Below are 69,555 nucleotides of genomic sequence, written 5' to 3'. Positions count from 1 at the left end.
AGCACAGAGCAGGGGCTGGCACTGAGCACGGCATTCTCAGAGTGTCCCCAGTGCCAGCTGACACTCGAACAAAATCATGCAGACCTGGCACTGCCTTTACAGATGAGAAGGAACAAAACACTCTGGGCCCCTTGGCAAAGGGATTCTCTCGTGCCTCTGAAGGCATGCCGTGGTTACAGGTACACCCTAACGGGGTGACACCGCTCTCTGGGATGTCACTCACAGCCCAAAGAGGGCACCAGGTGCCAAAGCTGCTGTCTGTGGACTCTGGGACCGTGTTCCAGCCTCCCCAGAATGATGGCATCACACTTCTCCAGGGGACGGGGCAACACTGGCAAAAGACTGCAAAACAAAGTATTCACTGGGTGTTTCACACACCTCATCCCCAAGTATTCACTGGGTGTTTCCTACACCTCATCCCCAAGTATTCACTGGGTGTTTCACACTCCTCATCCCCAAGTATTCACTGGGTGTTTCCTACTCCTCATCCCCAAGTATTCACTGGGTGTTTCACACACCTCATCCCCAAGTATTCACTGGGTGTTTCCTACACCTCCTCATCCCCAAGTATTCACTGGGTGTTTCACACACCTCATCCCCAAGTATTCACTGGGTGTTTCACACACCTCATCCCCAAGTATTCACTGGGTGTTTCCTACACCTCATCCCCAAGTATTCACTGGGTGTTTCCTACACCTCATCCCCAAGTATTCACTGGGTGTTTCCTACACCTCATCCCCAAGTATTCACTGGGTGTTTCACACACCTCCTCATCCCCAAGTATTCACTGGGTGTTTCACACACCTCCTCATCCCCAAGTATTCACTGGGTGTTTCCTACACCTCATCCCCAAGTATTCACTGGGTGTTTCACACACCTCATCCCCAAGTATTCACTGGGTGTTTCACACACCTCCTCATCCCCAAGTATTCACTGGGTGTTTCACACACCTCATCCCCAAGTATTCACTGGGTGTTTCACACACCTCATCCCCAAGTATTCACTGGGTGTTTCACACACCTCATCCCCAAGTATTCACTGGGTGTTTCACACACCTCATCCCCAAGTATTCACTGGGTGTTTCACACACCTCATCCCCAAGTATTCACTGGGTGTTTCCTACACCTCCTCATCCCCAAGTATTCACTGGGTGTTTCCTACACCTCCTCATCCCCAAGTATTCACTGGGTGTTTCCTACACCTCCTCATCCCCAAGTATTCACTGGGTGTTTCACACACCTCATCCCCAAGTATTCACTGGGTGTTTCACACACCTCATCCCCAAGTATTCACTGGGTGTTTCACACACCTCATCCCCAAGTATTCACTGGGTGTTTCACACACCTCCTCATCCCCAAGTATTCACTGGGTGTTTCACACTCCTCATCCCCAAGTATTCACTGGGTGTTTCCTACTCCTCATCCCCAAGTATTCACTGGGTGTTTCACACACCTCATCCCCAAGTATTCACTGGGTGTTTCACACACCTCATCCCCAAGTATTCACTGGGTGTTTCACACACCTCATCCCCAAGTATTCACTGGGTGTTTCACACACCTCCTCATCCCCAAGTATTCACTGGGTGTTTCCTACACCTCATCCCCAAGTATTCACTGGGTGTTTCCTACACCTCATCCCCAAGTATTCACTGGGTGTTTCCTACACCTCATCCCCAAGTATTCACTGGGTGTTTCACACACCTCATCCCCAAGTATTCACTGGGTGTTTCCTACACCTCATCCCCAAGTATTCACTGGGTGTTTCCTACACCTCATCCCCAAGTATTCACTGGGTGTTTCCTACACCTCCTCATCCCCAAGTATTCACTGGGTGTTTCCTACACCTCATCCCCAAGTATTCACTGGGTGTTTCACACACCTCCTCATCCCCAAGTATTCACTGGGTGTTTCACACACCTCATCCCCAAGCCAATGGGACTGTGGAGTGTGCCAGTGGTTTGTTAGTGCAGTGCCTTAGGCCATGGGAATCTGCCTGGGATCAAAGGTTACTCTCTGTGCTGTGTCAGACACAATGAATAACTGATATCAGACATAATAAATATAATAAATAAATAGCATATATATGTCACCCTGAAAACTAAAGCCTTCTGATAATGATTTCATAGTCTTAGTTACTTTCCCATGAAAGCTCTGTAAGTTGTTTATCACATTCCTTCTAAGAAACATCTTCTGATGGATGTTTCACATGACCAGTGTGACTGGGAAGGTGGGAACTTAATTATCCAACCCCTGCTCATTGTGGAGAATCTATAAACACTGGAGTCAGAAAATAAAGTTCCTGCTTTCCTGTTCTAACACTGCAAAGTGTTTGTGTGAATCATTTTGTGTCCTTTAGTGACATATATATATATAAAATTTATTTTATGTATGTGCTTGTGTATATATATGTGTGTGTGTACATATGTGTATATATATACATCTTTATATACATATATACACACATATATACACATATACACACACATATATATAAAATTTATGTATGTGCTTGTGTATATATATGTGTGTGTACATATGTGTATATATATACACATCTATATATACATACATATAAACACACATATATACATATATATACACACACACATATATATAAAATTTATTTTATATATGTGTTTCTATATATGTGTGTGCACATATGTGTATATATATACATCTATATATACATATATACACACATATATATAAAATTTATTTTATGTATGTGCTTGTGTATATATATATGTGTGTGTGTGTACATATGTGTGTATATATACATCTATATATACATATACACACACACATATATATATAAAATTTATTTAATATACATGTTTGTATATATATATGTGTGTGTACATATATGTATATATACACACATCTATATATACATACATATACACACACATATATACATATATATACACACACATATATATAAAATTTATTTTATATATGTGTTTCTATATATATGTGTGTGTACATGTGTATATATATACATCTATATATACATATATAAACACACATATATACATAAAATTTATTTTATATATGTGCATATATATGTGTGTGTGTACATATGTGTATATATACATCTATATATACATATATACACACACATATATATACATATACATACATATACACACATATATATAAATTTATTTTATATATGTGTTTGTATATATATGTGTGTGTACATATATGTATATATACACATCTATATATACATATACACACACATATATATACATATATATACACATATATATAAAATTTATTTTATATGTGTTTGTGTATATGTGTGTGTGTACATGTGTATATATATACATCTATATATACATATACACACACACATATATACATATATATACACAGACACATATAATATACACACACATATATACAAAATTTATTTTATATATGTGTTTGTATATATATGTGTGTGTACATATGTGTATATATACATCTATATATACATATATACACACATATATATACACATATACATACATATACACACACATATATAAAATTTATTTTATATATGTGTTTGTATATATATGTGTGTGTACATATGTATATATATACATATATACACAAACATATACATATGTATATATATATACACATATATACATACACACACACACACACATATATATATAGCTAATATTTAATAATAATTTGGAGCTGTTCTGGAGCAAGGAGCAGTCCTGTGTCCTGTTTCAGGAGCTTTGCTGAGCCCTGTGTCTCTTCACAGAGCCCCGAGGCTCTGAGGAGTGAGGCTGTGGTGGATCCCAGGGACACAGGGACACTCTGCTCTGTTCTGGGGTTCAGGGACACAGGGACACTCTGCTCTGTTCTGGGGTTCAGGGACACAGGGACACTCTGCTCTGTTCTGGGGTTCAGGGACACAGGGACACTCTGCTGTGCTCAGGGGTCAGGGACACAGGGACACTCTGCTGTGCTCAGGGGTTCAGGGACACTCTGCTGTGCTCAGGGGTTCAGGGACACAGGGACACTCTGCTCTGTTCTGGGGTTCAGGGACACTCTGCTGTGCTCAGGGGTTCAGGGACACAGGGACACTCTGCTGTGCTCAGGGGTTCAGGGACACTCTGCTGTGCTCAGGGGTTCAGGGACACAGGGACACTCTGCTGTGCTCAGGGGTTCAGGGACACTCTGCTGTGCTCAGGGGTTCAGGGACACTCTGCTGTGCTCAGGGGTTCAGGGACACAGGGACACTCTGCTGTGCTCAGGGGTTCAGGGACACTCTGCTGTGCTCAGGGGTCAGGGACACAGGGACACTGCTGTGCTCAGGGGTTCAGGGACACAGGGACACTCTGCTGTGCTCAGGGGTTCAGGGACACTCTGCTGTGCTCAGGGGTTCAGGGACACTCTGCTGTGCTCAGGGGTTCAGGGACACTCTGCTGTGCTCAGGGGTTCAGGGACACTCTGCTGTGCTCAGGGGTCAGGGACACAGGGACACTCTGCTGTGCTCAGGGGTTCAGGGACACTCTGCTGTGCTCAGGGGTTCAGGGACACTCTGCTGTGCTCAGGGGTTCAGGGACACTCTGCTGTGCTCAGGGGTTCAGGGACACAGGGACACTCTGCTGTGCTCAGGGGTTCAGGGACACAGGGACACTCTGCTCTGTTCTGGGGTTCAGGGACACTCTGCTGTGCTCAGGGGTCAGGGACACAGGGACACTCTGCTGTGCTCAGGGGTTCAGGGACACAGGGACACTGCTGTGCTCAGGGGTTCAGGGACACAGGGACACTGCTGTGCTCAGGGGTTCAGGGACACAGGGACACTCTGCTGTGCTCAGGGGTTCAGGGACACAGGGACACTCTGCTCCGTTCTGGGGTTCAGGGACACAGGGACACTCTGCTGTGCTCAGGGGTCAGGGACACAGGGACACTGCTGTGCTCAGGGGTCAGGGACACAGGGACACTCTGCTGTGCTCAGGGGTTCAGGGACACAGGGACACTGCTGTGCTCAGGGTTCAGGGACACAGGGACACTCTGCTCCGTTCTGGGGTTCAGGGACACAGGGACACTGCTGTGCTCAGGGGTTCAGGGACACAGGGACACTCTGCTGTGCTCAGGGGTCAGGGACACAGGGACACTCTGCTGTGCTCAGGGTTCAGGGACACAGGGACACTCTGCTGTGCTCAGGGGTTCAGGGACACAGGGACACTGCTGTGCTCAGGGTTCAGGGACACAGGGACACTCTGCTCCGTTCTGGGGTTCAGGGACACTCTGCTGTGCTCAGGGGTCAGGGACACAGGGACACTCTGCTGTGCTCAGGGGTCAGGGACACAGGGACACTCTGCTCCGTTGTGGCCGTGCTCACAGCCGTGTTCTGCTGCAGCCAGCGCGGGGCTCCCGGTGCCGCTGCCCGGCCGAGGCTGCGGTACCCGGGACGGGCAGGGCACCCCCAAAGCGCAGCCAGACACAGCCCCGAGCTGCTGGGCAGCACGGGAAGGGCTGCAGGAGTCACTGCCAGCACTCCTGCATTCCCACAGGGAGCAGCTCTGCATGCACAGGAACTGCTGATGCCTGGGCAGCACAGAACTGATGAGCTGCCGTGCAAAGCTCAGCTCTGAAGTGACACGGTGTGCTCACAACAATGTCCAGCTCCACAGCACCGCCCCTGACTGTGCCATCCCAACACCTCACAATGACAGTCAAAGATTATAAAATCACAGAAAATTCAGGGACTGACAAAGAAAGGCTTGGCAAGCCCTGGGAAAAGTGTTAAAAGTAGGCCCTGGGAAATGTTAGGCCTTGTGCTTGCTAAAGATCACGTGAAACTGCACCTGTGTAATCAGTATATGATAAATTATATAACTGTTAGATGTGATTAGATATAATTACTGTTTAAAGAATCATGACAAACTACGTTAGGGGTTTGAGGGGGATCATGAGAAATCCATGCTCGGGTAAAATCAATGTATACAACAGAAAAATCTAAGTTTAATAATTAATGTGTAAGTTATATAATGATAGAGTATAAAAACGCATTCAGCTCAAAACCAAGTGGGGTCAGATTTGGGTCTGTGCACCCCTGACACCCAGAGCTCTTTAATAAAGCACTTTTATACAATCATTCTGTGGTTATGTGTTCCTGAACACTAACAACAACAGCGAGTGCAAAGCAAGGAAAGGGAGCAGTGCTGGTTTTCCTGGGGCCCCTAACACAGCACACACTGAACCAGTTCTGCCTGAGCCTTGGAAGAGAAATTCCCACCTGAAGCTGCTGCAAGCTGTGTCACTGATAACAGCAGCAACAGAACTGGATTTGTTCTCAGTTTCCCACTCATCTTATGAAAATATCTGGATGATGGGAATTCCACACCAAACAGATTTTCCAGTGGCCTCCCTCTGGCTGGAGTGATGCTCCTTCTGAAGGAAAGACAGCCCAAATCTACACAGTGGTAAAATCTTGATCAGATTGTTAAGGTATAGAGCATCTGAGTTTCCAATTGTTTGGATTAATATTTGCTTATGGTTTGTTTTGCAGTGTATGTGAGTTATTGCTTTAGAATGCTCGTGCCTTCACTCTGGCTGTCACAGGAGGTGGAAAGGATTTCCCCCTGAATGTAACTTGAATTTTCATCTGATTATAGGATCATTTCTGTGCACCTCCTCCTATCTCCTCGGGGTAAGGTATAAAATTCCCCACTGCAGTAGGTGGGAACAATTTGAGTTTCACTCCACCTTTGATTCCCCCGAGGCTGTAACCAGACTGTTCCATAGTGCAGACACATCTGGGCAGGTTACTGCAGAGCCATCCAACACCTGATATGATGAACAAGGATGTGTGAAATGCTGGACTTCACTGAGGAACACAGCACCAAGAACCCTGCATGGAAATGGAGTCGCTGACCCATCGCTGAACTCCTCCCTCACTGCTAGTGAAAAATTAACTCCAGGAACTTTTCTTTGATCCTCATTTGCACCCCATCTTTCCTGTGATTTTTGAGACTCAAGGGATGGGGAACATCCTGATCTACACAGACTGGTAACAATACAAGTAAAATTACTTGTCTGGGTTGTCCTCAGTTACCATGAACACTCTGGATTTAATGCTATACCTTGTCACTGGAACTTTTTTTACCAGTAATCATTATATATCTATATTTATCCAGGCCCTGAGCAGGGCCACTGCTTTGCTTTGTGGTTACTGCAGGGGCTGGCTGAAGGAACCTGAACGTTCTCCTCATTCCATGGGAAGTCCCATTTGACTCCCAAGCAATGCTGATTCTTTTGGCAGCTTTAACACAGGTACCTTGACATGTGCTGGGAGTTCCTGAGTGTTATATTGTGGATTGATTGTGCTTCACAGCTCCCATCTGTTCTGTCCTGGCTGGTTAATAAATAATTCATTTTATAAACACACCTCATTTGCCATCACCAGAACATGTGGGCCAGAGGGAGTCTTTAAATTTAAACTGTTGTCAAAGTGTGAGGCTGAGCCTGCCCAAAGCTCCCACTCCTGTGACAAGGAGAGACATTTCCCCCATGGGATCCAGGAACAGGATCTGCCCAGGAAAGGTGAATTGAGCAAATCCATGTGAAGAACAGACACCAGCCCTGCCTGGCTCTGGCCCTGCACACAGGAAGGGGCTTCCAGGTGGCAAATGAACTGAAGCCTTTGTAAAATCCCTCTCCAGAAGAGATTTCTCCTCTAACTACAAAGAACGAGCACAGAAACTCCAAAATGATGGTTTGTCTTTGTGAACACTCCCTCCACAACGTGCACCCTGTGGTGCATGGCAGAACACCTGGACAAGACTCAGCTTTCAAAAGAAAGCAATGGAAAATACACTCCCAAGAAATGGTGTTTATAGGGACAAAAGCTTTGGGAATGCAAACTTAAAGGAACTGATGCCTCTGGAAACGGCTCCAGGCAGAGCAGATGACCGTGGTTTGTATTTTATCAGCTCCTGAACGTGGCAGAGATAAGAGTTCATGCTGCAGATAAGCCCATGGACTCGAGGCCACGCTCCCAGCTCGTGTCCCTGAGGGATGGTGTGGGTGCAGAGTGACACCAAAACCCAGAGCTGGGGCAAAGAACAGATTCCAGGTCACTCCTGACTTTTACAGAGATGAGTGCTTGGATCTGCAGCCAATGGAAACACCCACAGTGTGTTTCCTGCCCAGGCACACTGAACAACCTTCAGCTCCCTCCTGGAATATAAAAGATATAGAACAGAACAGAACAGAATAGAACAGAATAGAGAACAGAATAGAGAACAGAATAGAGAACAGAATAGAACAGAGCAGAATAGAACAGAACAGAGAACAGAATAGAATAGAATAGAACAGAACAGAATAGAATAGAATAGAATAGAATAGAATAGAATAGAATAGAACAGAACAGAATAGAATAGAACAGAATAGAATAGAATAGAATAGAAATATAGAATAGAAATATAGAATAGAAAATTGAATACAAAACAAGCCAGTTTGCATCTAAAAAATATTTTTCCATTCAACTTTGTTACTGGCAACAAGCAACAAGAACTTCATCATGATTGTTGAAGTAATTGCAGAATTTATCCCAAATTAGTTGTTTCCTGAAATATCCAAAAGCATGCCCAAAATGGTAACCTTGCCCCCAGGTTAAGGTCTCAATGTTGAAGCAATTTTCTCCTGGTGGTATGAAGAACAATAATAAAAGTAATAATTTTGTTTCTGTGTTGCACCACTGCTCATCAAGGGCAATGCCAAGGGGAGATAATGAGAATACAATGAGAAGACAAGGGAGATAATGAGAACACAACACAGGCCTGGGAGCACGTTGTTTCTGACTAATTGGCAACAGATAATTATCCCACAGGATAAGGGAGGAGAGGGACTGAGCACACGGACAGAAGGTCAGTGCCAAGGCTGGGGGAGCTGGCAGGGAGAGGAAAAAGCTGAGGAAATCTGTAATGAAGAGCAAAAATGGCATTTCTAAAACATGATCCCCAAGAGCAGCGGCTGGGGGTAAAGGATGGGTCCCCAAAAGGACAAATCAGCAGTGAGGAGCAGGGTGGACACTCAAAAATGATAAATTTAATGTCCTTTCTGTTCACAGCACAAAGATCAAGACCCCACTTGGTGGTAAAAAGGGTTTCTGCTTTGAGGTGGGAGTTTGTCAGCTGGAAAGGACAGAGGGACATGGGGACATTAATAATCACATTATAATATGATTAATTATTAATAATCACATTAATAATCACCTCTTAATGTGCAAAACTGATGTGAGTGGCCATGAGAAATGGACTTGTGATCTCAGAGGCGTTTCAGGAAAAGTCTTTCCATGTTAAACACCTCACAAGTGAGACTCCTCTGACAATCTGTGCGTGGTTCTGCTCTCCCACTTTCAGGAATCACTGGCAACAGTGCCAGGAGGAGGACCAGGATGGCACATGGAATGCTGAGCCTCCTCCCCCTGAGCCCCGAGTCTGGCTTTTAACAAACAAGGGGGTGGGAGCTCCCCCTGCAGATACCTGGAAGCTGAGGAAAGCTGTTTTGTATAAAGGCTACAACAGGATAAAACCAAACAGGCACAAACTAGTCCTAGAAACAGGCAAAGAAAGTCAGGAGAAGGTTCCTAAGCAGGGAATTCCAGCAGAGGCCCAGGAACTCCCTATGGAGCTGGTGTGGTGCTGCAGGGATTCTGAGACACTGCACCTTTATTACCTTGCAGGTCCCTCCTGGACTCAGCCCAGAACACTCCTGAGGATTTTCAGTGCCTTACTTGGAGCACAGGGGAGTTGTCCAGCACAAACTGCTCCATATGCAGGATGGATCCCACCTCCCTCAGCTGATCTCTCACTTGGTTTAGGACATCAGCAGCTCAAGGCTCCTGCCCAGCCCTGGGGCAGCTCCCTGTGCCTTACCTGTCCCTCAGGGCGTGGTTCCTGATCTCCTCCACCAGCTGGAAGACTCGGGACAGCGGTGACCTGAACACATCCACAGCCAGGAAGTTCTTCTGCCACGGGGACACGGTGGCTTTCACCAAGATCTGCTGGATGTAGGCCACGGGAGCACCGACGTACTGCAGGGAAAGCACGGCAGCGTCAGGCTCCGGCCTCCAGGGAGCCCCCAGCAGCATCAGAGCAGGAGCAGCTCTGCCACACTGTGTCTTCCCTTCCCAAATCAGAGGTGGAACGTCAAGAACCAAAGGAGTCTGATTCTGTTTCCCTTGTAGGAACCTTAAAGCTCACCCAGTGGCACCCCTGCCATGGCAGGGACACCGTCCCCTATCCCAGGCTGCTCCAAACCCTGTCCAGCCTGGCTGTGGGCACTGCCAGGGATGCAGGGGCAGCCACAGCTGCTGAGGGCCAGCAGGAGCTGAGGGCCAGCAGGGCTGTGTCCCCTCACTGTGATCCAGCAGGTGCTGAAGGAGCTCAGCAGGGCCGTGTCCCCTCGCTGTGACCCAGCAGGAACTGAAGGAGCTCAGCAGGGCCGTGTCACCTCGCTGTGACCCACAGTGGGTGCTGAGGGCCAGCAGGGCCATGTCCCCTCGCTGTGACCCCCAGCAGGTGCTGAGGGAGCTCAGCAGGGCCGTGTCCCCTCGCTGTGACCCAGCAGGAGCTGAAGGAGCTCAGCAGGGCCGTGTCCCCTCGCTGTGACCCCGCAGGAGCTGAAGGAGCTCAGCAGGGCCGTGTCCCCTCGCTGTGACCCCCAGCAGGAACTGAAGGAGCTCAGCAGGGCCGTGTCCCCTCGCTGTGACCCCACAGTGGGTGCTGAGGGCCAGCAGGGCCGTGTCCCCTCGCTGTGACCCCACAGTGGGTGCTGAGGGCCAGCAGGGCCGTGTCCCCTCGCTGTGACCCCGCAGGACTCACCCAGTCGGGGCGCTCGCCGGGCTCCCCGTGCTGTGGCCCCGCGCCCGGCCCGGGGGGAGCGTAGTCCTTCAGCGGGGTGCTGAACTCCACGGGGCCCGTCCCCGGCAGAGGCAGCTTCAGCAGGGGGTAGCTGGGGGGACACAACCAGAGAGCTCTCTCATTTTGGAGCTTAATGGACTTTTTTAGACAGAAGAGATAGAAAAGTGACCGGGCCCACTTCAGCAAAGCCGAGGTGTGCAGGACAGGAGACCCAGCAGGAGGGCTTTGGCTTTCCCTGGTATCCAAGAGCCTTTCCTCCTTGGAAAGGATTAACTAAAAGTCCAGGGAGAGAAAGAAAATAAGACCTTGCAGGGCCTCTCCTGAATTCCTCCATCCCAGTTAGCTGTGGCAAAAACACTCAGTGAGGCCACGGCTCAGGAACTGCGTATCCCACACCAACCCCACACACTCTGTATATTCCAGTGGCTGCTTCCCTGCCCCAAATTCTTTATGGTCCTCTGCTTTTCCTCATTTAGATTCAAACTGTTTCCAAAACTTAACTCCACTGGTCCTCAAAGCACTTTTAAGAGCAGCAGTGAGACACCAAAACCATGAAATCTTGATTTTCTTGACGCTTTGCCACCACAACCTCTGTTGATCGTAGCTCCTGTCCCACAACAGAGACTTTGAACTATTCAGAAATTGAGAAACTGAGGTTACAGAGAGCTTAGAATGGGGTTTTTAACTCCAAATGTTCTCAAAGGTAGTTAAAAGCAAATCAGAGTTGAACTGGTGGGAAAAGCAAGGCTGCTGACACAGAGAGATCCATTGAGAATCCGGAATTGTCAGCACCAACTGAACTGGAGAACAGAACTTCAGTCTTTTTGTGGCCTTACCATTCCTGATATATTTTCCTTTTTCAGGATGAATTTTGTGGCAGTATTAACACAATAAACAGAAAGGCCTTGGAATTGTTTTCCTGCAAGGCTCTGCCCACTGCATTAGGGATTAGCTTGGATCATCAAAGGCCAGGGAGGAACAAGCAGCATCTAAACATGAGGCTTCAGAGTGAACAGCAAACAGCTGAAAAGGAACAAGGAAATCAGAAGCCAGGCTTGTCAGATTTGCTTTTTATTGGCCTGACAGAAATACATCTAATTTTTAGCATTTATTATTATTTATTCCATCAGCAGGGAAGAGAAAAAGGAATAATAAAATGAAGCATAAGTGATAAACAAAGCAGAGTGTGTTCAACAGATTGTTGAGGAGGAATTGTTTTTTCCTAAATGATTTCAGTGCTGGTGAGTGTGCCCAGAAATGCAGGGAGAACACTGGAGAGTCAGGAAGGTGCTTCTGCAGAGGGATATTCCCTGTGAGTCACCTGTGGGCTGGGAGGAGCCACAACAAGCGTTTTCTGTTGCATTTGAGTAATTCACACTCAGGACTGCTCGGGTTTAATCTGATTTTGGAGTGTTTCCCCCTCTCCGTGGGTGTGTGGTGCCTCTGCCTGGCGGGGCTGGTGCTGTTCCAGTCTCTCCAGGCGGATCTGCCGTTCCCAGCAGGATCCCCAGGGCAGCAGGCTCCTCTGCAGGGCAGGAGGGCCCAGCTCTCCCCCAGGGCCAGCAGAAGGGGGTGGCTGCAGGGGGGATGAGCAGCTCTGGTGTGAGAGCAGAGCAGGGTGGGATTCTCTCTCCAGTCCCAGCCCTGGTGCTCAGCCCAGCATGGAGGGCAGAGGGGCTCTGTGTGATCGTGGGGACCCAGGGGGCGTTGGAAACACGGAATGCTGGAGGGCTCTGGCATGGAAGGGACCGTGAGGATCATCCCCTGCCATGGCAGGGACACCTCCCACCATCCCAGGCTGCTCCAGACCCCATCCAGCCTGGCCTGGGGCACTGCCAGGGAGCCAGGGACAGCCCCAGCTGCTCTGGGTGCTCTGCACTGTGACAGGTCTGGGGCACTGACAGTGCATGGGTGCCCAGAGGGAACAGCCTCGGCTCCAGGGAAGGCATTCCCAGCACTTGGAATGGGCTCTCCTCACATTTCTCTTTGTTAGGGATTTTTTTTTGAGCATCAGGGAAAGAGGAGAACAGGAGAATGGAAAGCACAGACAGAGGAGGGAAGAACAGCAGGACCTGAAATGGCCACAGAGCAGAAGGCAGCAAGCTGCAGCTGAGCAGGAGGAAGAGCCTGGAACAGCTGCCCAGGGGGGCCTGGAGTCTCTGGACACATCCCTGTGTCACCTGCTGCAGCTCACCCTGCCCTGGGGGATCTCCAGAGCCTCCCAGCCCCACCCATCCTGTGACCCTGGGATCTAACAATGACAGGAAAGCTCAAGTTGTTCTGCTTTTGGGAAAGGCTCTTTTCAGATGCTCACTGTGCACCCTGAAACCCCAGAATAAAGGAAACACAGATCCTGTAACCAGCTGGAAGTGGTGAAGTGCAGCAGGAGCTGCATTTCAGCCAGCAGCACGAGGGAGGTGCAGGCAGAAATGCTCACCAAGTACTGGACGTATTTTAAAGAGGGCTCAGGGGGCCAGGAGAGCTCCAGGCTAATCCCTCCCTGCACATTCCCCCTTCCCAGACCCACCAAGAGCTGCAGCAGCCGAGGGTGGAGGGAAGCAGGGAGCTGCCAGGTCTCAGCTAACAGGAAAGGAGCTGATCCATGGAATTAAAATAGCTCCCAGCTCCACTGGCTCGCTGCAGGATGAGCTTTTGGCCGGTGTGCAGCCAAGACAGAGCAGCCTGCAATCCCACTGCTGGGGAGGGAGGCAATCTGGTGACAGGGGCTTGCCAGAGGGCTGGCAAGGCCAGTATCTGGCAGCAACAGCGCCTCTTTAGCCTTGGCAAGTGCATCAACAACCTGTTTCTGAGTAAATGATGGTGGCTTTGGGCTTTGTCCTGCTTCTCCCTGACAGGGCCCCGAAATTCTGCACCAGAAAGGAGATTCCCCTTTCCTGTGCAGCACAGCCTGCTCCCGGTGTCATGGTGAAATCCCAGGGGAGAATGTTCTCTGGGCACCTGGAACGTGAAGAGTCTGACTCAGGTCCTCTGGTTACCACACAAATACTACAAACCTGTGCAGGAGTGATACATTCTCACAGAAATAATTATAAACAAACAAATAAATATGTACACACACACACACCTCCCCAGGGTGGTTCCAGCCACTTCTGCCGTTCTTCAGGAGCAGAGCCTGTGCTCCAGTTAAATAACAAACACCTGTTTAATTGCCCTAAACCTGCTGCAGTGTCACCTGGGTCACCTGCAATCCTGGAACTAAAAGCTGTTCTTCAGAGTGACACTGGCATTTCACATTTACCCCAATGGCCACAATTCCAGGTGTCACCCGTTCCTCTCTGGGCTGGTGTCACACAGGGTTGGTGACACCCTCACTGCTGGGAGAAATGCAGATCCCAACACAGATCCATTCAAGTGGGATGAGGAAAACGTGGAAATTAACTTGGATTTTCAGACTTTAGCACTACAGAGTAAGAATGAGTCACAGGGTTTTTTGCTTTGGGTATTAATTTATCATCAAACCCAGAGATGCTGTCTTGTCTGTCAGTGACATTAAAGGCAGTGTCTGTACAAACCCTTCCAAGAGTAAAGACACCCAAAACAACCAGACCAGACTCTGTGGTGACCTTATTCCCTGCATGGTCACTGCCCTCACCTGCCTGAGGCCAGAACCCCTCACTGTGGACCTTGTGCTTTATTTCTGCTTTTACAAACTGTCTGCAGGCATAAATGGTGGGGTTTGATTGATGTGAGGGAGAGGAAAACCACAAGGACTGAGATCATTTTCTCTGCAGCAGAATTCCACAAGCTCTCCTTGATTCCAGGTGCAGGAGACAGGACTGATCCACCTCCCTCCCTCTGAAGAGCTCAGGATACGAGATCACTCTTGTTTGCTGGAATATCTTTATTAACCATGTTTCAGGCTGAGGAACATGGAACTGGTCAGTGGTGGCCTCAGCAGTGCTGGGGAATGGCTGCACTCCGTGATCTGCAAGGATCAGGATTTCCAATTTGAACAATTCCAGCTGAACAATTCCAGGATTCCCTGCTCTGTGCTGGTCCCAGCCCAGCTGTGCACAGTGCTCAGGGTCCCTGCCCAGCCCTGCTGCACAGAAATGTTTCCTGAATGAGCTTCTGCCTCAATGCTGGCCACTGATTTCTCCCCACCACCTTCTCACTTGTTTTTGCAGAGGGATCTGCCAGTGAAATCCGCCCAGGAGAGAGGAGTGCTTCCAAAGAGCACCAACAGCTCCATTCCCGCAGGAAACGGAGCCAAAGAGCATCCCTGAGCCCTCAGCACACAGCAAAATGAATTCATTCCCAGGAAACAATCCCCTCTCCAGGTGTAGGACCCTGCTCTGGAATAGTTCTGAGCCAATTAGCAAAGCCACTTCCCAAGCCACAGCTAACACCTCGTTATCAGCAGTTAACGCACAGCAGCTCAGAACAGGAACTGAAACACCCCCAAAAATCGATTCTCAACAGGGACCTTCAGCCTCACCCCAGTTTTTTGCCAAGATTCTCCTGCTCTCCAAGGGTGTCACCATATTTTTGCCCCACCTGTCTCTCCCACAGCCAGGACCTGCTTTGTTAAGGATCTTCTGGAACTCACTAAAGAGAACAGACTCCTCACACCTGATGGTGTCTTGGATGGATTTCTGCACCTGGAGGAAACGGTCACTGCAGAAGCCTCAAATGTTGGCACTCAGGAATGCAGAGACTTCCACAAATCCACAGTTACCAAAGACACCTGGTCTGGAGCCTCAGCTCTGAACAGTGACACAAGTCCTGACCCAGTGGGCCGAGGCTCCCAAGCACGAGGAGAGCTGCTGGTGACCCTGATCAGATTTCCTCCTCTCCAGGAAATCCTGAACTTCAGAAGGGAATAAGAATGTTTTGATCCCTCCCAAAACACAAGACTGTGGGTGAACACATCACACTGCATTTGCTGCCTGGGAGAGCTGGAATGAGGAGCCTGAGCCCATGGGAAGCCATTCCCAAGCAGGAATGAGGTGACACACGTGGGACTCTGGTTTGGCTTTGCTGGGTGCAGCTTTCAGGTGAAGAAATGCCACTGGAAAGCTGCACCTGGCAAAGCTGGAGCCCTTGCAATCATATCAAAGACACAGAAATGTAGGAACCACTTGGCCTGGTACAAGCTCCGTGTTGTACAGGACAAGAGACCTGAGAATAAAAGTGTCCCTGAAAGTCACAAAGATTTATGTGGAGCAGTGAAGATCCAGGAGGCAACACCCCCACTGCTGCTCACAACCACACAGGGTTCCAGCCAGGAGAAGCCACCTCAGGTTTTTCATGTGTGAAAATCCTGCCTTTGCCAATGTTTTAACTGAGGTGTGCAAGCAGCCCCTGTCACCACCACAGCTGTGTCTGTGGCAGCAGCTTTTCTAGGGGGAGCAAATCATCACATTGGGTTCATTTTGCCCAAAACAGACAACCCTTTATTTAAAGGGTTTATTTTTAATTTAGAATTTAAAAGAATTAAACCCTCCAAGACAGAATCTGACCGTACACATGTGTGCATGGGCTGGGCACAAAGGCTTGTTCAGCCCCACAGGGCCCTGCTGGAAATGATTCCGAGCTCGTGTGACATTCCTGGGAGTAAAATTATCTCCACCTGCAAACTGGGGATCCAAATGAGAGTCCATAAGGAGAGTGGGGAATTTACTCCCTACTACATGGGTGTGCCAAGGATGAAACAGAAGAGTGAGAAGGGGGAACAGGACAGGCAGGTGTGCAAAGAAAGGTCAACTTTCCTTCTCTCCATTTTTAATTCATGGGTTTGGAGTCCACTACCAGGTGCTTGAAGGTTACTTTCATCTCATTTATTGCTTCACTTCAGTTATTCAATTAGTTCTTACTTATTAAACCAGATGAAGACACTTAATCTCTGTTGTTTCTTTTATCCCACAAAAGGAGATGACAAAACCCGTAAAGCCTAAATAAAGAAAGAACTTGTGGGTGGGCCCAGAAGAGAGAATGTGGCCAAGAACCCCCTCCCCAGCCCCGTGTGACACAAATGGGGGCAGGACTCACCAGCAGGCCAGGATGCAGAGAGCTGTGAAGAGGATGATGGGGATGGGGTAGGAAGCACAGAACAGCCCGTGGCTGTAGAACGCCCGCGAAATCCTCTCGCGCAGCCTTTCAGTCAGGGTCATCCTCGGCCGCCCTCACCTCGAGGCCATCCCGGGGTACAGCAGGGGCAATTCCAGCATGGACAGCCCTGCAGGGAAGGCACTGGCTCCAGCTAGGGAGTGCAGAGGGAGAAAAACAGATAAAGAAAAGGGAGATAAACATTATCAGCTTGTTTTAGAAAGATCGCATCGTTCAGGAAGGAATTGTTCCCTGGCAGGGTGGGCAGGCCCTGGCACAGGGTGCCCAGAGCAGCTGGGGCTGCCCCTTCATCCCTGACAGTGCCCAAGGCCAGGCTGGACACTGGGATCCCACAGCCTGGGATGGTGGAAGGTGTCCCTGCCATGGCAGGGGTGGCACTGGATGATCCTTAAGGTCCTCTGCAGCACAAACCATCCTGGGATTTCTTGGTTCTGTGAAAAGACTGAGCAGATCTCAATCTCGCTGTCAGGACTGGACCATCCCTGTTCCATGAGGAACTCAGGAACAACATGGACATCCTGTGGCAAAAAATACATCAAATGTGGCTCTCTGGCCAGCCTGAGCTGCCAAGAGCTGCTCTGGAGGAGCAACAATTTCTAGTTATTTCAAGGAGGAGAACTTTGTATTTACTCTCTTCACCTGCTATCCAACAGCAGCATTCCCTAAGAAAACACAGAGCAGTCCAAAGCTAGGATCTCTTTATCACTTGGGGGGGGGTGGAATATTAAAATCTGCCATCTTTATTTGCTTTATGCTCTGACAGAGCTCATAAGAGTGAACAGCAGGAACTGTTCCTGCTCCAAGTCATTCCTGCAAACATAAATTATCTAAGCCAAAATAAACCTGCTGATTGTAGGACAAATGTGAAAGGAGGATTTCTTGCCTTTTGCAAGACTGCAAATCCAAGACAAAGTTTGCCTGGCAGCACGAGGGCATCGGGATGTTCCCACCTTGCAGCACCACAAGGGACATTTCTGGTTCACTTCAGGTACAAGAGATGGACACACTTCACAGAATCCCAGGATCACTGAGCTTGGAAAAGCCCTCCAAGTCACTGAGTCCACCCTGTGCCCCATGTCCACCTTGTCCCCAGCCCAGTGCCACATTCCTGGGACACCTCCAGGGATGGGGACTCCACCCTGAGCCCCCTTTCCATGGGGAAATTCCTGCTGCTGCCCACCCTGAGCTCCCCTGAGCCCATTCCCTCTCCTCCTGTCCCTGTCCCTGGCAGCACAGCCCGACCCCACCTGGCTCCAATGTCCTGCCCTCTGACAAAAACAAGGCTGACCAGCAGAAGGAAGAAATGTAGAACTTCATTTTGCAGGAAAAATCAACTCAAACTTGCTACTTTTCCCCAGACAAAAGCTTTTATCTCACTCAACAGTAGTTACATGTTCCAAATCCTTTACATTTCTGTCTGACAGGCTTTACAGCCTTCCCAGGAACCTCCCTGGACACTGAGGGCAGGCAAACACAGCAGAGCCCACTGTGAGCTTAAGAGGATAAAGCAACAAAGGTAGAAAACTTTATAATACAGTCACCTGGGGTTTTAGGTGTACTCAACTCCTCAGCTTTCCAGAAAATGTTCTGAAGCCAGGCCTCAGCATTAGGTGTAATAAACACACAGCTGAGCCAGTGGAGCCTGCAGGAGGGGAAATATAAGGAAAAATCCAAAATAAATCCCCGTTCCACAGTGCTTTCCTTGCACTTCAATACATCCCATAATTTATTGCCTGTATCTGAACCTCCAATGGGAATTTGAACCCAGCATTTTCCATTTACAACCCCAAGCTTGGCAAAGCAGGAACAGACCCGACATGGTCCAAGTCACCTTGGTCACCTGTTCTGCAGATGGAACCTCAGCCCTGCAGCAGCCCCGGGGCACAGGTGGGATCTGAGGGGTTTTCCTGCCTAGGTTGTGTTTAGGGAAGGACAGGGGAGGAATGAATGGGAAAAAAGGAAGAATTTACTGAAAATTTATAAAGGTGACTGGGTTGGTCTGTGCTGCTGCCCAGGGAGCAGCTCAATGTGATGCTCACACACCTGAGGGCCAGGTGGGATGGACAGCAGGAAGGGAGGGGTCCCCAGCAGTAATTCCCCCTCCTGGTGCTGCAAGCACTGCCTCGGATCCATAAATCCATCAATCCCATCAAACCCCTAAATCCATCAATGGGGATCAGAGAAACCTCCTGCCTTCAGAGCAGCCCCAGAACACACGGAGCAGCAGGACTGATGCTGCTGGATACCCCAAATTCCTGCTGTAACCGACACATTTCACCTGGGCTCCAGCTGGGATGGTGAGCCAGGAACGGAGGGTCCCAAGAGGCCTCCTTGGTATCCACGTGCCCCTCGTCCCACAGCCTGCTCACACAGGTTTGGGGGTGCTCCCTGCACCCCTGGGCTGCTCACAGCACACTCACAGCACAAGAGCCATCACCAAACCCGGTTGATGCACGGCCTCCCCTCCAGCTGCAAACAGCTGCCAGCCCTCAAACTCAGCACCACAGACACCCCAGAGACAAGGGAAACCTCAGGTTCCCTGAAACAATGCTGGATCACTCCCAGCCCAGAAAAGCACCTGGATTTTCCTGCCCTCTGCTGGGCCCTGGAGGCGGCTCAGGATGCTGGGAGCGATCACTCCTGGTCCCACCGCCACGGGAGCTCCAAAGCATCCACAAAGGGAGGAGGGGAGGGAGAGAGGCACACGTCTCAGAACCCAAGTCTCCCTCTCAGCAGGCATGGACTGTCCCCCAGCGAGGGCCAGGGAACATTCCTCAGGACTTGAGAGGTGGGAAAACAAGAGCCCCGCTCCAGACAAGGCTCCTTCACAGCAATGCTGCACAATGGGCTCTAACACCGAGGTCCTGCTCTCCCCTCGCATTCCCATGGGAAGAATAACGGGCTTTGTGCTGCCAGAGGACACGGAGGTCACGAGGAACACAACACTTCCTATGGGAAAATCCCAGCCATGCAGCAGCCCCGGGAGGCCGCTGCCTGCAAGGGGTTAATCCCACCACTGCTGTCAGGAACAAGGCTCCGGAACAGCCTCCAAGTCCTAAATGGATTGTCCTTCACAGAAGGGGACCTTTCCATATTCAAAAGGTAGAAAATGACATTGCTGAGTCCACTCCCTCCATTCCAGCTCTGTGGCTACAAGAGTGCTCAAAGTCTGACACGAGTTTTCAGCCAGATTTCCACCCCCAAAATGTGCAAACTTACTTCGTGTTATCTGTTCTGCCTCACTTTACCAGTTTTGCCCTGTTTCTTTTTGCCTGTTTTCCTCCCTGTACAACACTCATTTATAAAAATGCCATTTAAAAATTCAGAGGCTGTCTGGAACAGACCCCATTTCACTCACGTTACGTATTATTAACATCTCTTGAAAACTGAGTTGAGTAACAACGACGACGAAGATTCAGAGAACACTTCAGTAATCTCTGCGTGCCAGATAAAGTTATCTGCTCCCAAAACAGGGGCTGACATTCAAAATCAGCTTTCAGGACATTTTTAAACTTTTCTGCCACAAGAGAAGAACCTCAGTTACACTCCTGCTTTGGAAGTCATTCACTGAAGGTTTCTATCCTTTCTCCCTTCCCAAAATACTCCCACCAGCAGCAGACACCAATTTATTGCTGTGGATGATGAGACAGGATAGGCTGTTCCACATGCAGAGCCATGAAACACAGAAATCTGGGATTTGTGACAAAAAGAGAAAATATCCAGATTTAGAAAAAACATGATTTCAAAGCTCACTCCTCTTGTTGCATGCAGCCAAGGGAAGCTCCCTTGCCCATGAAGAACAAAGATTCCGAACACAAGGAAATGTTTCCCAAGCCCTTCTTCTCCACCACAGAGTTCCTGCCCAAGCCTGTAGGGCTGGGAATGATCCACCACCACAGGCACAGAATCCCAGAACGGCCTGGGTGGGAAGGAATCTTAAGGATCACGCAATTCCAGCAAAGGGGGTGTGATGCACAGAGGGAAAATAACGTCCTGGGATGCCGGTCCTTAATTCCCTGAAGGTGGGACATGACGCGGTGTAAAAAGGGAAACTGTGTGTTAGGAATGAAGAATGGAGCGGAATCAGGATGTAAATCCATCCTCACACGTGCTAAGTGCTACACACAGCACATTCCTGCTCTTCCTCCTCACCCCACAGGGGACACCAGGAGAGCTGGAAAGGTACTGAGAAGCTCGAGGATGTCCAAAGGCAGAGCAGCTTCGGAAGGCTTTTCCAGCTGGAGCAGATTTTATCAGTCAGTGCACACCCCTAGGAAGGCAGGAAAGGGCTGTCTCTTTTATCCCGGGATAACTCAGCATCAAAGCAGCTCCAGAGTGGCAGCTGAAAATAACCAGAGCTAATCCAGGGCAATCTCCCCAGGATGCTGTCCCTGTCACATGGGTCACACAGCCAGCGGATAAATCTCGGGAAGAGCGAGCCACGAGGCACAGCAAAGGCAGGATCCCTGTGGCTCCAGGAGCTGGGATTTTCCCCAGTGCTCCAGCGGTGCTGGCTGCAGTGCCCACCAGGCTGCTGTGGCTCCTGGCCACGCTCAGGGACCAGCCAGGGACCCAGCCCTGGCAAACGTCCTTATGCAACGCATCCCACGTGATCCCTTTGGAATCATCTCCTCCGTTCTGTTTATCGATGCAGCCGCTCCACAAGTGGCTGGGGAATCACTTTCTCCTAAAAACACCAGAGCCTGACGCAACAGCCCGGTGCAGTTACATCTGAGAGCATCCCCACAAAGCCCAGAGGTGCAATGGCAGCGTGCCCCTCTCCTGGCCAGTGCCAGGCACACACACCAGGGACTCCACTGATCCTTCACTCCGGGCCGGGGCACTGTGAAAACAGCTCTTCCCTTTCTACTACAGGTAGTATTTCTACTCATGCCCTTTTCTAATCCTCTCTACCAGACCAGAGTCAACATCTCAGCCCAAGCCTCTTGTTTGGAGTATAAAATAGGCAAAATGCTTTTGGATCATCTGCCTGGACTTGTGCAAAGTCTTGGGGTCCAACAGCAGCAGGACGTGGAGCTGTTGGAGTGAGTCCAGAAGAGAGGGCTGGAGCCCCTCTGGAGCCAGGCTGGGAGAGCTGGGAATGTTCCCCTGGAGAGGAGAAGCTCCAGGGAGAGCTCAGAGCCCCTTGCAGGGCCTGAAGGGGCTCCAGGAGAGCTGGAGAGGGACTGGGGACAAGGGATGGAGGGACAGGACACAGGGAATGGCTCCCAGTGCCAGAGGGCAGGGCTGGATGGGATACTGGGCAGGAATTGTTCCCTGTGAGGGTGGAGAGGCCCTGGAAGGGAAGAAGCTGTGGCTGCTCAATCCTTGAAAGTGCCCAAGGCCAGGCTGGACGTGGCTCGGAGCTGGGCTAGTGGGGGCCGTCCCTGCCCATGGCAGGGAATGGAACAAGATGGGCTTTATGGTCCCATCCACCCCAAACCATGATTCTCCAGTTCTGTATCATTCCTGAAACAGCAGCTTGGTCTGACCTGTGCCATTTCTGAGGTTTCCAGCACTGCTCATACTCTGAACAAGCAACAAAGAGCCCAAGCCACCCTCACTGCCCACCACAGCCCGTGAGTGAGCCAGGCTGCAGCTGAAGCCCTGGGCACACCCAGGACAGCTCTGTGCACCAAGGGCAGCCCTGCCTGCCCTGAAGGATCTCCTCATCCTCCCTCCTCCACTGCTTCGGCCCAGGAAAAGGGACCCAGAGCTCAGGAACAGCTCGGCAGCAGGGACAGGTCAGAGTGACAGCAGGGACACAGCGCTGGACTCCGGGGGCCCTGCCTCATGCTGCTCGCTCAGAGCCTAACGAGCTTTGCTCAAATGCTTCCCAACAGATGTTTATCCAATTTGCTCTGAAGCAGTCGGAGAAATGTCTGCAGGTCCCAGGTGTCAGACAGGGCTTGGTAACGCTTTCCCTGCTATTTAACCCCTTCTGTTCCCCGTGGGCACAGACAGCCCCAGCAGTGGGATTTGGAACCCTGGATTCCATGGAATTGCTGAGGCTGGAAAAGCCTGTGGAGTCCAGGGAGTCCAACGGCTCCCACAGCGCTGCCAAGGCCACCACCACCAATTTTCACACTCAAATTTTCACCTCCCTCTTCCCACATACACAGGAGCTCACCGGGTTCCCTTAATTAGGGATTACACCTCAGCAGTTATCCCCATGCCTGCAGCCGGCTATCTTCACTTGAATCCAGCCTCACCACTGTCCTGCCTCATCACCAGCTCATTTTGAGCCATGCTGAATTGCTCAAACCCTTTTCTTGCTCCTGCTTTATGCACAGTCTGTTCTGCCACCTCAGTGATGAGTGAGACCCCAGAGCCCCCCAGTGCCCCTCTCAGTACACCCAGACCCACTCACAAGCGTGTCACTGCTGCTCTGAATACAATTATTATTTAACCATGATTTTATCCATCAGGGATGAGCACCTCCTCAGGCTTTGGGTTTGTTTTAATTGCACCTACTCAAGATTCTTACTTGGATAAAAATCAAACCTTAGAGGATTCATGACCACAGCTGCTTTTCTGCAGCCAGAAACAGCCCTGGTTATCTTATCCTAGGAAGAGCAAACTCAGTTTGCCAAGGAGTACCTGTGGCAAAGCAGCACCAGCTATTCTGCACTCCTGTACCCTGCCAGGTGCTTTTCAGCCATTTCCCACTTGCTGCAGGATTTTGGGATGACTGCTACTCCCCACTCTCTTTGTCCCACTCTTTCACCCACACCGACTGCTCGCTCTCCTCCGGGCTTTAAAAACATCACCGACTTTCCACGGCTCAAAAGACGCCTCCTAAAGCTTTTCAGGTCTTTTTTAGTCCGTGCTTTGAGCACACAGACAGAAATACCTCCCTGAAATGACAGCTTGCAAAGCTGCTCTTCCTTTTTGTAGCCTGGCACTGCCACCAGTTGCTCACCAAGAGTCAAAAGGTGCTGAACACTCCAGTTTTGGGGATGCCAGACATTAAGCTTTCCTCTCTGTTCTTTCCTTTACCTTCTCGCCATGAGGACATTCCCAGAATAATTGTGAGTCCCCCAATGTCCTCTGACAGTCAGGTTTGACTTTTATCTTAATCCTCCCTTTGTGGCCTTGCTGCTCTTCAAATGAGGAACGGAAACACCTCTGGCTTTGAATAACCCTCACGGCAGGAGTGCTGAAAGCAATGATAAATCAGCACTTCAATGATTTCTGCCCAGCTCCAGCTCTGCTTTTGTCAGGCAAAGTTCACCTGGGAAGCACCAGGAGCCATTCACCATCCCAACAAACCCAGTGGAGATTCATCTTCTTCCTCAGTTACCTTTCAGCCCAGCAAACCAGGATCTGAGCTGAGCACAACTCCTTCCCTGCTTCTTTCTCTAGGGCTGGAGCTCCCCTCCTGCAGAGGACACATTTTCTGGCTCCAGACTCTCCTTCAGAACAGGAATCAGCATCGATGGTTAGTGATCAATATTAGGAAATAAAACCCAAACCAACCAGTTTAATGCAGGCAAACACATTCTGTCTGTGTGGTTTGGTGTTTATTTCTGAAACAGACAAATTCAAAATTCAAATTCGTGTCTGAATACCTGAACTGCACCTTCTCTGAAACTCTTTTCTTAAAGGATGTGCCACGACAGATGCTTCCATGCTTCACTCCAGGGTTTGACAGGGCAGGGACAGGTAAAGAGGACAGAAACACCTTGAGGAGAGCCCAGGATGGGCAAACATGGTCTGTGGAAGGAATTGTAGCTCCTCTCCCAGCCCACTCCAGCCCTGGCTTCTAAAATCACACTTAACACCACAAGTGCAGGGTGAAAGGTTTTTCAGGGATCCTGTGCTAAACTTCATCACGGCAACTTAATGAAAACCACTTCTGAATTTGTGCAGAATTCAGCAAACAGGTTAATTAAGATTATTTAGGTATTTTAGATATTATAAGCATGCTGCAGTGACTCTGCCCAGGGCACCCAGCAATGGGGCTGGAGTGCTGGCAGGAGGCAGCTGAGGGATGGCATTCATGTGGCTCCTAAAGCACCACTGTGGAGACAGACACACACGGCACAGGGAAATCAGCATCATTTTGCTGGCCCCAGGAACAGACAGCAGCTTCCCAAAACCCTTCCCAGGTAAAACACATCCATCCTCCGAGCACAATTCTGTATTTTCCAAACCCAGAGCCCATATGGGGCTCATTTCCCTCCTAGAAGAAAATGCCTCTAAAAACCCCCTCAGAAATATCTTTTGAGTACCATCAAACACCCCTGCAGCAAAGTCCAGCTATCACTGGCAGCAGTTTCCTGACTTGCTGTAATTAGAGCTCGGTCAAACGAAGTTTATCCGTTAGGCACTATCATTTCCCTGAAAAATACGTTGTGGAAACATAAACCAGGAGTCTTCCCATTTCAGAGAGAGGGCTGGGGGTGCTGCACCAGTCAGGTTCCTATTTTAATGAAGGGTTTCCAAAACTTGTGGATTTGGCAGGAAACCAGAAGTGTGCCCTTGGCTCTCTGGGGAACACGTTCCCTTTTCCACACAGACCCAGCCAGAGATCCAGCGGTGTTTCCACTCTGGAATTCTGGAAGCTCTGGCTGTCAGGCATTACCAGGGATCCCCTCACAGGCAGCACGTGAAGGATGGCAACAGGGAGACAAAGCCCAGAATTCTGATCATTTATCCATGAAATCAAAAGCAAACCTTTAGACATAACCCTCAGCAAGTGTCCCCCTGCACAGCTCCCTCAGGAACCACCCCCAAAGCTTTGATCAGGACAGTTTCCAGGGTTCACAAGTCTGCATTCCCAGATCTTTGGGGTTTGTGAAGGGCCCCGAGGGACACAGCACCCGTAAGGTGATGCACCTGCCTGGGATTGGCTTTCCCCAGGTCCTGGGTCACAGCAGAACACCGGGAAAGGCTGAACACACCGACTGCCAGGGCTCCCAGCCTTGAGCAGGAGCCTTGGCCATCTCCAGCAGCACACAGAACTAAACATTTGCCTTTCTAATCATCACCAATTCGGAAGCCAGGCTCAGGAAATCACTGCACTCTTTCTTCCAGATGGAGAAACAACCCCAAAATTCCTCTGTGAGGCAGCAAGTCTGACTTGGACATTGTCTTTGGTAAACAAACCAACTATTATTCCTTTATCACAATGCTCCATACAAGATTAATTCAGATTTAAGAACTGCAACCCTGCTCCCCTCCCCACTGCCCACCACGCTCTCACTCCAGCTGAAATCACTCTTTTCCTGGGAGGAGAACTTTACTTTTTCCCAGTTATGCCAAAGGGCTGTTCTGAGCCACTGGGGCTGGGTCCTCACCTGATGACATGAATTAAAAGATTCTCTCCACGACAACCACCCTCAGTTCCCTGTTCTGGGTATCTTGGATGTGAGCAGTAACAGTCCCAGACACAGAAACAGCAGCTGCACCACCACGGAGCTGCTCAGTGCTCCTTAAGCCTTTCTTTCTCACCTTTAATGCACTGCACAAGGGGGAGAAAGGGATTCAAAGGAAATATAATCACAGATATTAGAGCCAGGGAATGCCTGGAGAGCTGCTCCTCCACCTCCCAAGCTCCTTGTGCCGAGTGCCCCCGGCAGCACAGGGGACTGTGTCCCATCCCCACCCAGAGCTCCCTACAGAGGTCTCTTGGGAGAGGGGAGGAAGGTGCCTGCAGCAGCTGCCTGGCCTGGAAAGGATTCCCAGGACTCAGGATCTGCTGGAAGTGCTGTGCTGCTGCTCCTCACCTACTACATTCCACTACAGGCAGGTAAAGCTATTTTTGTTCCTCGAGCTGTACCTGTTCTACTTTTTAAATTCTCAGCAGAGAGGGAAAAAAAAAAAAAAAAGGAGTTTTTGGTTCATAATGATCCAAACTGACACCAGACAGGCCCAGCAACCCCCTGACTGAAAATAGTGTTGAGTAACTCAGTGAGAGCCTGACTAATTCATTCATCATAGGATTCTGACATTTAAAATACTATTTTAATGCTCCTGAGACAAACCCTGATTGTTCTTGGCTCTTTTGGGATGTTATATCTCAATCATGATTGGAAAAATAAACCATGCCAAGTTGTACCTGGAAACAAGGAGCTGTGTCACACGTTGATCCCGAGGTGTTTTCCCCTCTTCCCAATCCCAGCCAGCTAATCTCCTTTCTGCATTACACAACAGCTCGTGTAATCCCAAATTTACCACCCTAGTCCTGCCCTCACAGCTCTGGTTTCACAGAGAGGGAGCTCACGCCTCATCTCTGCCCCTTGAATGAAAAGAAACTTGGTTTGCCTTTCAACAACCCGGAAAAACACGTGGATGCTGCATTCAGGAAATTCTGGCACTAAGGCCAAAATCTTTCCGGAGTCCTTTCCTCGGGGTTCTCCCAAACACAGCGCCAGAACTGCCTCAGCATTCCAAAAGCTCCTCGCTCGTTATATTAAAGATAATGTAAAGATGTTCATTCTGACTCACATGAGGAAGTCGACTCTCAGATTTTGACCAAATTCCGAAGTTTGGCACGATTCAGGGGGCAAGATAAGTGCTGAGAGCACCACAGCCAGGTGCCAGAGAAGCAGAGCAGCAAATCCGTGTGGTTCTGAAGCGCTCCGTGACCTGTACCAAACCTCACGGAGTACTTCATCCCCTGACCCATCCTTCCCTTTACATATTTCATCCATTTAATCATTTCCCATAAAACATTTTCCCCTGATCCTGCAGCAGACGTGATCAACCCCTTCTCTCCCGTCTCCCTCTTCACTTTGCACCTTTGACTTTGCCCCAAAACTTTCTCCACCCCTGTGGATTCCCGAATATCGAGCAGATTGCAGAGACAGGTGATTATCCCCAGGGATAATCATACAGCACCGAGCCAAGACCCCAGAGAACCACGGCACCCACAAACCCCAGCGAATAAAACACTGCACGTTCCATCGTTCCCTTTAGTTATTCCCTACCAATTCTACCCAGAACAGAGAGAGGGGGGATGTGGGGGCGGGGGGTCCCTGAGGGGAAGGCGCGCGGCCCCGGCCCCACCGTGAGGGGGACTGAGGGGAAACTGAGGCAGGGCAGGGGTGCTGAGGGGTTATTCCCGTACCCGATCGCGCCCGGCCCGCTCCCTTCTCACCTCACCGGGAAGCGGCTCCTTCCTCACCTCCGCCCTTTGACCTCCCGGCAGCCGCGGCTCTCGTGCTTCGTCGTTGAGAGGTTGGGGTTTCGGGCCTTTTCTTCTTTAAGGATTTTTTTTTTTTTTAATGTAGGATGTAGTGGGGTTTATTAGCCTAAACCCGCGTTAATCCCGGCTTTTTCCGCCCGTTCCCGGCCCGGTTTCTCCCACCCCCTCCCGCCCTCCCCCCGCTGCCGCCGCCGGGCCCCGACCGCGCGCGCGCAGCGCCGCACGTCGGCCACACCCCCCGACGGCAGCGTGGCCACGCCCACAGCGCCCAGACCACGCCCCCAAGAGAGCAGTCAGTCCCCACTATGGGCTTGATTTGCATGGCCACGCCCACACCGCTGGAGCTGCGGGTTTATTTGCATAACCACGCCCCTGTCTGTCTGACCACGCCCCCGGTCCCGGGCCGCGCCCCCGGAAGTGGCGGGGAGGCGGCGGGAGCACGTGGAGCGGGGAACGGGCGGCCGCGGAAAGAGCACCGGGAATCGAGGGCACAGCGCAGCCGGCCCCTGCTCCGGGCATGGCCGCAACGTGCGGGACAGGCGATGGAAGTCCCGAGTATCCCGGGAGCGACAGGAGGGGTTGGTGGCGGGGATTGGGCATGAGGAGCCCTGGAACATCCCGGGGCAGAGCACATCGGGAGGGATGGCTCCTTGCGGGAGCCCTGGCTCGGTACAGGGGACAGGGGTGACGGATTCCCGGGAACAGGAGTGGGCCAGGCACTGAGAGCACTGGGCACGTGCCATGGCAAGGGACAAGCGGTACCCAAAGGCCAAGGGACCTTTCCTTTTCCCCCGGCAATGTCCCTGCTCTCCTGCCAGCACGGAGCTGGCACGGGGTGGGATCCTGCGAAACACATTCCCTGCTCCTCCATCTCGAGGGGCTGAGCACCCCAAAAGAGCCTTTCCAGGGCCCTTCTTGATGCTGTCAGACTCTGGCGTTTACAAACAGTCCCTGCTGCCTGCAGCTTTCCCCAGTAAAACACATCCCCTTCTCCCAGGGACCTGCAGCCCTATCCCACCACCCCAGCCTCGGTGGGATCTCCCCTGCCTGCAGCTCCCTCTGAGCCCACAGGAACAGAGAGCTGAGTCCTCAGGTGGGATCTCCTCTGCCTGCAGCTCCCTCTGAGCCCACAGGAACAGAGAGCCGAGTCCTCAGGTGGGATCTCCCCTGCCTGCAGCTCCCTCTGAGCCCACAGGAACAGAGAGCTGAGTCCTCAGGTGGGATCTCCTCTGCCTGCAGCTCCCTCTGAGCCCACAGGAACAGAGAGCTGAGTCCTCAGGTGGGATCTCCCCTGCCTGCAGCTCCCTCTGAGCCCACAGGAACAGAGAGCTGAGTCCTCAGGTGGGATCTCCTCTGCCTGCAGCTCCCTCTGAGCCCACAGGAACAGAGAGCTGAGTCCTCAGGTGGGATCTCCCCTGCCTGCAGCTCCCCCCGAGCCCACAGCAATGGAGAGCTGAGCCCTCAGGCCAAGTCCAGCCGATTTCTCAGCGTTGCCCAAGCACACAAACACTGCCGGTGGCAGCGGCCCTGAGCACGCAGCTGGTGGCTGATCCCAGGCAAGGCCACCCTGTGCTGCCACCGATGGCACCATTCCTGACATCCACTCTGCGGCTGTCCTCTCGCAGCGTCAGCGCGATCCTCCATCGCGGCCGTGCCGGTGGCCTTGGCTCAGCACAGCTGCCCCGTGGTGTCCTGCTGGCCAAGGCCACAGCTGGACATTGGGAACCCGGGTTTGCTTCTCTCTGTGACTCAGCAGCCCCCACGTGTCTCCTGTCCCCGTCCAGGCTCACACCGCTGTGCAGTACAGGCAGAGTGGCTCATTCCAAGGGCTGGGACCCCAGGGAACAGCCCCTGCAGGGGGACATGGGGGTACAGCCGAGGCTGCTCAGCCCCGACCTTGGACCCAAGCACTGCTGAAGGGCAGAAAGAACAGGGCAAAAGGCAGCACTGATGTCACAGCCATGGTGTCACAGCGATGGTGTCACACAGCCATGGTGTCACACAGCCGTGGTGTCACACAGCCATGGTGTCACACAGGGATGGTGTCACACAGCCATGGTGTCACACAGTGATGGTGTCACACAGCCATGGTGTCACACAGCCATGGTGTCACACAGTGATACTGTCACACAGTGATACTGTCACACAGCCATGGTGTCACACAGTGATGGTGTCACACAGCCATGATGTCACAGGGATGGTGTCACACAGCCATGGTGTCACACAGTGATGGTGTCACACAGGGATGGTGTCACACAGCCATGGTGTCACACAGCCATGGTGTCACACAGCCATGGTGTCACACAGCCATGATGTCACACAGGGATGGTGTCACACAGGGATGGTGTCACACAGCGATGGTGTCACACAGCGATGGTGTCACACAGCCATGGTGTCACACAGCGATGGTGTCACACAGCGATGGTGTCACACAGCCATGGTGTCACACAGCCATGGTGTCACACAGCGATGGTGTCACACAGCCATGGTGTCACACAGCCATGGTGTCACACAGCCATGGTGTCACACATTGATGGTGTCACACATTGATGGTGTCACACAGCCATGGTGTCACACAGCCATGGTGTCACACAGTGATACTGTCACACAGCCATGGTGTCACACAGTGATACTGTCACACAGCCATGGTGTCACACAGCGATGGTGTCACACAGCCATGGTGTCACACAGCCATGGTGTCACACAGTGATGGTGTCACACAGCGATGGTGTCACACAGCCATGATGTCACAGCGATGGTGTCACACAGGGATGGTGTCACACAGGGATGGTGTCACACATTGATGGTGTCACACATTGATGGTGTCACACAGTGATACTGTCACACAGGGATGGTGTCACACTGATGGTGTCACACAGTGATACTGTCACACAGCCATGGTGTCACACAGCCATGGTGTCACATAGTGATGTCACACAGTGATACTGTCACACATTGATGGTGTCACACAACGATGGTGTCATACAGTGATGTCACACAGTGATACTGTCATACAGGGATGGTGTCACACAGTGATACTGTCACGCAGCCATGGTGTCACACAGTGATGTCACACAGTGATGTCACACATTGATGGTGTCACACAGCGATGGTGTCACACACTGATACTGTCACACAGCCACGGTGTCACACAGCCATGGTGTCACACAGCCATGGTGTCACACATTGATACTATCACACATTGATACTGTCACACAACGATGGTGTCACACAGTGATATCACACAGTGATACTGTCACACAGCCATGGTGTCACACAGCCATGGTGTCACACAGTGATGTCACACAGTGATGTCACACATTGATGGTGTCACACAACGATGGTGTCACACAGTGATGTCACACAGTGATGTCACACATTGATGGTGTCACACATTGATGGTGTCACACAGCGATGGTGTCACACACTGATACTGTCACACAGCCATGGTGTCACACAGCCATGGTGTCACACAGCCATGGTGTCACACAGCCATGGTGTCACACATTGATACTATCACACATTGATACTGTCACACAACGATGGTGTCACACAGTGATATCACACAGTGATACTGTCACACAGCCATGGTGTCAGACAGTGATGTCACATACTGATAGTGTAACACATTGATGGTGTCACACAGCCATGGTGTCACACAGCCATGGTGTCACACAGGGATGGTGTCACACAGCCATGGTGTCACACAGGGATGGTGTCACACAGGGATGGTGTCACACAGCCATGGTGTCACACAGGGATGGTGTCACACATTGATGGTGTCACACAGCGATGGTGTCACACAGCGATGGTGTCACACACTGATACTGTCACACAGCCATGGTGTCACACAGCCATGGTGTCACACATTGATACTATCACACATTGATACTGTCACACAACGATGGTGTCACACAGTGATATCACACAGTGATACTGTCACACAGCCATGGTGTCAGACAGTGATGTCACATACTGATAGTGTAACACAGTGATGGTGTCACACACTGATGGTGTCACACACTGATGGTGTCACACATTGATAACTGTCACACAGCCATGGTGTCACACAGCGATGGTGTCACACAGTGACCCCACCGGTTCCAAGACAGGGAGGCAGAGCCTGGGAGCCAGGCTTTGGGATGTCTCCAAGGACAATCACACAGATGTCACTCCAATTATACACCACTCTGTGCCCGTCACAGCCGCAGTGCCAGCAGCTCCCAGTCCTCTCATCCTCCCTTTGTAACACTGCATTGACCCCTGGGCACTGCCACCACCCCTGGGACAGCAGCACTGGCACTGGGCACTGCCACTTCCACCCAGGAGACACCAGGGACGAGTGGTCCTGTAGCACACCCATGGCCTGACTCCCTCCACAACCCCTGGAGCCTGCCTGGCTTCCCTGGGCTGCCACTGATCAGCAGCCACAGCCCTGAGCATGCCAGGGCTCCCAAAACTCTGAGTCAAAGGAACGTTCCCAAACCAGCACAGGTAGTCACTGAGCCTACACAGAGAATCAGGAATGTGTGCCATTGCCAGGGCTGCTATCCCAGCTCTGGAGCTGCAAGGACCTGGCAGGTTGCTCTGGACTCTCACAAGCACATGGGATGTTTTTATCTCCCAGGATAAATGGGATATCCCAGCAGGAGCGTGGACCAGGACACCTGGAAATCCCTGCTCCCAGGATTGCCGTTACAGCCACGAGGAAGGGCTCTCCTCATCCAGGCTTGGGAGATGCCCATTCCTGATCCCTGCCAAGGAGCAGGTAGGGAGCAGTTCCCACCCAGAGATCTGCAGTTACTTAATCACAGTACCCTTATCTCACTAAAATTACAGATTATTATTTTAAAAAAATGCTTCAGCACAGGCAGGTCATGTAGCTGCTAGTCAGGGTTTGGGGTGAGGAAGCAGTGGCTGAGACAGGCTCCCAGAGGGGTTTACCCAAGCACAAAGCCCAGGATGAGCTCGGGCAGCCTCAGGGGATAAACCAGGGCAGCGCCCAGGTCTCAGCACAGCCAGGCGAGGGGCTGTACACGGAGCCATGCATTTACCAACTGCTGGGAGCTGGCCAATCTCTGCCAGCCAGAGCTGGGAGCAGGGAGAGGATTGCGCCAGGCTCCCTGCTCCACCCGCTGTGTGTCATCTCCCCCCTCCCCGTGCGTGCAGCTGCCGTGCCCAACACAGCGGAAAAGGTGAGGCCGGGCACACCCAGCCCGCGGGGCACCTCCCGCCTGTATTTACAGGCTCTGAGGGCCATTCCTGCAAGTTCTTGCTCCCTTTCTTGGCCTCAGTGTGTTGGGAACGGGGTGGGAGGACAAAGGGATGCAGCAGGCTCCAGGCAGGCTGATCCCACCTTGGCACCGCTTCCAGGCGAGTGTGAGCTTCCCAGCCGGGTCAGTTTGCTGTGCTGCTGCTGAGAGGTGCTGCTGGTGCTCTGCAGAGGCAGGGACTGCCACTCCCGGGCTCTGAGCTGCCACAGTGTCACAGGATGGCATTGTCACAGGATGGCATTGTCACAGGACCGCAGTGTCACAGGATGGCAGTGCCACAGGATGGCAGTGCCACAGGATGGCATTGTCACAGGATGGCAGTGTCACAGGATGGCAGTGCCACAGGACCGCAGTGTCACAGGATGGCAGTGCCACAGGACCGCAGTGTCACAGGACCGCAGTGTCACAGGACCGCAGTGTCACAGGACCGCAGTGTCACAGGATGGTAGTGCCACAGGATGGCAGTGCCACAGGATGGCAGTGCCACAGGACGGCAGTGTCACAGGATGGTAGTGCCACAGGATGGCAGTGCCACAGGATGGCAGTGTCACAGGACCGCAGTGTCACAGGACCGCAGTGCCACAGGACCGCAGTGTCACAGGACGGCAGTGCCACAGGACGGCACTGTCACAGGACCGCAGTGCCACAGGATGGCAGTGCCACAGGACCGCAGTGTCACAGGATGGCATTGTCACAGGACCGCAGTGCCACAGGACCGCAGTGCCACAGGACCGCAGTGCCACAGGACCGCAGTGCCACAGGACGGCAGTGCCACAGGACCGCAGTGCCACAGGACGGCAGTGCCACAGGACGGCAGTGTCACAGGATGGTAGTGCCACAGGATGGCAGTGCCACAGGATGGCAGTGTCACAGGATGGCAGTGCCACAGGATGGCAGTGCCACAGGATGGCAGTGTCACAGGACGGCAGTGTCACAGGATGGCAGTGCCACAGGATGGCACTGTCACAGGACCGCAGCCGACAGCCCCCGTGCGAAAAAGGTGACGTTCCTGTCCTGGATCTTGTACTGGTAGATCTGGACCAGGTCCTGCTCCCCCGCCTGCCGCAAGGACAATCTCTTGATTATCTTAATCTGCAAAGGAAAAGGAATAGGAACACTGTTCCTCTGGCTGCCCCAGAAGCCTCTGGCTGGCCTGCAGGGAAAGGGGGTCACTCATAAATAATGCATCAGCAGCTGCCAGTCCCTGTGCCTTCGGTGGCAGCCCCTGATCAGGGATCACACAAGTGCCAGCACCCTCCCAGCCCCGCAGAGATCACCACAGGCCAGGCTCAGATCCACTGCTTGGGGAAACTTCCCAGGAAAGTTCTCCCTCAGCCTGGGGTGGGAGAAGCCTGCACTGCAGCTGCTGTATAAACCCTGGAAAGCTTCCAGAGGCGGGGAGTCCCAGGTGGCAGGATGTGCCTGAATATCTCCACAGAGGGTGAGTGACAGCTGGGTGCTCCAGCAGATCCCGGTGCCCACGGGATTACTCCTTAACCACACTGCAGCCTGGGCCGTCTCCCACAGCCCCGGGGAGTGGTGCAGGTGACAGGGACACGTGCCACCTGTCCACGCTCTGCTGCGCCTCACCTGCCCGTGAACATCCTTGCAGAAGCCGGTGGCCAGCCCCTCTGCCCACAGGACGAGGTCGCTGTGATGACACAGGGAGTTCACAAGCAGTTCATTCTCCTCGTCTTCCGAACCCTCGTTGCTGTGAACCAGCACCACGATGTTCCCCTGGAACGGGAGCAGCAGGCAGGGATGAGCCCCTGGCTGGGCCTAATCCCTTAGGGGAAGGACTGGGGGGTGGTGAGCTTTCACAAACATCCCATCTAAGCTCCAGCTTGGTCTGAATTCCACTGGGAAAATAACCAGCTAATGGAGAGACTGGACATGCCCCAGCCAGAATCCCCCCATCCTCTGGCTGATCCCCAGCATGGGCAGCAGGGGAGGTGGGGATTCTGCCCCACTCAGGTGAGACCACCCTGCAGAGCTGCCTCCAGCTCTGGGGCCCAAATCAGAGGTGTCCCTGCCCACAGCAGACGTGATCTTTACGGTGCCTTCCAACACAGGCCATTCCATGATACATCAACACTGAAGAGCTCACTGCACATTGTGTACACACACACACACACACATATATGAAATGTGCAGTCTAAAAATACCTCCAGCCTCTGTAAGGAGACAGTGGCTGAACCAGTCTGTCAGGCTGGGCAGATGGCACTGACTGAATTCAGAGCAGGTAAATAAAGAGGTGGCCAAAGAGCTGCAGCAATGCTCACACCCTCACACCTCTGACAGGGAGCAAACACCTCCCCGACTCACTGACTCTATTAACATCCACCTCAAGAGACTCTGCCTCAGCCCATACAAGTCACCAGTGACTTAAAATAACACAAATTCTCAATCAATTAAAATGTACTTTAAAGCATCAGAACACCTCAGACAGAAATAGCGAAGTGTTAGTGTGATTTGCCATCTTTTTTAGCTCTTTGGAGGTAAATATTCTCTGCAAGCAGATCATCCCCTGTCAGCACATACAGCCCAACACCCTGCGCCATGTGAAGCGCAGGGTGACAACACCCAACAGCATCAGCTCATTCCTCGCTCCTGCAGGGAAGTGCCCAGGGAGGGGACACCACCTATGATGGCAGTTTGGGTGTGACTGTCAGCACTTCTGGCTGTGGCGCTCTCAGGAGTCCCCACATCGCTGGGAGATCGCTGCAGATCATCACCCCCCACCTTGGGGACCACACGCTGGAGGGTGGTGGGAGCTGGACTGGGGGGCCCCATTTCTGTCCCCTGTGAGACTCACCAGCCCCTCATATGACCCATTTCCACCCCTGCCCTCCCACTCAGGGGTGTGAGTCAGGATCTCTGGAGAGACAGGAGCTCCAAAACCCACTATTTTATACCTCAAATCCGTGTTCATACATCAGAGACACATCAGAGACTCTGGGTAGCATCTCCCAGGAATCCAGCTGAACAGGAGCCTGCTCTCAGGGACCCACACAACTCCCAAGAGTGGCCCCAGGGCAATGCCCTGAACTCCTTGGACAACCACAGCCTTTCCAAAAGCTCATCACGGTCAGAAGGAAAGAGGAAATAAAGGCAGGCTTTGCTCTGGAGGCTCTGTGCACAGCCAGAGCCCCGGGGGAGCAGTACCTTCAGCTGGCAGCACACGGACATGCGGCAGTAGTGGATGAAGTCCAGCACGGCCACCGGTGCAGCCCCCAGGCTCAGCAGGACACTGAGGTCATCCACCAGCAGCACGGGGCCTTTCCAGGAATCACCGTCACTGGGAGCCAGGGACACTCGGACAAAGTCAAACAAGGCTCGGAGGTCAGAGGTGCTCCCGCTGGAGGACATGAAGGAGGTGTCAGGGGCTTGGCACCGCGTGTCCCCCTCCTCACCCACTGACCCAGAGTGGGGGTCACCAGCCTGTCCCCTACCTGCTGTCCCCACTGCTGTGACAGTCACCTCCTCGCTGCCCTTTACACCTGTGTGTGCTGAAAGCCTCCTGCCCTGCTCCAGCGATCACAGAATGCTTTGGGTGGGAAGGAAACTCGAAGCCCATCCAGACCCACCCTCTGCCACGGCAGGAACACCTTCCACTATCCCAGGCTGCTCCAAGCCCCATCCAACCTGGCTCTGGGCACTGCTGGGGAAGTGTTTGGCCTTTGCTGAGCTTCCCAGGCGACATGGACAAAATGATGTGAGAATAAACCCAAAAGCCAGCATGGATAAAGCAGCACTGTTCTCTCGGGTAAGAATAAAACTCAAAATAATGTAAGAAGGGAATAAACCACTTGGCTGGGGTTTTGTTTGACGCATACCTGTGGAGTGCTGAAATAAATGTTTTTCTAGACCTGTGACATGCTTGGCAATGAGGATGGGAGTGGAAATTCCCCTACAGTTCTGGAAAGGGGGACAGGATCCCTCCATGAGCAGCACTCCATGAGGAGCAGCGAGGGACAGGCCAGGACACTCAGGGGGATGTGCACTATGCTGTGCAGCTGAGTCCTTGGGCCTTGGAGGGGAGCACAAAGGGCAGCAGGAGCCAGTCCTGGATCTTGGGTGGTGCTCTTGGTGGCAGCAGATGTGAGGGGGGAACACTCCATGCTCAGGCTCACCTCAGAAACTGCAGAGGACTGGGCTGCCCTGGCTGCTCCTCCTCCCCAAACAGGAGGTCAAGGCAGGACTTGAGGCCCTCCAGGAAGACAAGCTGTCCCCTCTCTTTGGCAGCTGCCAGACTGACACCCTGGAGAGAGGAAAACATTAGGTTTCAGAGCGAACACTTATGGAAAATGGTGCACACAGAATCATGTGGGTCGACAGCCAAATTTTTTCATTCTTATTCAAATCAGATCTTATCTAAATGTGCTGATAAAGTCAGTGCTTCAGGGATGAAATGGGCACTTCTGTCACAGTCACTGGTGGCACATTCGCTCCTCTGTACTTTGCCAAGAGGTAACAAAACCACACTGTGACTTGGGGGCTCAAACATCCTGGAATTCCTTCTGGGAAGCCAGCTTGGTGTGCAGATGCAGGGAGAGAAGGGCCCAGGCTTCTCCAAGGGCCTGCTGTGAGCAATTCCTTCACCACCCTGCCTGGGTGGTGAAAGCTTTTGTTTTTCATTATCTCCACATCACTGCTGTGGCAATGAGGGCTCCTGGCACAGCCCACGCAGCTGAGGCTGGCACGGCACGGATCCGGAGAGCGCCGTGGCTGCGCATCCCAACACTTGCACAACAGCTGGGAGAGAGCAGCCAGGGCTCCCACGGGAAGCAGCCCTGACTCCACTTGGAGGAGGAGGAACGACCATGACAAACGCCTGGGGCTGCGACTCAAACCAAGCTGGATCAGCCCTGCCTGGTGGTGAGGCCAGTCATGAACCACGTGCTGGCAATGTCCAGCTCCAACAGAGACATCCCACAGCTGCAGCAGACAGCTCCAGCTGGAGATCACGGAATTCTAGAAAGGTTTGGGATGGAGGGATGTTTAAAGATCATCCAGTTCCATCCCTCCACAGGGACACCTTCCACTGGACTAGGCTGTACCAAACCCTGTCAAGGGCTGAAGGAGCTGGAGGGCTCAGCCTGGACAAGAGGAGGCTCAGAGGGAACCTTCTCACTCTCCAGTTTATTCTCAAAAAGGGTGGTCAGGCAACACAAAAAGGGGCTGCCAGGGCAACAGCAGAGTCACCATCCCTGGGGGGATTTAAAAGCTTTGCGGATGTGGCACAGAGCTAGTGGTGGCCTTGGCAATGCTGGGGGACAGGTGGACACAATGATCCTTGAGGGCTTGTCCAACCTCAATGATTCCATGATCACGTGTAGTACAATTGTTTCCTGGGGCATTGGACTAGGTGACCTTTTCAGGTGCCTTCCAACCCAAACTATTCCATGATTATCTTCCCAGGGTCAATTTTGCAGCACTATCACTTTGTAACATGAATATTAAGAATAATCTGAGGCCTGACTGAACTCCCATCTGCTGTTCCCTGCTTTAAATGGAAGCTGCTTGGACTCCCAACCCTGTGAATCCTGCTACCTGAGAAAAATGCTTCCTCTATTCTCCTTCTACTCAGCTGGGAAAGAACATATGCCTGAATGCTTATTCCCTCTTCCAACTCCCCCTATAAAGCAATAGATTTTTTTTGGGCACTATCCCTCAGTAACAGCTTCAGAAATAGCAGCATTATTGGGCAATTCCAAGCACACACAATGGAAAACATCCTAGCCAAGGACAGCACCACCTTCATGTGGCAGGTGAGGAGCAGGGAACAGCCAGCAAATAAATACCTGCCATGCTATAAAGAAGGGCTGGGCTGCACAGCAGCCTCACAAACCTCATTCCCTCAGGGATTTCTGCAGTCCACGGGACTGGGAACCTGCTGAAATGCTGTGACTAAGTTCACTATTAATATCAGTAATTCTGCAACTGATTTTACCTTTGCTTCAGCCATTTCTTCCTGCATACACAAACTCTCTGTACCTCAGAAAAGTGTTCCTCTTTAGAAGGGAACTCAGTGCTGTGACACCAGGGCCTGCCTGGGTGACAGGGAAGGGTCACAGCAGCCAGGGACAGGGTGGCCTGTGTGTCAGATCAGGAATTCAGCCCCCTCAGTGCCGTGGCACGGAGTCAGCAAGTCCAGCCTCATTTTCCAACAAGGGAACACGTCCCAGAGACCTGAACTCAGCCACTGCAGTCACCTGCCACAGCAAACCTCTGCCTGTCTCCCTGCTGGCAGCCCACCCAGCGTGACCTCTGGAAGCATCAGACAGCTTGGAAAAGTGGAAGAAGTGCTCAGAATGGCCAGTGGCACTTTGCTGAGTGCACAGACAGGACTGATGTCCCTGCAGGACTGACATCCTCGCAGCGGAGCCACGGCACTGCCCAGCACCCAAACAGCCCGAAAGCTTTCAGTCTGTGCCAGCATCCCGCTCCATTACCCTGGAGCACAGGGACATTATCTCTGGCACGCTGTCAGCCATCGACCCAGCCCAGGAATGCTCCTGCAGCAGCAGCTCAGCTGCTCCTGTCCCTCTGGGGAGCTGCTGGAGCGTGGTGCCCCCACCCTGCCAGCAGTGACAGCCCCTCAAAGCAGAGCTGCTGCTCACTGCTGGCCATTCCATACAGGAAAGCAAAATATCTGAGGGACAGAAGAAGGAATGGAGTGTGCAAAGCAAGGGGAATGAGCTCCATCAGCAAACACAGCTGTGGGACAAAGTGTGGCCATCAGTAATCAGGCCAGGCCACATCCACCAGGCTGTCAGCTCAGAGCAGGGGACAGGAGATGGGCATCAAATGGGGACAAATCTGGTTTCCCTGTAAAACAAAACAAACTTTGTACAAGTGAGGGAGGGAACACCAACCTGGCAGGGTGCCCTGGTGCTGTTTGTCCTGATACAGCCCTGCATGTTCTCTACAAGGTCAGAGCCAGGAACATTGAGGGTGCCTTAAAATGAAGTGTGGGTCCTCAGGGAAAGAGGACACAGGCACAAAAAGCCAGGGAAGCTTTTTCCTGCAAGTAAAGATACATCCCTGCATTTAGCTAACACATAAGGAAGTGGTTTGGGACTTGTAACACCTGGCACACTGGGAAAGCAGCAAGTCCCTGGCAGCATCACTTTGCTGTGTATAAATATTCACTTTATCACCACACACCAGTGCTACAAGTGTCACTGTACAATCCACCCTGCCCCAGGAGCCTCCTCCTGGGCCTGGGACTACCCTGCTCCCAACAGAAACCGGGGCACTGCTCAGTTCTGAAGCTCTTCCAAGTGCAGGCTTTCCTAAGGGTATGATCAGAGTCACAGAATCACTGAGGCTGGAAAAGTCGTCTGAGTCCATCCAGTCCAGCCATTCCCCCAGCACTGCCAAGGCCACCACTGACCATGTCCCCAAGTGCCACCACCATAGCGCTTTTAAATCCCTCCAGCAATAGGGACTCCACCACAACCCTGGGCATCTGGGCCAGGGCTGGACAGGCTTTTTGGTGAAGGAATTTTCCCAATATCCAGCCTGTGAACCCTTGAGATCACCTCCTCTTGTCCTGTCCCTGTTCCCTGGAAGCAGAACCCGACCCCCCCGGCTGTCCCCTCCTGTCAGGGAGCTGTGCAGAGCCAGAAATTCCCCCTCAGCCTCATTTTCTGTAGGCTGAGCCCCTTTCCCAGCTCCACCTCAGCTGCTCCAGCCCCTTCCCAGCTCCATTTCCTGGACACGCTCTGTCCTGTACCTGGGGAATGCCAAACTGCCCCCAGGACTGGAGGTGCCTCAGCAGTGCCAGCACAGGGGATGGGAACTGTCCTGGGCCTGTGGCCACACCATTCCTGGTCTCCAGTAAAGATCTACAGTAACAAACTCTTAAACAAATTTAAGAGTGAAACTACCCTGCCAAGAACCACCTTTTCTGAATCTGACGTGTTCATCTGTGCAAAGAAGGATTAAAGCAAAGAGAAGATGTGATGGAAACTCGGATATAAATAACTGATGTTGCGACCTCCAGCTCCTCAGAGCCTGGGAGGAATTCACAGCAACTACCACAGCGGCACCTATGAAGTTGCAACGCAAGAGTGACTCAGAGCTGAAAGCAGCTCAGCGCTTCTCTGAGCTACGCTTATCACCTCCTTTGTGGCAGCCACCTTTTGTTCAAGTATCAGACAGCAAATCGCCCCCATTTGCATTGCACGTGTGCTGCAGCTAATCCTCATGTTCTCTCCCTCCTTAGCCTCCCAGCCAGGGACATGTCAGCAGCTCCCATTACACCGGGAAACCTCTGCATTGGGAAACACTGACTTCAGGAGCAGGCAATGGTCCTGTGTTTAACAGCTGCATTTCCTCCCCACACCGGCTGCTGTGCTGCCCCACTTCCTGCCCCACTCAGCAAGTTCCCTGCACGATTTCCTCCTCTCTGCACCACAGAGGCCAGGACAGCTCGGTGCTCGTGGGGGGTGGTTTGCTCGGCAGGGGAATCACACCTTGAGTGTCCACCTGTGAGTTACAGCTCCGTCGGGGAACACCGTGTTTGCTCAGCCCACCGCATGTAGCCCGGGCCACTGATCTCCTTTCAAAAGGTAGAAACTGAGCAGTAAATAAAATACAGCTGTTTAGCAGCACCATGATGAGAGTGGGGAATACAATACCCAGCACTGGGGAGTCTTTATGAGCAGCAGTGCTGCTGGGATTCACGGCAGAACCAGAGGAGGGAGGACCAGTGCAAGTCCTCATCCCTTCAGCCCTGGAAGGCCACCTGCACTTCCCACCTGGAGCATTTCACCTTGGCGTGTTGTGCGGAGAGCTGAGCGAAGCAATTCGGAGCTCAGACAATTTGCTGACACGCAGAATTGCTCTGCCTGCTTTGTCTCTGTTTCCTCATTTCACAGTACACATAATCCTTGCCCAACTCACCACGGGAAGGAAATCCCTAGGAATTTACCTGTGGCTGCTCACAGAGCTCAAAGGGATGGCTCAGCACAGAAGCCAAACGAGGCACACAGGTGTCCTTGTGACTCAGCCCTCCATCCCCACAGGAACCAGAGGACAGGGGACAAAGTCACCTCGGGAGCTCCTGCAGGTGTGCAGGGGTCCTGGGAACACTGACAGCACAGCATTTTCCTCTCCAGGAGATTAAGGAACCTCCATCTACCAGTCTGGGCCTGTATGGGGAACGCTGATCCCCAGAAAACATTTTTAAGCACAAAGCAAGCAGCTGTCCAGCTCTTGGCAGGGCAGAGCCTGTGGGGCTCTGGGTTTTTGCCCAAAAGTGCTCTTTATCCCCCATCACAGGAGCAGCAGTCCTGACTGTCCCCACCAGGACCTGGAAACATTTCCTCAGACACAGTTCCTGCTCCCCATTCCCATTCCTTCCCACCCAACAGAAGTGGGGTTACCTGGACCTATAATAATGAACCTAGGCCAAGAGACTCACCAGTTTCTGTGCCACGATGTTGTAGTGGCTGAAGGACTGGAGCAGGGCCACAAAGCAAACCTTGCAGCCAGCTGGGGAGGGACAAAAGCACACATTAGCAGTTCCACTTTGCAGCTGACATTATCAAAGCTCATAAATCACAGCAGCCAGGCCACAGGTCTGTCTGGAAGGACCTTGAAGTGATGCAGGTCTAGACAGATCCTCCTCTGCTTTCAGTTTTCACCTTTCTAGAGGACATCTGCATTAGGGAAAATGTTAGTTTAAAAAGAGAGGGAAAGAAGGAAAAAGATGACTTTAAAAAGTGTAAGGCCCCTTTTCTGCCTCATGCCAGGCCAGCCTGGGACCTCCTGGCTGTGTTAGCTGGTGTTACAGTACAGAGGCCAAGGGCCGGCCATGACACTGAACTACTGAAACCACAGACATGCTAAAAATTCCCATTTTGGCTCTCCCAGGGCAAGTGACCTTGACTGGAAAAACACACAGAACAGGGAATTGTGTCAGACACCTAAATAAAATGTGATTTTGGAACACAGTTTGGGTATGAACATTATCAGTGTTTGCTGGACGTGGATTTCAAGTAGAACAAGTCAGCGCCCCCAGATGAACCTTCAGATGTCCCAGAGGTTTTGGGCAGCAAGTGGACAACGTGCAAACAGGGAATAACTGCAGCCAGGTCCTGGGCTGGAGGGGCAGGTGACAGCCAGCACACCTGTCCTGAGACACACACATATCCCACAGATGGCAGGGAAGGCTTTTCCCAGGCACACAGGCAGCTCTGGACAGCGACTCCTAGGGCACTGCTGCAGGACAGGACATCAGCAGAGCCCGAGGCAGTGCCTGGCAGGTCTCTCTGAACCATTCACACCGTTACCAGCCCACTTCCCATGGCATTTCCCTCTGCTCCATTAAGTGACACATTTCCAAGCAGGGTAAAGCCCCAGTTGAGGCAGTGGCAGCTCTGGGGGCAGAATGTCCTCATCCCATGCCCTGCCCAGCACTCTGAGCTCCCTTGCAGGCCTGACAGCACCAGAGTTGCTGGGCTGTGCCAGCAGAAAGCTGGAGGAGCCCCTGAGCCCAGCACCTGCTCCACAGGGGCCAGGAGGTTACTCACAGAAAAACTGTTCCCAGAGAAGTAATTATACACCTTGCCAGGCTCTGTTTGCTTCCTGACTCACTCTGAGCTTATCTGTGGCTAATTGATCCTGATATGTGTAATTACATCATAAAAATGGACGCAGGGAGGGAACTGCAGTGAACACCTCCCTGTCAGAGCCCGTGTGATTTACAACCATAAGCACAATCCATGATGAAACAAGGTGCAGAATTATGGGAGGTATCCAAGAATACAGAGTAGTTCCATGAACAAGTCAGGACTGGGAGCAATAAATCCTAACCCCAAAGCTTTGGGTTTATCCAAGGATACCTCACACTCTGCAAAACCTCCCTCTGCACATGGAGCAACCCTGAGAGAACCTCCGAGATGTCCCTGCCTCTGAGAGTGCTGCTGCTGACCCACCTCTGAGGTAGAAGGAGAGGAAGTGGTGCACCAGGAAGCTGCCATCTGTCCGTGTGTCTCGCAGCAGTGTGAATTTACCCTGGAAAAGAAGCAGCAAAATAACAGAATAAGGTGAGGGCACAAACTGCTCTTGGTAGACAAGATGTCGGCTCAAGCTACAGGAATTCTGCAGGTCCTGCTCAGAGGAAGAAGTGGACAAGCAGACTTCCAGCTGCCTGTCTACAAAGGGAAGCCAACGTGTCCTCCAGACACAGCCCACGGGGAGGCATCTAAACCACAGCATCGCTAAGGTTGGAAAAGCCCTCTGAGCCCATCAAGTCCAACCATTAAACCAGTTCAACCACTAACCCAGCACTGCCAAACTCACCACTGAACCCTGTCCCCACATGCCCACCAGCTAAAAACCCTTGTGCTCAACTGTGAGCCCAGCTGGACCCTCACGTCTGTGCCCACCCCCTCCCCTGGCAATAACAGACATGCAGCACGGTTCCAGTGACGCCACATCCGGAGCCTCTGCTGCTGGACTCTGTCAGGGGGTTCTGGGCAGTTTCCACCTCCCAGCTCTGTGCCCCTCTCCTCCAATTCCCAGGGATCTTTCTTCTCCAAGCAGCAAGGGAACAAGAGCCACTACTCCATTCCCAGCCCATTCTCCCCCTGCCACAGCCAGCATTGCCAGTGTGTTTAAAATGTCAGCACTGCTAGAGCTGCTGTTCCTCCTGTGCCCAAACAGCCCTCCCTGTCCTCCCTTCCACGTTTACTTCCAACATGCCACCTTTGGGCTAGAAAACCTTATCACCAAAATGCTGTAGTGCAGCAGAGCTCCCAGCACAAGGTATAAACCTTGTTTTGATCAGGCAGGAAAGCAATTCTGTTCATCAGTGCACACTCATTAGCCCCAGCCTCATCAATGTGTTTGTTTCCATTAAAATCTTAGTCAGGATGTTTCTTTAATCAATACACATCATAGATGAGCTGCTTGGAAACACAAAGAACTTATCAAAGTGGGAGTTTTTCTACTCCTAAGAACAGAAAAACCTTTTGCAGCAACAAGCCATCTCTGCACAGGCAATTCCCAAGCCATCCATCAGAACAAACTCCCCGGTGCCTACAGCCTAAAGCGGAGCGAATGGAACGGCAAATATTGAACATGACTGCAGGGAATGCGAAGCAGAGACCAGGGCAGAGAAGCTGTTCTCCCCCAGCCAGAGTGGGAGCTCTTGCCCCCAAAGAAGGGTTATGCCTCAATGGCCACTGCAGTGACAGGGACACTGTCCCAAGACATGTCCTCCATGGATGGGCCTGGAGGAAACTTGTGCTCAAACAGCACAAACCCAGACGTTCAGGGGTTTATCTTCTGCCACTCCATCTCCTTCAGCTCCCCTCTTCCCCAGGAGAGGTCTGAGAAGAGCAGGCCAAGCAGTCCCCGTGTGCCCTCCCTGCCGGCTGGCTCCCACAGGCTGTGCTGGCACGGTGGCATTTGTCACTCCGAGCACACGGCACCTTGCCGTCCCAAAGGCAAAGCCTTCCTGCAGAACCTTCTCCATGAATCCCAGCCTGCTCTGTCCAGGCTCTGCCCTCACACTCTCAGTACCTGCAGGCCACGAGGCAGAAACTGCAGCTGTGTGTTAGGAACTGCCAAAACCCCTCTGCGGGGTAGCAGTGGGTGACACTGGCAGCAGCTCCTTCCCCCCAGCAGCGCTGGGAAAGGGGCAGGGCCCGGCCTGGGAAGGAGAGGGCTGCCAAGCGCTGATGCTGTCACACAGCGGGACACCGAGCCTGGGGATCCAGCACATTCCAGGGACTGGCTGTGCACAGGGATCGGCTGCACACACACATACTCATCATTTATTACAGCTAAAGCACATTTCACACCCCGACTACTGCAGGGTCTGCAGTCCCCCCGCTGCGGCACTGGGAACTCGCTGGGCAGCCAGCCACACCACAGTGACACCTGGACAAGGGAACCTGCAGCGTGCGCTGGGATGGGAAGAGCCCACTCAATCCAAGGGAATTCATCACACAGAGGAGGTCTTGGTCGGCTCCTGCTCTGGCTGCCAAGTCCAAACCCAGGATCTTGAGGCCAAATCTTTTGGTTTTGCTCTGTGAAATTTCCTGTTCGCCTCAAGGCGAGCTCCTTGCCTCAGAACCAAGTTCATGGATGAGCACATTCCCACTCATCCCACAGCTCCACCACCAAACACACCTTAGAGAACAGGCTGACAAACTCCACCAAGCATTTCTCAATGCTTCATGAGCATCAAAAACCCAACATCAACCCACAGGAACCACAGGGCTTTGGGACTTTGCACACTCAGACTATCCCTTACTACCACCTCAGCCTCAGCCAACATCTCCCCCGGATCTGCTTGGAGCCTCAAGGGCATCATCCCAAATTCTCATCAGTATTGTTTCCCCATCAGACCAGCACTGTCCCACTCCAGCCTGCCTGACAAGGAATGACCTCAGAAATATCTTCCAGATCAAGGAGAAACCTCCCCTATTCCCATCACAAGCTGGTATTAGGGCATGGGGAGAAACTGGAGACAAAGGGGGAAACTCAGACTTATAAAACAAATTATCACCCCAAACTTGCTTTTATTATCTAAGCTTATAACTCTCAGGAAAAACATGGAGTAACATGCAGCACGTGGACAATTTATTAATAATTACTGATGACACCGAGTTGGTGCTGTGGCCAGAGGGAGAGGAAGGGGCATCCAGAGGGACCTGGAGAAATTGATCAAAAGGGTCCATGGGAACCTCATGAGGTTCAACAATGCCAAGTGCAAGGTGCTGCACCCAGGTCAGGACAATCCCCAGAACCAGCAAAGGCTGGGGGATGGAGGGATGGAGGGATGGATAACAGCCAAGCTGCTCCAGGGCTGGAGCCCCTCTGCTCTGGAGCCAGGCTGGGAGAGCTGGAATGTTCCCCTGGAGAGGAGAAGCTCCAGGGAGAGCTCAGAGCCCCTTGCAGGGCCTGAAGGGGCTCCAGGAGAGCTGGAGAGGGACTGGGGACAAGGGATGGAGGGACAGGACACAGGGAATGGCTCCCAGTGCCAGAGGGCAGGGATGGATGGGATTCTGGGCAGGAATTGTTCCCTGGCAGGGTGGGCAGGCCCTGGCACAGGGTGCCCAGAGCAGCTGTGGCTGCCCCTGGATCCCTGACAGTGCCCAGGGCCAGGCTGGACATTGGGGCTGGGAACACTCCGGGAAGATGGAAGGTGTCCCTGCCCTGGACAGGAGATGGGACCGGATCAGCTTCAAGGATCCTTTCAGCCCAAACCACTCTGGGATTCCATGAGTAACATTTTACCTGCACAGCTCTCACAGAGAGCAAGAGTGTTTAGTGAAGCGTGACCTCATTAATACAAAACCTCCCTGGAAAAACTGCATTAATTAATTTAGTGCCTTAAATAAAAAGTATCTCTAGAACATCTCCCCGGCCCGGAGCAGTGTCCTCCAGCGGGCTTAACACCCAGTTCTGTGTTCATTCCCCGCAGGGCAGCACGCACGCACGGACACACCGCGGGAACAGAGCTCGGCCGCTTCTCAGCGGCGGATACCGAAGCCAGAGCCGTGAGGGACGGCGAGGAGCCGGGAACGAGCGAGGGAAGGGCCGAAGGCGGCTCGGCTCCGGGACCGGCCATCGCCACCTCCGCCTGCGGAGGCCGTGCCCCTCCCAGCGTGCCCCGCCGCTCCCGGCGGCCCCGGCCCGTCCCTCCCGCCCTCTCAGCGCCCTCTCAGCGCCCTCTCACCGCGTCCGGGCGCTCCGGGGAGGCCCCGAGCAGCTCGTTCAGCTCCGCGAACATGGCGGGCGGCGCTGAGGGGCCACGAAGGGCGGGAAGCGCCACTGGGCCGCGCATGCGCCGGGCGGGTGGCGCCGCCTGCTGGTGGGGCGGGGTGGTGCCGGAGCCGCCATTGCCGCGTGAGGGGAGCCGCAATTAGCGGGGCCGGATCGGCAATTAACGAGGCTGGATAGCCAATTAGCGGGGCTGGATCGGCAATTAGCGGGGCTGGGTCACTCATTAATAGGTTTAGATCACAAATTATGGGGCTGGATCGCTCATTAAGGGAGCTGGAGCGCCAGTTAACGGCACTGGATCCGCACCCCACTGTCAGTTAAAGCGGCTGGATCCTCACCCGTGTGGTTAATTAAAGTGTTAAATGGCATTGGATCCACGTCCCATCATAATTAATGGAACTAGATCCACATCCCATCATAATTAATGGGGCTGGATCCCCATCCCATCCCAGTTCACGGGGCTGTGTCCCCATCCCATCACAGTTCATGGAAATGTGTCCCCATCCCATCACAGTTCACGGGACTGGATCCCCATCCCATCACAGTTCATGGGGCTGTGTCCCCATCCCATCACAGTTCATGGAAATGTGTCCCCATCCCATCACAGTTCATGGAAATGTGTCCCCATCCCATCACAGTTCATGGAAATGTGTCCCCATCCCATCACAGTTCATGGAGCTGTGTCCCCATCCCATCACAGTTCACGGGGCTGTGTCCCCATCCCATCCCAGTTCACGGGGCTGTGTCCCCATCCCATCACAGTTCATGGGGCTGGATCCCCATCCCATCCCAGTTCATGGAAATGTGTCCCCATCCCATCCCATCCCAGTTCACGGGGCTGTGTCCCCATCCCATCACAGTTCACGGGGCTGTGTCCCCATCCCATCACAGTTCACGGGGCTGTGTCCCCATCCCATCACAGTTCACGGGGCTGTGTCCCCATCCCATCACAGTTCACGGGGCTGGCTCCTCACCCCGATGTTCACGAAGGTGCAGACAGGCTGGATCCTGGTGCCACCGGTCCCACTGAGCCCTGGTCCCAGGGTGCCACCTGCCCTTTTGCAAACCCCTGCGCTTCTGTGGCAGATTTCACACATCTGGGAAACATCTGGGACACTTGGGGACACAGGGATATTTGGAGGGGTCTGTAACTCTCTCACTGTTTCCTGGTTCATTATCAGTTTGGGAAGTGCTGAACATCCATTGGGCACCTAAAAACGATCTGCAGTGACAGCAAATTTACAGCCCATAACCACCAAAACCCGAATTCCTTGGTGTCACTTTTTGCCTCGAGCCTGAATTTGAGGTTTTTGACACTTAATTCACCTTTCCATTTGCTCCAGCAAACCTTTTGTAACAGTTTGAATTTCATCATGGAAGCAGGGATTGCCCTGCTGAGGGGAATTGTTCTGGAGATGGAGAGAAGGTTCTGGAGGCAGGGATGTGCCAGGGGAGATGGAGAGAAGGTTCTGGAGGCAGGGATGTGCCAGGGGAGATGGAGAGAAGGTTCAGGAGGCAGGGATGTGCCAGGGGAGATGGGGAGAAGGTTCTGGAGGCAGGGATGTGCCAGGGGAGATGGGGAGAAGGTTCTGGAGGCAGGGATGTGCCAGGGGAGATGGGGAGAAGGTTCTGGAGGCAGGGATGTGCCAGGGGAGATGGAGAGAAGGTTCTGGAGGCAGGGATGTGCCAGGGGAGATGGAGAGAAGGTTCTGGAGGCAGGGATGTGCCAGGGGAGATGGGGAGAAGGTTCTGGAGGCAGGGATGCTGCACTGTGAGCATTAGGGGGCATCCCACGATGTGATAAAAGCACGGAACGAGGGACAGAGGCACTGCCAAGGTTCAGCTCCTCAGAAGCACAGAACATCCGTGCTGAGGGACTGTGTGGGTTTGGGAGCAGGATTCGATGGGAGAAGCCTGTGGAAAGCAGGGCTGTCTCCATCTGGGGAAGCCCCTGAGCCGCAGATCCCTGGGAAAAGGGCTGTGGGAACACGAGAGGTGTTCGCTTTAGAGCTGCCTCGCCTCCCCACAGGATGATTCTCGTAGGAAAGAATGCTGTGTGAGGATTTGGCTGAGGCGCTGTGGCCGTTCTTCTGCCCTTATTCCTCATGTCTGTGTGTGTTTTACCTTTAAAATCCCCCATCCTGCTCTCCAGCCCTGCTCAGGACCCACCGGGAGCCCCAAGATCCCTGGTGTGCCCCGGGAGCCGCTCGTGCCAGCCCTTCCCTGCTGAAAGGAGCTGCCTCTCTTCTCTGCTTTTGATGCCTTCAGTGCTGGGAAAGCTGGAGATGAACGTTTCTTTAAAAACCAAACATCTTTCCTTTTGTTGTCGCCGTTTCAGGGGGCTGGGAGCCCGGCTGTGGTGCTGGGGAGCGCAGGAACCAGGCCCTGCTGCTCCAGAATTCCTCCAGCAGCCCTGGACAGAGCCTGGCTCCATCCTGGCTCCATCCTGGCTCCATCCTGGCTCCATCCTGGCTCCATCCTGGCCCCTCTGCAGGGCTTGGCTGCAGAGCCCACTGCGGGCAGGGGTCTCCCCGAGCCCGGGGGGCTCCTGGAGGAGCTTTGGGGGTGTTCCCACCTGTGTGTGAGCGGAGCTGCTGTTCTGACTCCTTCTGTCCGCAGTGTCACCGTTCCCTCCCTGTGGCGCTTCCCTCCCGGCTCCTTCCGGAGCCCCAAATCCTCGTAAATGAAAGGGAAAAGCCTCTCTTGCTCTCCCTGTAGTGGGAAGGGGAGCAGAAGCGCATGCAAAGTGCAGCTGCATCTCAAAACACCTCTTGTCCTTCCTAATATATTCCTTCCCACATCCCAGCACTTGTTACCGTGCGAAGGCAGAGAGGATTTTGCTGTTAAAAGCGGTGCCCCTTCCCTCCCATCTGCTCCGTGCCTATTTCCAGTCTTTATCGTGGGGCTGTTTCCCAGAGGAGCCATATGGGATCCATAGGTATCCACGCTGCTTCCAATGAAGCCAGAGCAGCGGCTGAAAAGCAATTTGTGCCCAAAAGTAGGAAAACAACGCAGCAGAACAAATAAAAGCAATTAATCTTGCAGTGTTTGGGGTGATTCCCAAGAGCCTGGCAGGGAAGGGGAGCTGAACCCACCAGGTTTCATCATGTGAGTGTATGGGAAATGATTTTTAGGGAGAAAACACTTTGATTTACCTCCTTGCTCATTGCTGAGCTATCCAGGGTGGGTTTTAGAGCACAAATCCCATTCCAGCCCAGCAGAAGGAGGATTTTCTCCTCTCGGGACACCTCGGCTGTTGCTGACACAATGCCAAGAGCTCTGGAGTCAAAAAGGATCCCCAGAGCTGTGGGGCCAGCGAGGGTTAACGGGAGCAGATGTTGGCCGAGTCAATGGCCAGGGAAGAAAAGAATGGGACACGTTCCGGGATAAATTCCACCTCCTCAATGCCCGCCCTGACAGCAAAGAGCAGCTGGAAGGAACAATGGATCAACCAGGTGCTGAATTTCTCTGAAGAAATGCAAGAGCCAGAGTTTGAAAAGAATTGCTGAGGCGAGAGGTCCCTGCCCGGGAGCCGGGTCCGGTGGGACAGGCAGGGATGTTCCCGCTGTCTCCAGCCCTCGTCCCTTCCCAGAGCCCTTTTCTCTAGGAAAACCCAGGGAACAGCAGTCTCTTTTGCACCTTCCCCTCTCCTTTAGCTTGGCAGGGTTGAGAAAATCCTCACAGCCAAATCCTCCAGGTATTTCCAAACATTCCGGTCTGTGGTTCCGAGGCTGCAGATCGTGGAATAATTTGGGTTGGGCTGCAGACAAAGCACAAAGGATGGGACAAGGAAAATAAATGTGGATTTAGATCCTGAGGGCGTGGTAAAATGGCCAGGACACCTGAGCTGCCTTTAAAAGACTCCAAAACCACAGAACAGCATCCGCTCCTGTCTCCCTCCTCTACCTCATCATTCTACTCTTTGCCTGAGGCCAGATCTTCAGGACGGAGTTATTCTCACCTCGGGGTATTCCTTGTGCTGGAAGATTTCATGGGAGACTGATACAACTGGAAAACACAAGAAAAATAGAGGAAATTTATATTTCTTTTCCCCCATTTTAAATCTTAATCTTTGCTTGCTTGTATCCGTATAAACAAATGTATCTCTGGTGAAAATGTTGGAAAAGATGACGAGGACTGAGCTGATAAATGAGGACTGAGCTGCTAAAGCTGCTTTGGCAGAGGGAGGGAAGAGCTGAGCTGACATTTCTGATGGAAGGAAAGCAGGATCACCGAGCAGGAGGCCGGAGGGAGCCGGAGAGGTCGCTCAGATGAAGCAACACCTGCCGCCAGCAAAATCCGCTCAGCTTCAACCTTCCCTGGCAGATGTTTGTCCAACCTGTTCCCAGAAAGGCTCGGCCAGCGTTTCTTGCCAGCCCCCCTTTATCCCCCTCCATATCCCCGTGTCACCCAGGCATCCCTGGCTGCCTTTATCCGTCACTGCTCGTGGCTGTGGAGAACAGCTCGCTGCCTTCCTAAAGCAGGGAGGAAAACAAACCAGATTGGGTTCAGTTTTCAGCTCACCTTTAAAATTCACTTCGTCATTTAGAAGCAAAATGCCACTGGATCTCCGTGAGGGATCTCCAGGCTGGGGAATCCCTGGGGAAGGTGCTGAATCCAGCAGGAATCTGGCAGTGAGTTGTCTTGGCAAGGAACCAGTGAGGTCCTGACGATGGCTGAGAGCCAAGTGGGATCAAAGCCAGCCAGGAAAGCACTGTCCCCTCTCCCAGATCCCTCCAGATCCCTCCAGATCCCGGTGTTGGGCTCCCTAAAGCCACTGCCCTCTGCCAGATCCTCTGTGCCTCCTCACCCCTCACTCTCCTCACTCCCTTCTCCTCATTTTGCCCCATCCTGCTTTTCCCCTGTCCCCTCTGGCCAGGCTTTGCAGCCCTTCCATCTCCCCCTCCCAGCTCTTGCTCACAGAGCTCCCCCACAGCTCCTTTTTCCCTTCCCTCTCCTCCTCCCACCCATCCCAGGTGCAGCATTCAGCATCCTGAGGACAAGAGAAGCCTCCAGAGATCCCCTTCTCCCCCAGCCCTGGATCCCAGCCCTGGATCCCCACACACAGCTGCAGTTTGGAAGCTACAAAGAGAATCTCTGCATTTCCTCCCGAGTCCTTCCTGAAATCTCCCCTTTTCCCACAAAACCCCAGCGAGTTTGACTGGTCTTGTCTGCCGTGGCAGCCAGTGTTGTCTCACTGCTCCTCCGTGCTCCTCAGCCCACCAGATTGTCCCATCTGCCGTCTCTTGCCTCCATGTGAGATTCTCAGCTCTGACACCAGAGCTGCGTTTTCACGCCGCATTTTTGTAGCTCCCAGCAAAAGGTGATGGAGACTCCTGGGTGCTCCTGCAGGATGGCTCCACATTCCTTTAACGCACAGATTGAATTGCTGAGTTCTGGAGTGGGTTGGGTGGGAAGGGACCTTAAAGTTCATCCCATTCCAGGGACACCTTCCATTATCCCAGGGTGCTCCAAGCCCCATCCAAGCTGTCCTTGGGCACTTCCAGGGATCCTTCTCTGAGCAGCCGTGCCAGGGCTGGGCAGCTCTTCCTTGGTGGGATTTTCTGAATATCCACCCTGAACCAAGCTGAGGCTGTTCTCCCTTGTCCTGTCCCTGTTCCCTGGGAGCAGAGCCCGACCCTTCCTGCCTGCTCCTCCTGGTAGGGAGCTCTGGAGTTCTTGTGTCTCCCTGGGTCTCCAGTTCTCCCCACCACTCCTTCCTGGATCCCTCTTCTTGCCTCTCCTCCTGGGGCTTCCATCTTTCCTTGCATGACGTGCCCCAAACTGAACCAGCTCCTGTAAATGCTCAGCCAGCCCTTGTGCTACCAAACATCTCTCAGGTGCCTTTCACTGGTTCTACCAAACATCTCTCAGGTTTTTACCAAACATCTCTCAGGTTTCTACCAAACATCTCTCAGGTGCTTTTCACTGGTTCTACCAAACATCTCTCAGGTGCCTTTCACTGGTTCTACCAAACATCTCTGAGGTGCCTTTCACTGGTTCTACCAAACATCTCTGAGGTTTTTACCAAACATCTCTCAGGTTTTTACCAAACATCTCTCAGGTTTCTACCAAACATCTCTCAGGTGCCTTTCACTGATTCTACCAAACATCTCTCAGGTTTTTACCAAACATCTCTCAGGTGCTTTTCACTGGTTCTACCAAACATCTGTCAGGTGCTTTTCACTGGTTTTTACAAACGTCTCTCAGGTGCTTTTCCCTGGTTTTCTGAGCAGCCCAGGGTGAGGTTCTGAGAGTTGGAAGCAGTCTGGGTGTGCTGTTTAATGTTCCCATTTCTGCAGTCGCCGCTCTCTCTCTCGGTGGCAGCACAGCACCTCATTATTGTGGTGGGCATCTGCTGGCCCTTGGCCCCTCTGAAGGCTGGGGGATTTAAAAGGTTTAAAAACAAGCCAGTGATCCCGTTGAATTCCCAGCCTCCTTTGCCAGCCGCCTTCCTCCTTCCCTGGGTCCAGACCAACGCTCCCTTGCTCATTCTCCTCCTGCTGATGGAGCCTTTTCTTCTTCTCCTTAATGATTCCTCCCTATTTCCATCTCAATTTGGCCTTTCTGATGTCTCCCCACATGCTTATGCTCCCCTCGTAGCTGTCCTTAGTAATCTGTCCTAGTTCCCACTTCCCATAAACCTTTTTTCTCGTGCCTGAGGTCAGTGAGGAGCTTGTGATGCAGCCAGCCTGGTTCCTGCTACATTTCCTATTGGGATGGCTCCTGTGTGTGCTGCTTGCAGCGTTCCTTTGAAGTCCCGCCAGTTTCCTTAACTCCTTTCACTTTTAAACCTTCCTCCCACCAGATCCTGCTTCTCACTTCTCCGAACGTCTCGGCGTCCCTCGTCTTTATTTTTCCCTTTTCTCCCACATCCCTGCATGAGGGGTGTGAGCTTGGCCGCTCCATGCTCAGCCTTGGCCAGCTTTCCTCCCGCTTTTCTGTTCCAAACCAGTCTCTGCTGCTGGCTCTGTCCCTGTCCCAGTGGCACCAGTTTGCCCAGTGGCAGCAGTGACGAGGAGGAGCCGTCCCAGCTCCTCGTTCCCACACTGGGCATTTTCCAGTCCACGAAGTTAAAAGGATTTTGCTTTTCTCATCTCTTTCAATCCAACGCCGAGTCAGTTTAATACTGGAATCGCTCCCTGTTCCAGGCAATGGGGTAATTGGTATTTCCCAGCACTAACCACTGGGATCCTGCTGGCTCCACAAATACCAGTCTGGGGCTCCTCCCGGCCAGGAGAAAGCCCAGCGCTGGTGGGAACACCGGGGTGTCACCAGAGGTGCTCCCAGGAGCTCCCACAGTGACCTGCAGGACACGTCCCCTCCCAAAGCTCACTGGGAAGCATCCAGCATTCACCACACAGCACTCCCAGGGATGGTCCCTGGAGCAGAGCTGCTCCCAGGGATGGTCCAGGACTTGGGAATGGTTCCTCAAGCCTGAGCCTCCTTGCCCTGGGAGCTGGAGGTGGGACAGCAGGGGTGGGATCCATCCAGGATGGAGCCGTGGATGAACGGAGCCAGGCTGTGCCGTGGTGGAGGATGGGACAGAAGCACCAAGCAAGGGAAGGGACACAGCCTGCCTCATCCTCCAAATATTCCTCCGAGGGAAAGGCTGTGGGGCCAGCCCTCAGGCAAGGAAGTGTCCCCAGAGGTGTCCAGAAGGGGACAAGGGACAGACATGGCACTGCCAACTCCTGGCACTCAGGGAGGGACAAACCAACCTGGAATCCCAAAGGAGCAGCAGCGAAGGTTTTGAGCAGAGTTTGGGGTGTGTGGGGGCTGACAGGAACCCCTGAGCTGCCTCCACCTCCTTCTCCAGCCCTTCCTGCTCCTGAGCAGCGCTCGGCCGCTGGATCGCGACACTGGGCCGGTGAATCAAGGTTTGCTTGGTGAGTTGGGACTTTTGGCCGTGGAATCAGGACTCAGCCACTGATCAGGACCTTCAGCTGCTGAATGTGGACTCAGAGCATGAATGTGGGCTCAGAGCATGAAGGTGGGCTCAGACCAGGAATTTGGGCTCAGACCATGAATGTGGGCTCCTGGCTGATGAAGGTGGGCTCAGACCATGAATGTGGGCTCCTGGCTGATGAAGGTGGGCTCCTGGCTGATGAAAGTGGGCTCCTGGCTGATGAAGGTGGGCTCCTGGCTGATGAAGGTGGGCTCCTGGCTGATGAAGGTGGGCTCCTGGCTGATGAAGGTGGGCTCCTGGCTGATGAAGGTGGGCTCTTGCTCTGTGCATGGGGACCCTGGGCTGGTGAATTGGGCCTCGTTTGGTGAATCAGGACTCACCCAATGAATCCTGACTCCGGATATTTTGTTTCAGGCAGCCGGAGCTTGTCAAGGGAAGAAAAGCTCCTTGTCTCGGGGTCGTGGCTCTAATCCTGTTATGTGTCTGTGAGAGAAAAGAGGGTGGCAGAGAGAGGAGGACAGGCCCACTGCCGATGCCAGTTCCCTTCCCGCATCCCGTGCCAGCCCTCGCTGGCCACAATGGGCCACCTCCCCTCGCAGCAAACCAACCAAGCATTGAAATTTAATAGCTCTCTGGCCTCTCTGCATCCCACTGATTAGGCCTGGGAATAAAGCCCGTGTGTTGCTTTGCTGGCTGGGAGGCAAATTCCTCCTCAGGGCCCGTGAAATGGGCTCGGAGCGCGGTGCCGGCTCCTCGCCCTCTCCTGCGTCCGAGCCGCGCTGATGGAGCCCTCGGATAACCCCGTCCATCCCTGCAAACCACGCTCCTCCCTCCTCTGGGGGGGCCCAGGGGATGGGATCCCCCTGGGGAAGCGGAGGGACCCCAGAGCCGGAGGGGCTGATGGCAGCGGGAGCGGAGGCTGGGCCTTCCCGTGGGGAACAGGAGCGCTCCGGGAAGGTGAGTGGGGAATGATGGAGTGGGAACAGCCAGGGGAGTGATGGGGTCACAGCAACACCCCAGAGCAGGGGGACAAATCCCCCAGCCTCCCACCCTGTGCCTGAGCAGGAGCACCCCAAAACCTGCTTAAATCCTTGTGAGCCAGTTCTGGCCTGGATCCCAGTGAGTCCCTACAGCCCTTGGGGCTGAGCGGCTGCAGCTGAGGGTGGCTCCCGAATCCAAGGCTCCTCTGTGGCTCAGGACTCATCCCCCACAGCTCCGAGACAGGGCCTGCACCCAGGAGCCGCTGTGGAGAGGGGACGGTCCCACACTGCCCGTCCCAGCCATGCTGGGCTTCTTGGAAGGGATAAAAATGGGTGGGGAGGGAATGTGGGCACCACTGCAAGGTGAGCACCTCTGCGTGGAGCCACGGCACGTCCAGGATGAGGGGCTGTGCCAGGGCTGAGGGGCTGTGCCAGGGCTGAGGGGCTGTGCCATGTCACCTTCAGCTCCACGGTGACACTGCACAGGGGATGGGCTGTGCCAGCCTCACCTGCACAGTGACACTGCACAGGGGATGGGCTGTGCCAGCCTCACCTGCACAGTGACACTGCACAGGGGATGGGCTGTGCCAGCCTCACCTGCACAGTGACACTGCACAGGGGATGGGCTGTGCCAGCCTCACCTGCACAGTGACACTGCACAGGGGATGGGCTGTGCCAGCCTCACCTGCACGGTGACACTGCACAGGGGATGGGCTGTGCCAGCCTCACCTGCACAGTGACACCACCCACAGGGGATGGGCTGTGCCAGCCTCACCTGCACAGTGACACCACCCACAGGGGATGGGCTGTGCCAGCCTCACCTGCACAGTGACACCACCCACAGGGGATGGGCTGTGCCAGCCTCACCTGCACAGTGACACCACCCACGGGGGTTGGGCTGTGCCAGCCTCACCTGCACAGTGACACCACCCACGGGGGTTGGGCTGTGCTGGGATGGAGCGGCTGTGCCGTGTCACCCTCACCTCCCTGGTGTCACTGTGCACGATGTTCCAGCCTCACCCCACGGTGCCACCATGGCCGATGTCTCTCTGTCTGTCCCGGGCAGTGTCCGGCTGGACAGCTCCACAGGCACCGTGAGGGAGGATCCCGGTGAGGAGCAGACGGTTTCCAGATCCCACCACTCAGCCCTGGCTGGACTCAGTCCTTGGCTGCCCCACCGCACCCTGCATCCCTTCCATCCCTTCCGTCCCTTCCGTCCCTTCTGTCCTCTGCTCTGCTGCATCATTCTGGGATTCCCAAATTCCCAATCCCCTCTAACACCCCTGTCCTTCCACAGCCATTCCTGCTCCTCACACACGAGCGCGGATCCTCTCCGGTCACAGCGATGCTCGTCCCTCTCCAGCTCCCTTTCCCTCCCTCCCCGTCCCACGGGAGCTCGTGTCCAGCCTCTGCCCATGCCAGCACATCCCCCTTTCCATCAGCATCTCCTCTCTGCCCCGCCAGGCTCCACCAGCACGTCCCTCTGCCCCCGTCCCACCCTCGTTACTGCTGTGCCCACCTTCCCGCTGCTTTATCCCGGTGTTACCTGTCCTGGAGCTCCGTGCTGGAAGGGGATGGCGAAAACCAAACCCCGCGGGTGGCGCTGAGCCTCTCGCTCCGCCTGGCCCTCACCACCACTCCTCGCTTTTTAATCTCCCCGAGAACGAATGAATTATTCAGCGGCTCACAGGACGCACCGGGAACATCCGATCCACGCGCCTTTGGCTCCCACCTGTCCCAGGAGAGCTCCGGCTGCATCCCCGGCGTGCCGCACACTCAATACCGAGTGCTGATTAATGGCCTCACGTCCTCTCTCCCAAGGAACCCGGAGGGTCGGCTGGTGGATGAATCCATCTCCAGAAGAAATCGGTTCCTGCTGGAAGCGAGACGGAGCCGCGGCCGGAGGGGAGGGGAGTGCTGGGGGTCCCTGGGGGGAGATCCCTGCCCCGTGCTCAGTCCCGGGGGATGGCGACAGCGCCAGCCTGGCCTTGCCACAGTGGCACCGCTTCTCCTCCACTCAGAGGGAAACTGGGGGCTGGGGGTGACACCCCTGGGGCATTTCACCCCAAATCCCATCCTGGGCAGCTCCCTCGCAGGAGATTGTCGGAGCACGGGTGGCTGTGAGGTGTCACCTCGCTGCTCGGGAGGACACATGGTGGGGACGGGGATGGGGATGGAGCAAACCCTGGAGCAGCCCAGGCACCTCCACCAGCCATCCCCGGCTGTCCCATCTGCTCCCCAGCGTGTCCAGGGTGTGCTGCACCCCTGGCCTGGCAGGAAGGTGCCTGGAGAGGGTGACAAGGGAGCACCCACCACCCCCAGGTGATGCTCAGGTGGGACCCTGTGGAAGCAGGGACCAAATCCCTGCAGGGAGACATGAATGTCCGTGTCAGGAGATCGCAGGCACCGGCAAGAGGCTTAACTTTTAAAAAAAAAAAAAAAAAAGTTTATTTATTTCAAGATCTTATTATTTTTTTTCCTCCTTTTTTGTTGTTTTTACCTGTATTTCAAAAAAAGTGGGGCAAAAGTACAAAAAAAGTCAGTTGCGGAACGGCAAAGGTTTAGAAATCACAGCGCGGAACGAACCCAAGCGAGAAACACGGAGCACGAACCAAACACCCCCACGACACGGCCGAATTATGACTGGAATTTTTGTTTTCCTCTGTACAAAACACACCAAAGCATGCCACGGAGCGGGAAGGGACACGGCGGGGGAGGAGGAGGCTGTGGGGCGGGGGGCTCCCGGCCCCAGCGCCCCCGGCCCCGCCGCTCACGTCAGGTTGTTCTGGAGGCAGTTGAGCTCCCCCGGGTCCTGCTGCTCCCCTTTGCCCCCGTCGTGCTTGGGCGACGTGGAGTTGTGGATGCTGAACGGCTCCTCGTCCTTCAGGCAGGATTTCAGCGAGTCCTGCAGCTTGTGGGGAGCGCTGGGATCGTCCTGCGGGAGAGACCGCGGTCAGGGCAGGGAGGGCACGGATGTGCCACCGACCCCTTGCAAGAGCCACTGGAGGGGACAAATGTCCCCCCCAGGGCGGATGGCGGCACGGGGGGACGGCGGTGCCGGGACAGGGTCCGACCCCATGGAGGTGACGCTGTCCCCCAGCACAGCCTCCCCACCTCGGGGTGCTGCGGCTCCCAAAGTGCCGCTTCCCGAGCCGTGCCAGCCTCCCGAACCGTGCCGGCCTCTAACCCGTGCCAGCCTGTAACCCGTGCCATCCTCCCGAACGGTGCCAGCCTGTAACCCGTGCCAGTCACCCGAGCCGTGCCATCCTCCCAGACTGTGCCAGCCTCTACCCCGTGCCATCCTCCCGAGCTGTGCCAGCCATGCCAGCCTCTAACCCGTGCCATCCTCCAGAACCGTGCCATCCTCCCGAGCCGTGCCGTCCTCTAACCCGTGCCATCCTCCCGAGCCGTGCCAGCCTCAGGCACAGTCCCCCGGCCACCCCGCCCGGTTTCTCTCCCCTCCCGGCGCATCTCCTGCTCCCCGCGGCAATCAGGCACTCCCGGCGGCGTTGGCAGGAGGCCAGAGGGGTTGGGTTTATTGCGGTTCCTCAGCGTACAGCCGGTGCCCCCGCGCCGCTGGCAAAGCCGGGCACGCCTCTTCCCGACCTTCCCCCCGCTGGAGCATCCTCCCGGCTGTGTCCCGCAGCCTCCGGGCCCTGCTGCTCCCGGTGCCGCACGGAGAGCGGGACGGGGACACCCGAGGGCCGGAGTCACACGGGGACAGGATTCTCCACCTCCCGGGCGGTGACGTCCGGCCGGTCCGGAGCTGGTGCCATTGGCTCCACCGCTGTGGGATTTCCCCAGAAACCCCTTTCCAGGGGTGTTTGACCCTGCTGACCCCTCCTCATCCTCGGAGCGCTGCGTCCCAGGCACCGCGTGCCCAACCCTCCCCATCCGGAGGGGACGAGGGATGTGTCAGAGCCCGGGGAGCGGCACCGAGCTCATCCCGAGCTTCGTCCTCTCGGCAGCGGGGAGGGAGCCGGCCCCGGAGCCTCCTGCCCGGGCGGTTACGGCTGCTAAAGGCGGTCGGAAGACGGAAAACAGCGGCCATGGATAGGGAAAGGCTAAAGGGACCTACGCTCCTCCTCCGGCTCCGCAAAGCCCTTCGCTTCTCTCTGTTCCGAGGCCAAAGACGGGAGGTTGGAAGGGCAGCCCGGGGGATGCCGGTGGGCGCATCCCAAGCACGGCAGCATCCCGGAGCGTGTCATCCCCGGCGTCACCCGCTGCTCCTGCCCGGCGATGCCACAGCCAGGGAGCATCGGCCGTCCCTCCCTGAAAATCCCGGCACGGCCACCCCGGCCCTGCCACCCGCACACGGAGCCAAAGGGAACTCGGGCTGCTGGCTCCCCGGGGAGCCACACAGACAGGAGGGGACGGGGAAGGGACACGGGGGTGACACTGAGCCTCTGCCTGGCCTAGGTCCGGTTTAGGTCACTGCGGACCCAGCGGCGAGGGGACAGAGGTGTGACCACGGCAGGATGGGGACAGGAGGGTAGCGCTGGGGTCATGGAGGGGACAGAGGTTACCGGACAGAGGGACAAGGATGGGACAGAGAGCGGGACAGAGGGGATGGTGCCACACAGCTCCTTACGTTTGGGTGGGAGCCCTCGGCGATGGTGGAGAGGGAGAAGTTGTCGTTGTGCAGCTCGGACGGGGTGCGGTATCTGCAGGTCAGGAGAGCAGGGCTGAGGGCAGGACCCCCCCACGCAGCCCCCGCCCACGTTTCGGGGTGACCCTGCTTTATGGGGGGGGAACTGGTCCCAGCACTGGAGGTCTGGGGCGGGGTAAATGTCCCCAGGGAGGGAAGTCTGGGCTAAACACCCCCAGATCGAAGGGCTTTGGAGGGATAAATCTTCCCTGCTCTGGGGGATTGGGGTTTTATACCCCCAGCTCCGAGGATCTGGGGAGCTAATGCCTCCGAGTCTGGGCGGCTTGGGGGCTTAATATACCCAGGGATGGAGGTCTAGGGGCTTAAATGTCCTGAACTCGGGAGGTTTGGGGACGAAATGTCCCCAGGGATTGAGCTGGGGCTGAACGAGCCCAGTGTGACATTTTGGGGGGGCTCGTTGCCCCCAGCTCTGGGGTTTTGAGGGTAGCTGGGCTCTGGGAAGGGCAGCCCGGAGCAGGGCTGGAGAGGGAGACCAGGGAGCTGGCACGGAGCTTCCCTGCTAATTACACTTGGCATTTCCAAACACTAATTAACAGCTCATTAGGGAGCGGGCTGGGAAGGCTCCCTCCTCCCTGCTCCAGGAGCTGGGCAGCCGTGGCTGGGGCTGGGGGCTGACCCCAAACCCTTCCCTGTCACCCCCCCAGCCCTGTCCCCAGCCCCGATGGCGGCCCAGCCGGTGTCCCCAGCTCCCAGCGGAGCAGATTAACTGGTGCCAGTCAGGAGCAGCTTTAAGGGATTAACCGTGGAGCCACATCCACATCTCCAGCCCCCGGCAGCTTTTCCCAGCAGCGGCACCGGGGGTCCCGGTGACGCCGAAATGTCGGGCTGGCACCGGCGAGGGCAGGGCCGCTCGGGCTGTCCCGGTCACTCACTTGGTCTTGCGCAGTTTGCTGTTCTCCGTCTTGAGCAGGTAGAGCTTCTTGGCGAAGAACACGGTGAGCATGAAGAGCAGCAGCACCACGAGCGCGGCCGAGCCCACGGCCACGCACATCACCTGGAAATCGGTGACGATGGACTCGCAGCGCGTACCCTTGTGCCACGTGTAGTCCTGCGTGTTGCACCTGTCGGGACACGCGGTCAGAGGGATCCCCCAGCCCCAAAACGCGTCCCCCCAGCCCCAAAACGTGACCCCAGCCCCGCGGAGCATCCTCGGGGGACGTGGTGTTTACACCTGGGGGGATTCCGGGTGTTTGAGGGGGGTGACACCGATGGGATGGGGACACCGGGGGAGCAGAGGGCTCGGTGCCAGCCGCAGGGCACATCCCGGTGCGTGCGGCGCAGCCGGCATCGCCTCCCGGGCTCAATCTGCCGGGGCCGATTAGCGCGGCCACCCCGCAGCCTCGGCTGCGCTGCCCTGACCTAATTCCCGGGCAGCCGCCGCTCGGGGGGCAGGGAAAAGGGAAAACCCCTCCGCATCCCGGCCCCGTGGGGCTGGAGGGCACGGACAGCCCGGGAATGGGGCGCCCAGGGCACGGAAAGGCTCGGATGGAAAGCTGGGAACGGGGTGTCAGCCCAGGGATGGAGTAGAGAGAATGGAGAGCGGGGGAATGAGGTTCATGGAGGATGGAGAGTCCAAGGATGGGGTGCACGGAGATGGGGAGTGGGGCACACAATGGATGGAAAGACAATGCCAGGCCAGGAGCATGGAGAGCCCAAGGGTGGGGTGGAGGGAATGGAGAGCCAAGGAATGAGGTACTTGGGCTTGGACAGGCTAGGAATGGGGTGAAAGGGATGGAGATGGCAGCAATGGGTTGCAGAAGATGGAAACACTGGGAATGGGGTGCATGGGTGGTGCAGAGCCCAGGGATGGGGTACAGGGGGGATGGAGAGCCCAGGGACATACAGGGGATGGAGAACCCTGGGATGGGGTACAGGGGATGGAGAGCCTGGGATGGGGTACAGGGGATGGAGAGCCTGGGATGGGGTACAGGGGATGGAGAGCCACGGGATGGGGTACAGGGGATGGGATACAGGGGATGGTGAGCCCTGGGATGGGGTGCAGGGGATGGAGAGCCTGGGATGGGGTACAGGGGATGGTGACCCCAGCGCAGTCGAGCCCCCACACCCGCAGCCCGCCGGGGCCCGGCGCTTACCGGCAGAAGGCCCCGTGGCTCTCCACCAGGTAGCACTGGCCGCCGTTGTGGCAGTAGCTGGGCACGAGGTCGCAGAGGGAGCGGCAGGAGCTGTTGTGCCGCACGTAGCCGCTCCGGCACTCGGAGCCGTTCTCGGCCGGGCCCCGCTCCCCGGGCCGCGGCCAGGCCGTGGGGCTGCCCCCGGACACCCCGGCCAGCCCGGGCGGCGGCGGCGGGGCCGCGGGGCGGTGCCCGGTGGGCCGAGGCTCCTGCGGGCCGGGCACGGCCGAGGCGGGCGGCCGAAAGCCGTTCTCGTCCTCCAGCCCCCCGTCTTCCTCCTCCTCCTCTTCCTCCTCGTCCTCCAGCTCGTCCTCGTCGTCGCCGTCGGCGTAGAAGGAGGTGGTGGGGTAGAAATCGGCGTCGTCGAAGGGCGTGAAGTCATCGTAGAGCTCGTGGAGGGCCCAGGGCGTGGCCGCCCCCTCGGGCTCCCTCCGGCGGGCCGGGCCGGCCGCCCCCCGGCCGCCCCCGGGAAAGCCCCCCGGTCCCTCGCCCCCCTCGAACAGGTCGTAATAATCGACGTCGATGATCTCGGAGCCCGTCCGCTCCCCCGGGGGCTCGGCCGGGCCCGTGGCGGCGGTGATGGGCTCCTGCAGCCACGTCAGGTCGGTCCAGCCGCGGGCCCCTTGCGCCGGGGCCGGGCTGGAGGCGGCCGCCCACAGCTCGGGGGGACCCCCCGAGTCCCCCCCGGCGGCGGCCACGGGGCTGGGCTGGCCCAGCACGGGGGTCCGCGGCGCGGCCGAGCCCCCGGCCGCCGGCAGCAGGTCGGATTCGGCGGAGCCGGTGGCGAGCTGGGGCCCGGGGGGGCTCGGCAGGGCGGCCGGCAGCCCCCCGAAGCCCCCCGGGACGGGCGGGGAGGCCGGAGTGGGCCGATCACCGCTCCCCGGCTCCTCGGGGCTGCCGAGGGCCACCGGCACCGTGCCCCCGTCCCCGGGCCAGGTCACGGCTCGGGGGGGCACGGCGCTGGCCTCGCCCTCCCCGGCGCAGCCCGGGCACCCCTCGGGCACGGCCGATGGCTCCGTGGTGGCCGTGCCGCCCCCGGGGGGCTCCAGCTGCGCTCCTGCCGCGGCCCCCCCGGCGCTTGTGCTGTTGCTGGGTCCCCCCGGGGGGTCTCCACTCGCCAGGTCCCATTTCGGGGGGCTGCTCTCCAACGAGCCCTCCCAGGCTCTCCCCTCGCCAACGCTGGAGTTCTGGGGGGGCCAGGCGGATGCTGGGGGGGGGGCAAGGAGAGAAAGAGGTGTCAGAGGTACCCCCGCACCCCTGGGAGGACCTGGCAGCCTCGGGGGGTCCAACAGGTCCCCGCCAGCACCACCAAAGGGAACTGGGGGGGCAGGGGGGGCTGCACCCCGAATGCTTGAGCCTCTCCCGGGGACTGATGGGGTGAACCCCACAGAATCCCCCAGCCCTGCGGGTGCCCCCACACCCGACTCTGTGACGCCCCCCCCCTCATCCCAAGCTGCCCCCGGCCCTGCCCCCTCGGCTGCCCTTCAAGGGGATCCATCCCCCTGCGAGGGGGTCCCGTCCTATCCAAAATGGGTCCAGCCCCCACTGCAAGGGGAGCCGGCCCTCCCCCAAAGAAATCAGCTCCCCATAAGGGGGTCCGCCCCCCCCCAAGTAGACCCAGCCCTTCTGTGGCTCTTGTGATTCTGCACACACACCGGGATCCAGCTCCCTGGAATGGGATCCAGCCCCCTGGAATGGGATCCAGCCCCCGCCCCCCTCCCCGTCTCGTTCTGCGAGGGGATCCAGCCCCCTGTGAGCGCTGCGGATTCAGCCACTACACACAAGGAGATCCAGCCCCTGCGGCGGGATCAGCCCCCTCCGCAATGGAATCCAGCCCCTTCCGAGGGGATCAGCCCTCTCTGCCTCCCGCATCCCCATCCAGACACACACCGGGATCCAGCCCTCCCCACACCGGGATCCGGCCCCCTGCGAGCGGCTCCGGCCCTCCTCCGCTTCGAGCACCCCGGACACAGAACCGGATCCCGCCCCTGCAAGGGGATCCAGCCCCTGCAACAGGATCCAGCTCCCTGCAAGGGTATCCAGCCCCTTTCCAAGGATATCCAACTGCCCCTGCCATGGAATCCAACCCCCTCCTGTTCCCGCAAGTGCACCCCATAATCCCAGGAGGATCCAGCCCCTGCAAGGGAATCCGGTCCCTCCTGCAAGGGGCTCCAGCCCTCCCCTGGCTCCTGCAGATGCTCCCCCTACACACGCGGGGATCCAGCCCCTGCCGCAAGGGATCCGGCCCCGGCAAGGGGATCCCGCCCGCCCTGCGAGGGGATCCAGCCCCACGCAAGGGCTCCGGCCCCGGCAAGGGGATCCCGCCCTTCCTCCAAGGGGATCCAGCCCCACGCAAGGGCTCCGGCCCCGCCAAGGGGATCCCGCCCGCCCTGCAAGGAGATCCAGCCCTTCCCCGGCTCCTGCAGATGCCCCCCCGTAAAAAGGGGATCCAGCCCCCGGCAACAGGATCAATGCCATCCCCCCCCCGCCCAGGGGGATCCACCTTCCCCCGGGGCTGCAGCCCCCGGCAACGGGACCCAGCCCCGGTAAGGGGGACCCAGCCCCGGTAAGAGGGACCCAGCCCCGGTAAGAGGGACCCAGCCCCGGTAAGGGGGACCCAGCCCCGGTAAGAGGGACCCAGCCCCGGTAAGAGGGACCCAGCCCCGGTAAGAGGGACCCAGCCCCGGTAAGGGGATCCAGCCCCGGTAAGGGGATCCAGCCCCGGTAAGGGGATCCCCCCCGGCCCGCAGCCCCCGCCCGGCCCCCCGCCCCCCCCCCTCCCCACCCGGGGATCCCCCCCCGCCCCGGGATCCGCCCCCCCCCGTGCCCATCCCGAGTGTCCCCGGTCCCGGTACGCACCGAGGGCGCCGATCGCCAGCAGCAGGGCCAGGGCGCGGGGGGCGCGGGGGGCGCGGGGGGCCATGGCGGCATGGAGGGGCCCCGGCTCCGCCACGGGGCCGGCACCGGCAGCGGGTCCGCCCGCCCCGCCCCCGGCGGGCCGCGCCGAGCCGGGCGGGGCCGCGCCGAGGCGCGGGGCCGGGCCGGGGGGGGGGGGCGGGACCGCGGACGCGGCGGCGGCCCCGGGCACGGGCCCGGCACCCCCCCGGCACCCCGCGGGCAGCGCCGGGGGGCGCACGCCGAGACCCTCGCCATGGGGGAGGACACACCCCGGTACCCCCCCGGCATCGGCATCCCCGGAGGGGGACACATCCCGACACCCCCCGGCACCGAGGGAAACACAGCCCCAGCACGGGTATCCTCTGGGGGGACACATTTCAGCACTCCCAGCATCGGGGGGACGCCCCCCGGAAGCCCCCAGCATCCTCGCCGAGGGACACCGGGGGACACATCCCGGCACCGGCATCCCTGGGGCAGGGGACACGGAGGGCACATCCTGGCACCGCTGTCCCTGGGGGGACACCGGGGGACACATCCCGGCATCCCCCGGCAGCGGGGGGAGCGGTTCTCTCAGCCGGGTCCCTCCCTGAGCCCCCAAACCGCTCCTGCATGGGGCGGGGACCCTTCCCTGCACCAGCACCCGGATCCCCTCCCGCATCCTCCGCTGCTGCGGGGGGACCCCACCCCGCACCCACTCCCCACTCCGGGGGCTCCGGCCCAGGGCGGGGCTGTGACCGCTCGGCCCCCCCCGGCAGAGACCCCCGTGTCGGGCTGGACCCCCCTTGTTCCCCACTGTGCCAGAGCGGTGCAGCTGCTGCCACGGCCTCTGTGCCCGCGGGCAGCTCGGGCTGGCTGAAACCGATGGGCAGGGATGGGGCAGGGACGGGGCAGCAGTGGGGCAGCAGCAGGACAGCAGTGGGACAGCAGTGGGGCAGCGATGGGGCAGGGATGGGACAGCAGTGGGGCAGCGATGGGGCAGGGATGGGGCAGGGACGGGGCAGCAGTGGGGCAGCAGCAGGACAGCAGTGGGACAGCAGTGGGGCAGCGATGGGGCAGCGATGGGGCAGCAGTGGGGCAGCGATGGGGCAGGGATGGGGCAGGGACGGGGCAGCAGTGGGGCAGCAGTGGGGCAGGGATGGGACAGCAGTGGGGCAGCGATGGGGCAGGGATGGGGCAGGGACGGGGCAGCAATGGGGCAGCAATGGGGCAGGGTGCGGACACGAGGCCGCTCCAGCCCCAGAGGCAGCCGGGGAAGATCCAGGAGAGGAGAACGGACCTGCCCGGCCTCGCAGTGACCACCCGGGGACCCCCAGCCCCCAGCTCGGCAGGGTGGTGCTGGCGGTGCGGGGGCAGCGCCCGGGGGACACCCCGGGACACCCCGGGACACCTCCTCAGCTCGGAGCCGCTCGCTGTCCCCGCACCGCCGGCTCCATGGACACCTCATTCCCCTGCGGCTCCCGCCCGGCCGAGCCTTGCCAAGGTCACCGCGTGTCCTTGGACACCTCCACCTGCAGCGCAGGAACGTGTCTGTCATCCTGCTCCACATCCCACACCGGGCATCCCACATCCAAATCCTGCACCGGGCATCCTGCATCACAAATCCTGCATTCCATATCCTGCATCACAAATCCTGCATCCCAAATCTCCCATCCCAAATCTCTCATCTCAGATCCCAAATCTCCCATCCCATATCCCAAATCTCCCATCCCAAATCTCCCATCTCAGACCCCAAATCTCCCATCCCATATCCCAAATCTCCCATCCCAAATCTCCCATCTCAGATCCCAAATCTCCCATCCCATATCCCAAATCTCCCATCCCAAATCTCCCATCCCATATCCCAAATCCCCCATCCCACGGCGGGTGTCCCACATCAGACATCCCGTACCCCTCACCCCACTCCAGCTCAGGATGCTCGGGGCAGAGCCGGGGGGTCCCTGGGGACCCCTTTCAGTGCCCCCCACCCCCCCCGGTGTCCCCCCGCTCCCACGGGCCGTGTGTGTGTGGGGAATGCCGGGAATGGGGGTCCCCTGTCCCCCTGTCCCCTGTCCCCCTGCCACCTCTCCCCCTGTCCCCCTGTCCCCTGTTCCACTCTCCCCCTCTCCCCCATCCCCCTCTCCCTCCTGTCCCCCTGTCCCCCATCCCCTCTCCCCCTATCCCCTCTCCCCAATCCCCCTGTCCCCTGTCCCCCGTCCCCCCATCCCCCTGTCCCCTGTCCTGGCCGGGCTCCGTGCCGGGAACAAGCCCCTCTCTGTCCCTCTCCGAGGGGGATTGAAGGGGCTGCACCTGTTTAGTATTCCCCAGGCTTCCGGCCCTGGATGCGTTTCCAAGGGGACCGGCCCGAGGGGCCGCCAGGATGGACGGGGGGACACGGCCGTGACAGCGGGAAAAGGGTCGGGAAGGGACATCGGGATCCCATGGGATGAGGGGTCCCGGCGGCAGGGACCTGCAGGGCAGCGGGAGGCCGAGGGAAGGGTGGGATCCGGGATTGGGAATGGGATGGGAGCAGGTGGGATCCGGGATTGGGAATGGGATGGGAGCAGGTGGGATTTGGGATTGGGAATGGGATGGGGGCAGGTGGGATTTGGGATTGGGAATGGGATGGGAGCAGGTGGGATCCGGGATTGGGAATGGGATGGGGCCAGGTGGGATCCGGGATTGGGAATGGGATGGGGCCAGGTGGGATCCGGGATTGGGAATGGGATGGGGGCAGGTGGGATTTGGGATTGGGAATGGGATGGGGGCAGGTGGGATTTGGGATTGGGAATGGGATGGGGGCAGGTGGGATTTGGGATTGGGAATGGGATGGGGGCAGGTGGGAT

At 55.5% G+C, this 69,555-nt stretch overlaps 3 protein-coding genes and 1 long non-coding RNA gene across 10 annotated transcripts in view; 1 reads left to right on the top strand and 3 right to left on the bottom strand.

The window, feature by feature from the left end:
* Window positions 1-28,273, bottom strand: part of SCAP (SREBF chaperone) — a 52,100-nt gene extending 23,827 nt beyond the window's left edge. Inside the window, exons 1-5 of one of the 4 annotated variants that reach the window (XM_014260666.2) lie at window positions 28,074-28,273; window positions 18,511-18,611; window positions 16,892-17,102; window positions 10,841-10,970; window positions 9,893-10,050 (exon numbers count right to left, since the gene is read on the bottom strand). In XM_014260666.2, coding sequence (XP_014116141.2) covers window positions 9,893-10,050; window positions 10,841-10,970; window positions 16,892-17,013 — 410 coding nt within the window. In that variant the 5' untranslated portion in view covers window positions 17,014-17,102; window positions 18,511-18,611; window positions 28,074-28,273. The remainder of the gene's footprint in view (window positions 1-9,892; window positions 10,051-10,840; window positions 10,971-16,891; window positions 17,103-18,510; window positions 18,612-28,073) is intronic. The other 3 variants (XM_014260667.2, XM_014260665.2, XM_014260668.2) reach the window with 3 other exon arrangements.
* Window positions 28,274-31,953: 3,680 nt separating this feature from the next.
* On the bottom strand, window positions 31,954-48,231 carry ELP6 (elongator acetyltransferase complex subunit 6). The gene is made up of 7 exons (XM_005532104.3): window positions 48,099-48,231; window positions 44,344-44,422; window positions 42,828-42,898; window positions 37,528-37,655; window positions 36,560-36,752; window positions 34,985-35,131; window positions 31,954-34,486 (listed from the first exon to the last, which is right to left on the bottom strand). The coding sequence occupies exons 1-7, from the start codon at window positions 48,204-48,206 to the stop codon at window positions 34,358-34,360; spliced, it is 855 nt and encodes a 284-aa protein (XP_005532161.2). The 5' UTR covers window positions 48,207-48,231; the 3' UTR covers window positions 31,954-34,357.
* Window positions 48,232-54,241: 6,010 nt separating this feature from the next.
* Window positions 54,242-59,494, top strand: LOC148185278 (uncharacterized). The gene is made up of 2 exons (XR_015774541.1): window positions 54,242-57,011; window positions 58,856-59,494. It is a non-coding gene; the product is annotated as an uncharacterized LOC148185278 (long non-coding RNA).
* On the bottom strand, window positions 58,960-66,778 carry CSPG5 (chondroitin sulfate proteoglycan 5). 4 transcript variants are annotated; one of them, XM_088066970.1, is made up of 6 exons: window positions 66,695-66,778; window positions 64,621-65,042; window positions 63,797-64,542; window positions 62,576-62,764; window positions 61,626-61,698; window positions 58,967-59,969 (listed from the first exon to the last, which is right to left on the bottom strand). In XM_088066970.1, exons 1-6 carry the CDS (start codon window positions 66,756-66,758, stop codon window positions 59,805-59,807), a joined length of 1,659 nt encoding a protein of 552 aa, XP_087923096.1. In that variant the 5' UTR covers window positions 66,759-66,778; the 3' UTR covers window positions 58,967-59,804. The 4 variants fall into 4 exon arrangements, with proteins under 4 accessions (XP_087923083.1, XP_005532183.2, XP_087923096.1 ...); XM_088066957.1 differs by lacking the exon at window positions 66,695-66,778 and adding an exon at window positions 65,726-66,183 and having other exon boundaries at window positions 58,960-59,969; window positions 63,797-65,042; XM_005532126.2 differs by having other exon boundaries at window positions 58,964-59,969; window positions 63,797-65,042.
* Between the last annotated feature and the right edge of the window lie 2,777 nt (window positions 66,779-69,555).

This window comes from Pseudopodoces humilis, chromosome 1, assembly GCF_049639895.1.
Source record: "Pseudopodoces humilis isolate 2021_Gansu_Grassland_sample_001 chromosome 1, ASM4963989v1, whole genome shotgun sequence".
Classification (NCBI taxonomy): Eukaryota; Metazoa; Chordata; class Aves; order Passeriformes; family Paridae; genus Pseudopodoces; species Pseudopodoces humilis.
The sequence above is the reverse complement of the archived record's forward strand: the minus strand, read 5'-3'. Positions and strand labels throughout refer to the sequence as shown.

Excerpts from the sequence above, each read along its gene's own strand:
- ELP6 (XM_005532104.3), bottom strand. The coding sequence starts at position 48,206 with ATGCGCGGCCCAGTGGCGCTTCCCGCCCTTCGTGGCCCCTCAGCGCCG. Across the intron at positions 44,423-48,098 it reads CCCCGGAGCGCCCGGACGCG|GGTAAATTCACACTGCTGCG; the intron begins GTGAGAGGGCGC and ends CTTCTTTTCCAG. Across the intron at positions 35,132-36,559 it reads CCGTGTGCTGCCAGCTGAAG|GGGAACATCGTGGTGCTGGT; the intron begins GTACTGCTCCCC and ends CTCCCGTTCCAG.
- CSPG5 (XM_088066957.1), bottom strand. The coding sequence starts at position 65,951 with ATGGGGTGCACTTGCGGGAACAGGAGGGGGTTGGATTCCATGGCAGGG. Across the intron at positions 65,043-65,725 it reads GTGGGGAGGGCTGGATCCCG|CATCCGCCTGGCCCCCCCAG; the intron begins GTGTGTGTCTGG and ends CCCCCCCCCCAG. Across the intron at positions 61,699-62,575 it reads AGCAAACTGCGCAAGACCAA|ATACCGCACCCCGTCCGAGC; the intron begins GTGAGTGACCGG and ends CCTGACCTGCAG.